The sequence below is a fragment of the Stenella coeruleoalba genome (genome assembly GCF_951394435.1).
Source record: "Stenella coeruleoalba genome assembly, chromosome: 20".
In the NCBI taxonomy this organism is placed as follows: domain Eukaryota; kingdom Metazoa; phylum Chordata; class Mammalia; order Artiodactyla; family Delphinidae; genus Stenella; species Stenella coeruleoalba.
In genome coordinates, this window is record NC_137166.1 from 57,651,991 (window position 1) to 57,724,079 (window position 72,089).

The following is a 72,089-nucleotide window of genomic DNA, read 5'->3' on the forward strand; positions in this document are numbered from 1 at the left end:
CTTGTTTCCTGATATGGTACACTGAAAAGGACAAGGCAGCACTTTTGTATTATCTTGGATGGGAGCAAAACAGCAACAATAAAAACAATAAACCACATAATCTGAATCTATTTATAAGGATATCTTACTGTATACCAAGTGAGGGAAATTTTACAAATTGTCATGTATTGTATAAAAGATACCAAGGGAAAACAACTTGAAGGAAATCAGAGAGATTGTGTCAGAATGGACATTAAAGAGAGGTGAGAAATAAATGTAATTTGTGCAACTTTATATGGTTCTGGACTGAAAAGACTAGATATAAAGGACAAAAATAGGATGCTTGAGATCAGTAGGATGGCAGTTCACTGCCTTACACTTGTATTCCCTAATATGCCAGAGGTCCTCTCTAATACAGTAAAGAAAATGAACATGTAAAAATTGGAAAAGAGGAAAGCAAGCTGTCCTTAACACAGTATTTCCACAACTGTCCACCTTCACTAAAGTCCTACTCTGGACACTCTATTTACTCTTTCAACCCATCCCAAACCCCCGTTTTTCCTCAACTGTAACTTGCTCTTTTTCTCCCTTTTATAGGAACATCTCATTCTAATATTCCATGAAATCTAATTACCTAGGTGCAGTTTCCATCAACTACAATATTGCTTCCATAAGAACTGACTCCTTTTCATGTCTTGGACATGAATATATCCCATTTACTAGAATATGCCTTACTCACAAGATTGCTGCTATATTTCTTGAGACACTGAACACATATGACAATACACGTGTGTTCTTCATTTGCATCACTTCGGATAGTTTTTCTAACTCCATTATGTCTTCTGTCCATTTCACGATTGCTTTGCATAGTATTGTCATTGTAACAATCTTAATTCTTCCAATGCAAGAGCACAGGATATCTTTCCATTTCTTTATCTTCAATCTTCATCAATGTTTTATAGTTTATTGACTATATGTCTTTCAAGCCCTCAGTTAATTTGCTACTAGGTATTTTATTCTTTCTGATGCAATCTGAAGCAATTTTACTTTTTCTGATAGTTCATTATTAGTGTATAGAAATGCAACAGATGTCTGTATATTTGTACTATATCCTATAGCTTTACTGAATTCTTTAATTAGTTCTAAAAGTTTTGAGGTGGACACTAGGGTTTTCTATATAAAGTATCATGTTATCTGAAAATACTGTTTTACCTCTTACCTTCCAATTTGGATGCTTTTGCTTGTCTGATTGCTGGGGCTAGGACTTCCAATACTATGTGAGATAGAAGTTTTGGGAGTGGGCATCCTTCTCTTCTTCCTGAATTTAGGAAAAAGCCTTTCAGCTTTCCACCAGTATGATGTTTGCTGTGGGTTTGTCATAAATGGCCTTTATTGAGATATGTTCCCTCTATACCCACCTGTATGGGTTTTCATCATGAATGGATGCTGAATTTTGTCAAATGCTTCTTCTCTGTCTACTGAGGTGATCATGTTATTTTTCATCCTTCCTTCTGTTAATGTGGCATTCTATATTGATTAGTCTTCTCTCTCCTGGGACTGAGTCACATCCACATCCCAAGGTAGAGTCTGTTCCTCGAATTTGGCTGCCCCACATCCACTGAAAACCTGTGGTATGGAGTTAGCAGGACCAGATCATTATTGGGTACATAAGTTGGATCATTCATAGGAAAGCCATCAATATTTGTTCCCAGTGAAATGACAGTCCTGTCAAGTCACATGTGGGGAGGAGGGGGTGTCCTAAGCAGGGCTCTTTGTGTCTGTGTGGGGGTGACAAGAGGGTGTCCGAATGGACAAAGTGTTCTTTGAGTCCCCAAAGCAGGGTAGGGAGTGAAAGAGGAGTGCTGTGACCAGACTCCTCATGGCCTGAACCAGTCAACCTAGCACTGTATCCTAAATCCCTGTCCATTGCTGGGAGTTCACAAGCAGATGACACCCCTTCTCTCACCCTGAGTTTCCGCTCTAGAAATTGTCCATCTGTTGCACGATGACTGCACCTGTTCCTCCCATTCTGTTACCATGTCAAACTCCTCCAAACCCCAGTGGCATCCTTATCGGCTGCATTCATAGGGCGTTTTCTCCACGGTGAACTCTCTGATGATGAATTAAGCTGCACTTTTGGATAAAAGATTTACCACATTCTTTGCACTCATGAGGCCTTTCTCCAGTATGGATTTTCCTATGGGTACTGAGGATTTGTCTTTGGCTAAAAGATTTTCCACATTCACTGCACTCATAAGGCCTTTCTCCAGTATGAACACTCTGATGATTTCGGAGGCCAGACCTAGAAGTAAAAGATTTCCTACATTCCATACACTCATAAGGCCTTTCTCCTGTGTGAACTCTCTGATGATTTTGGAGGCCAGATCTCGCAGTAAAAGATTTCCCACATTCCTTACACTCATAAGGCCTTTCTCCCGTGTGAATTCTCTGATGATTTTGGAGGCCAGCTCTCGCAGTGAAAGATTTCCCACATTCATTACACTCATAAGGCCTTTCTCCTGTGTGAACTCTCTGATGTTTAATAAGGCCAGAAATAACAATAAACAATTTCCCACATTCACTGCACTCATAAGGTCTTTCTCCAGTATGAACTCTCTGATGATTTCGGAGGCCAGACCTAGCAGTAAACGATTTCCCACATTGGCTGCACTCATAAGGCCTTTCTCCTGTGTGAACTCTCTGGTGTATAAGAAGTTGACATCTATGAATAAAGGACTTCCCACATTCACTGCACACATAAGGCCTTTCTCCTGTGTGAACTCTCTGGTGTATAAGAAGTTGACATCTATGAATAAAAGATTTCCCACATTCACTGCACACATAAGGCCTTTCTCCTGTGTGAACTCTCTGGTGTATAAGAAGTTGACATCTATGGATAAAGGATTTTCCACATTGGCTGCACTCATAAGGCCTTTCTCCAGTATGAATTCTCTGATGATTTTGGAGGCCAGACCTAGCTGTAAAAGATTTCCCACATTGGCTGCACTCATAAGGCCTTTCTCCTGTGTGAACTCTCTGGTGTATAAGAAGTTGACATCTATGAATAAAGGATTTCCCACATTCACTGCACTCATAAGGCCTTTCTCCTGTGTGAACTCTCTGGTGTATAAGAAGGTGACATCTATGAATAAAGGATTTTCCACATTCACTGCACTCATAAGGCCTTTCTCCTGTGTGAACTCTCTGATGATTTTGGAGGGCAGACCTAGCTGTAAAAGATTTCCCGCATTCATTGCACTCATAAGGCCTTTCTCCAGTGTGAACTCTCTGGTGTATAAGAAGTTGACATCTATGAATAAAGGATTTCCCACATTGGCTGCATTCATAAGGTCTTTCTCCAGTATGAATTCTCTGATGATTTTGGAGGCCAGACCTAGCTGTAAAAGATTTCCCACATTGGCTGCACTCATAAGGCCTTTCTCCTGTGTGAACTCTCTGGTGTATAAGAAGTTGACATCTATGGATAAAGGATTTCCCACATTGGCTGCACTCATAAGGCCTCTCTCCAGTATGAATTCTCTGATGATTTTGGAGGGCAGACCTAGCTGTAAAAGATTTCCCACATTCACTGCACTCATAAGGTCTTTCTCCTGTGTGAACTCTCTGGTGTATAAGAAGTTGACATCTATGGATAAAGGATTTCTCACATTGGCTGCACTCATAAGGCCTCTCTCCAGTATGAATTCTCTGATGATTTTGCAGGACAGACCTAACTGTAAAAGATTTCCCACATTCATTGCACTCATAAGGCCTTTCTCCTGTGTGAACTCTCTGGTGTATAAGAAGTTGACATCTATGAATAAAGGATTTCCCACATTCACTGCACTCATAAGGCCTTTCTCCTGTGTGAACTCTCTGGTGTATAAAAAGTTGACATCTATGGATAAAGGATTTCCCACATTCACTGCACTCATAAGGCCTTTCTCCAGTATGAACTCTCTTATGTTGAAGGAAATTGGACTTTTTGCTAAAAGATTTTCCACATTCACTGCATTCATAATGCTTTTCTCCAGTGTGAACTCTCAGATGTTGAATGAAGCTGGACCTTTGGAGAAAAGATTTAGCACATTTCTTGCATGCATAAGGCTTCTCTCCGGTGTGGATCTTCCTATGCACACTGAGGTGGTGGCTTCGGCTAAAGGATTTTCCACATTCGCTGCACTCATAAGGCTTTTCTCCAGTGTGAACTCTCTGGTGCTGCATAAGATTACAACTTTGGGTGCAGGCTTTCCCACATTTGCTGCACTCACAAAACGCTTCACTAGTGATGACTCTCTCATACATATCTGTGTGGCTGGAGGATTTTCTGCCTTCTCCCCAGCTCCGATGAATTGTTCCACTGTGAAAAACAGCTTCACACTCATGACTGTTGTTTTGTTCCTTCCTGATATTAGTGGCCTGTTGCTGAAGTCCCATGTTGGCTGCTAATTTCTTCCCAATTTCACTGTACACAGAGAGATTCCCTGATGCGTAGACTGTGAAGCTCTTCAGAAATGCAAGTCTCCTCACATCACATCGGAAGGGTTTCTCTCTAATGTGCTGCTTCCGGTGCTGTTGAAGGTTTGCAGTGAAATAGAACTGTTTCCCACATGCCCCACATGTGTATGCTTTCTGGCCCCTATTTGCTCCCTGCTCTTCAGCCAAGTGCAAAATGTCTCTCAAGACTGGGACGCACATCTTACAGGGCTGGGCCTTCTCAGGAGATGAACCTGCCCTGGGGGTCCTAATCTGTGATACTCCCTCCACACATATGTTCTCTTCAGAAGGTGTCTCTTCATCGACTCCACGCCAAGAACCTGAAAACAAAGACGTGATGGTGAAATTCATGTTGACGTTGGATGGGGGTGACACCATCACAACTGTATGTCTGACACATGAAAGAACCAATCCATGGGACTGTGTTCAGTAAATGGAGTTGGGGTCAAATTGAGGATGCAGCTGTTCTGCATTATTGGGACTTAAGGTCACAGAATTGATGCAGCCTCACCAAGCACAGGACACAAGGACTGGATGTGGTCCAAGGGTGAAAGGCATGTTCTACAGTTCACTCTTCTGTCAATGGCTTTCACTAGGACCACATCTGCTGCTGATCTGTGATACTGTGCACAAGTATAAGCCCATGCACCAGAAAATCTTACTGAAACAGTAGCTGGTATTCATGGAACATTAAAGTATACCTGCCTAATGCCATTCAAATATACCTGCACAATGTCATAAAGTACTATAGAGAAAACAATGTGAAGACTACATGAGAGAAGTGGCTTAGAGAGGTGGTAGGGAATAAATCCCAGGCTGCAGTCAGAATAAAAATGAGTAGTCATAGAAATGACAAGTTGGCAGAGTACCAAGAATGGAGGACAAAAGAAGTGATTTGGGGCCACTGGCAATGGGGCTAAAACACTAATCACACAAGGTATGTTCCTGATATGACTTAAAACACAGACCTGATATCAAGCCCTCTGCCAGCTGCCATTCATCTTGGCTAGACTACCTGTGAGCTCTTTTTGCTGAGACCAGAGTCATGTCCATCCCATGAAGCCCCAAGGACTCTCCATCCCCAGTTGAACAACTACATGGGACACATATGACACAAGGCCTAATGGAATGTCAGGATGGGTGAGTGGCAAATACGAACCCAGAGGAACTAAGCACACAACAGACAAAGGAATGATATTTAAATACTACAAACAGAAATGTCAGTGGAGCCAGAGGGAAGGATGTACAGTGGATGGAGTACAAAATGCTAGGAAACAAAATGTAAACAAAATGTTAGGTGTTTTTCTCCCCACCTGTAAAACAGGGGATGGGTTAGGAATCCATCTCCCTACCTGAAAAACACTGGATGGAGTAATAGGTGTTAGGAATCCACTCCCAACCTGAACAACAGTGGATGGAGTACAAGGTGTTATGAATCCGTCTCCCCACCTGATTTTAAGGGCCAGTGTCTCTTTTCCCGCTCTTCATTTTTCTGGTTTTTCACTTTTGGAGAGTGAGATATTTAAGGACTAAGACATTCAAAATCAGCCACTTATATAGAGGAACTTCAAAAGTCATAGTGCACCCCCAAGAAATGCACAGTGAAAACCCCTTAAGTTTACAGCTCATGTTGATGTCCAGGAAAGAATCACCTGAAAACATCAAAAACAAAGAGAAGCCCATACCAGCAAACACTTGTTAAAGTGAATACAGGATCTCCAGCATTACAATATTATAAGACACAAATGCTCAGTTTTCAATGACAAAAACTCACAAGACATACGAAGAAACAGGAACGTATGATGCAAAGGAAAATAACAAATCAACCGCAACTGTAACTTATAAACAGGTACACAAAAAATAGATGGCGAACTAACTAGAAAGACTTAAAAACTGACTAAAGGATGTTCAAATAACTAAAAAAAAAAAAAAAAAAAAACCAAGTGTACAGAAAAAAAAGTGTTGCCTGAACAAAGTAGGAATAACAGTAAAGAGATAGAAAGTATAAGTATTGTAAAAATGGAAATTTGGAAACTGCAAAGTACAATTCCTAAAAAGAAACAGGTGTACAGAAAAAAAAGTGTTGCCTGAACAAAGTAGGAATAACAATAAAGAGAAAGAAAGTATAAGTATTGCAAAAAAGGAAATTTGGGAACTGAAAAGTACAATTGCTGAAGTGAAAAGAAAACAAAACACTAGAGGGATTCAGAACAGAAAAACATAGCACACTTATGGATTGATATGAATAGGAACATCCCCAAATCTAAATAAACTCCAAGCAGAATAGACTGTGAGAGCCATACTGCAGCACATTATAATAAAACTGTTGAAATGCAGAGACAAAGAATCTTGAAATCAGCGACAGAAGTGACTCATTCCAGACAAGGGATCCCCAAGAAGGTTATCAGCACATTTCTAATCAGAAATCTGGCCAGAAAGCAGTGGGTTGATATATTTAAATTGTTGAAGGAAAATAACGTGTCAACCAATAACCCTACATCAGGGAAACATCCTTCAAAAACTAAGGAAAATTAACATATTCCAATGTAAACAAAAGCTAAAGAAGTTCTTTAACACTAGACTTGTCTTGCAGCAAATGCTAAATGGATTCTTTCAGGTGGAAATGAAAAAAACACTAAACGGTAATTCAAAGTTATTTGAAGAAATGATGGTCTCTGATAAAGGTAAGTTCATAGAAAATTATAAAAGCTACTGTGATTGTAAGTTTGTAACAGCATTTTTTCGTTTTCTACCTGATTGCAGAGAATAATGCATTTAAAGAAACCATAGTCTCAGCTTAAACACACCACATACAAGTATGTAATTTTGTAAAATCAATACTAGAAAATAGTGGGGACAGAGCACTACAGAAGCAGAAATGTTTTTGTAATGTTATTGATGGTAAGCTGGTGTAAATTAAAATTAGTATGCTGGTAGGTTTAGGATATAAAATGTAATCCCCATGGTAACTACAAATAATCATATAATGTACACAAAGGAAATGAAAAGACAATTAAAACATATCACTAGGGGCTTCCCTGGTGGCGCAGTGGTTGAGAGTCTGCCTGCCGATGCAGGGGACACAGGGACACGGGTTCGTGCCCAGGTGCGGGAAGATCCCATATGCCGCGGAGCAGCTAGGCCCGTGAGCCACGGCCACTGAGCCTGCGCATCCGGAGCCTGTGCTCCACAACGGGAGAGGCCACAACAGGGAGAGGCCCGCGTACCGCAAAAAAACAAAACAAAAAAAAAAACAAACAAACAAAAAAAAAACATATCACTAAACAAATTTAATACAAAAAGAGAAAATATCAAAAATTAAGGAACAACAAGCTCTAAGGCATACAGAAAACAAAGAGCAAAATGACAAAAAATACCTCTTATCAGTAATTGCCCTAAATGTAAATGGATTAAACACTCAAAGCAAAAGACAGACTGACAGATTTTTTAAAATGATCCAACTGTATGCTGTTGACAAAAGTCAATTAAATTGAAAATGAAAGGTTAGAAAAAGATATTTCATGCAAATAGTAACCAAAAGAACACAGGGGTGGCTATTATTCATATCAAACAATAAAGAAGTCTAGGGACTTCCCTGGTGGTGCAGTGGTTGGGAATCTGCCTGCCAATGTAGGGGACATAGGTTCAATCCCTTGTCTGGGAAGATCTCACATGCCGTGGAGCAACTAAGTGCATGTATCACAACTACTGAGCCCACGTGCCATAACTACTCAAGCCCACACGTCTAGAGCCTGTGCTCTGCAATGATAAGCCACTACAATGAAAAGCCTGCATGCCACAATGAAGACCCAACACAGCCAAAAATAAATACATAAAATAAATAAATTTTTTAAAAGGGCTTCCCTGGTGGCACAGTGGTTGAGAGTCCACCTGCCAATGCAGGGGACATGGGTTCATGCCCCAGTCCGGGAAGATTCCACATGCTGTGGAGCAGCTGGGCCCATGAGCCATGGCCGCTAAGCCTGCATGTCTGGAGCCTGTGCTCCACAATGGGAGAGGCCACAACAGTGAGAGGCCTGCGTACCGCAAAAAAAAAACACACAAAAAAAAGACCCAACGCAGCCAAACATAAATAAAAAAATTAAAATAAGTATATATATTTACACATCTCATAATAGACAATCAAAAGATATAAAGCAAAACCTGACAGAACTGAAAAGAGAAACAGTTCTACTATAGTATGGGGACACTTCAATGCTCTGCTCTCAGCAATAGACAGGAACAATAGTTTAAATTAGATAAAGATCATACAAACTGTCCTCTCCAACTGAAACAGATTGAAGATAGAGATCAATCACATATGGAAAACAAATATCCACAAATTTCTGGAAATTAAACAACATGCTTTGAAACAACCAATAGGTCCATGAAAAAAAACTCACACAGGAAACTAGAAAATACTTAAGAGACTAAAGAAAACAATAATATAACATACTAAAACTTATAAGATGCCACAAAAGCAGTACTAAGGAGAAAATTTACATCTATAAATGCTTACATATAAACAAAGAAATATCATCAATCAACAACGTACCTTTACAACTTGAGGAACTACAAAACAAACTAAACAAAGCCTTCTGAAAAGAGAAATGAAGATTAGAAAAACAAAATAGCCAGAACATTCTGTTTTTAACAAAGTCTGCCCTCAGTAGAAACTACTTAACCAGAGCCAAACCTACTGTCATTTTATCAGAGTCTAACTTACCTGGGAAAGAGGAAATACCCAACTACAGCCCCCAATACCCATCCTGTCCCAACTAAGGGAGGGAAAATTAAATTGAAAAGAAGTTGTGAAGTTCAGGATCCAGACACACAGGCTCATTAAAAGATTGAAAATTAAATATAATATGAATGTTAACAGCAACATGCATGCTTCCGCTCTCCACATCTTACCAACACACCAATAAAGGTCTATCTACAATGGTTCCTTTTAGGGAATACATCATGCCAGTTACAAAGAAAAAAATTACAGGACCAACTAAAAGGCCTAAAAACAAATTTTGTAAAGGCAAAGGAAGCTTCAAAACTAGAATCAGATATCACAGGGAGGGACTTCTCTAGGGATCCAGTGGTTAAGTCTCCACAGTTCCACTGTAGGGGGCACTGGTTCGATCCCTGGTAATGGAACTAAGATCTTGCATGCTGGGAAGGGAAGGGAGGGGAGGGGAGGAGAGGAAGAAAGGAGGGAGGGAGGGAGGGAGGGATATCACAGGGCCGTTGGAATGATCAAATTGGTAATGTAAAACAATTATGATTAATACGCTAATTAATGCCTGCTAATGGATAAAGCAGACAGCATACAAGACAAGAAAGGCAATGAAAGCAGAGATGAAAATTCTAATAAAGAACCAAAAGGAAATGCTAGAGATCAAAAAGAAGAGAAGAGGAATGAAGAATGAATAGGATGGGCTTATTAAGACTGGACACAACTCAGGAAAGAATCTCTCAGCTTGAGGTTCCTGCAGTAGAAACTTCTAAAACTGAAAAACAAAGAGAAAAAGGACTAAAAAAAAAAAGAATATCTAAAAACTGTATAACATCTGCAAATGCTTTAACATACATATATAAAAACATCAAAAGAAAAAAAGAATAAGGAATAGAAAAAATATTTGAAGCAATAATCATGGAGAATTTCCACCAAATTAATGTCAGACACCAACCCACAGATCCAGGAAGCTCAGAGAACATCAAGCAGGTTTAATGCCAAAAAACTACACCTAAGCTGGGGCTTCCCTGGTGGCACAGTGATTAAGAACCCACCTGCCTATGCAGGGGACACAGGTTCAAACCCTGGTCCAGGAAGATCCCACATGCTGTGGAGCAACTAAGCCTGTGTACCACAACTACTGAGCCTGCACTCTAGAGCCCACAAGCCACAACTACTGAACCCACATGTCACAACTACTGAAGCCTGTGAACCTACAGCCCACGCTCCACAAGAGAAGCCATGACAATGAGAAGCCCGCACACCGCAATGAAGAGTAGCCCCTGCTCACCGCAACTGGAGAGAGCCTGCACACAGAAATGAAGACCCAACACAGCCATAAGTAAATAAATAAATAAATTTATTTTAAAAAACAACAACAACAAAACTACACCTAAGCATATCACATTCAAATACAGAAGAAAAAAAAATCCCAAAAGAAACCAGAGGAATAAACACTTTAGTCATGGGGAAGCAACAAAAAGAATAACATCTGAATTTTCAGAAATCATGCAAACAAGAGAAAGGAGTGAAACATTTAAAGCTTGGCGGGGGTGGGGTTGGGGGGTGGCCAATGTCAGCCTAGAATTCAGAATGTAATAAAATTACTCTTCAACAGTGATGGTGAAATAAACATGTTCTTAGATGCACAAAAATCATGGGAATTCATTTTTAAAAAGTTCTTTAGAGAGATGGAAAATAATAAAGATCAGAAATTTGGGTTTCAGAGAAAGGAAGAGCACTGTAGAATTTTAAAAGTTTCACTGACATATAATTGATGTGAAACATTGTATTTGTTTAAGCTGTACAACATAATTTGATTTGTGTATATGTTGTGCAATGATTACAATAAGTTTAGTTAACACCACAATACAATTTTTTTCCTCTGATGAGAACTTTTAGGATTTACTCTCTTGGCAAATTTGAAATACAGCATACAGTATAATTAACTATAATCACTAAGCTATGCATTACATCCCCAGGACTTATTCACGTTACAACTAGAAGTCTGTAGCTTCTGACACCATTCACGCATTTCATCTAACCCTGTTCACCCATCCCCTACTCCGGCAACCACTAATTTCTGTGCTGTCTCTGAGTTTGGGGTGTGTGTGTGTGTGTGTTTCTTTTTTTTTAAAGATTCCAGGGACTTCCCCAGTTGTCCAGTGGTAAAGAATGCACCTTCCAATGCAGGGGATGCAGGTTCAATTCCCTGGTCGGGAAACTAAGATCTGACATTCTGCGGGAAAACTAAGCACACACGCCACAACTACTGAGCTCATGCGCCTCAACTAGAGACTGCGTGCCACAACTATAGACCCCACAAACCCTGGAGCCTGCGCACCACATCTAGAGAAGAGAAAAACCTGCACACCACAACTAGAGAGAAGCTTGCACCACAACGAAGAGCCTGAGCATCCCAACGAAAGGTCCCACATGCCTCGATGAAGATCCTGCATGCCGCAACTAAGACTCGTCGCAGCAAAAAGGAAAATATTCCCCATGTATGTGTAATTATGGAGTACAACTGACTCTTGAACAACATGGGTAAGAACTGCATGGGTCCACTTACACATGGTTATGTTTAATTAAATAAACACAGCACCACGTGATCAGTAGTTGAATGAATCCACAAATGCAAAACTTCAGAATCACAGGGCTGACTGTGAAACTTCATCATCTGCAGATTTCAGTATATGCAGGGGCTCCTGGAATCAATCCTCTCTGGAAACTGGCAAACAACTGTATTTGTCTTTCCCTGAACTAAGACTTATTTCACTTAGCATAATGCCCTCAAGGTCCATCCATGTTATTAAAGATGGTAGGATTTCTTTTTTTTAATGGTTGAACAATATTGAATAGTGTTCCACATACAGCACATTTGTTACCCATTCATCCATCAATGGACACTTAGGTTTTTTTCATGTCTCGGATAGTGTAAATAATGCTGCAAAAAACAGGGAGTACAGATATCTTGTTGTTTTTTTAAAATAAATTTATTTTTGGCTGCTTTGGGTCTTTGTTGCTGCACATGGGCTTTCTCTGGTTGTGACGAGCAGGGGCTACTCTTTGTTGTGGTGCATGGGTTTCTCATTGCAGTGGCTTCTCTTGTTGCAGAGCACGGGCTCTAGAGCACAGGCTCAGTAGTTGTGACACACAGGCTTAGTTGCTCCACAGCATGTGGGATCTTCCCAGACCAGGGCTCGAACCTGTGTCCCCTGCATTGGCAGGTGGATTCTTAACCACTGTACCACCAGGGAAGTCCCCAGATATCTTTTTGATATGATTTCACACCCTTTGGATAAACACACAGAGGTGAAATTGCTGGATCATACTGTAGTTCCTTATTTAATATTTTAAGGACTTCCCTGTGGTGCAGTGGTTAAGAACCTGCCTGCCAATGCAGGGAACATGGGTTCGATCCCTGCACCGGGAAGATCCCACATGCCGCGGAGCAACTAAGCCCATGCACCGCAACTACTGATCCTGTGCTATAGAGCCTGCACGCTACAACTACTGAAGCTCACAGGCCTAGAACCCATGCTCTGCGACGAGAAGCCACTGCAATGAGAAGCCCATGCACCACAAAGAAGAGTAGCTCTCACTCGGCTCAACTAGAGAAAGCCCACATGCAATGAAGACCCAATGTAACCATAAATAAATAGATAGATAGATAGACAGACAGATAAATAAATAAATACTGTCGGGTGCAGAAATGGAGCAAACTTTGGGTAGTATGGATCCGTACACTCACTTAGCCCAGGAGAGGGCAAGCAAGGAGGGATCTCTAAAGCGGACTGCAACACTGATGAACCTGAATGGTCACCTGCAAGACTTTGGGGCTACAAGTTTCATGGCACTAAGGAGTAGGGATGAACTCTGCCTAGCCATTGTAACTGCAGCACATAACTTTAAGAAGAAAGCAGTGCCCATGGTCCAGATGTGAGAAGGACAGAGAACTACCCTTGGGGAAAAGGAGAAAGGCAGAGCCTATCTCAGAGGATTGGGATGGGTGTGAGGGCCTTACCCAGCATGCAGACAAGGGCAAAGTTCTCCAGCATGACATCAAGGTACAGGTGTATCTGAACCTCATCAAGAAGACACCATTCCTCGCAGGAGAAGTACACGGCCACATCCTCAAAGGTCACACTGCCCTGGTATAACAGGGACAAATATAACCATGAACAGTCTCATTCCTGAAAATCCACAGTCCATCTTCCCACACATTTCCCCTACCGCCCAACCAGATGGAGACTCTCAAGACCTGGGGAAGAGAACCTCTCTCCTTTGATCTGAAACTCCCATTGCCTCCAGAATACACAGGCAGTCATTTCAAGTCTAACTCCAGTTCTTCCCTGTTTATTTCCATCAGAAAAAAGGAGACCTGCACTTACCTAAACAAGCTCAGCCTCACCTCAAAACACTGCCACAGGGACTTCCCTCGTGGTCCAGTGGTTAAGGCTACGAGTTTCCACTTCAGGGGGCACAGGTTCAATCCCTGGTGGGAGAACTAAGGATCCCGCATGCCGTGTGGTGGGGCCAAAAATAACATTAAAAAAACACTGCCGGGCTTCCCTGGTGGCGCAGTGGTTGAGAGTCCGCCTGCCGATGCAGGGGACACGGGTTCGTGCCCCGGTCCGGGAAGATCCCACATGCGCCCGAGCGGCTGCGCCCGTAAGCCATGGCCGCTGAGCCTGCGCGTCCGGAGCCTGTTGCTCCGCAATGGGAGAGGCCACAACAGTGAGAGGCCCGCGTACCGCAAAAAGAAAAAAAAAAAAAATCACTGCCACATACTGGTACCTGTTCCAGGAGTAACCTTCCACACCTCATTTCATCAGTGGTGGGAAACTAGAACCCCCTCCACAAAAGCTGGCCTGCACTCAGAAAACCAAGCATGGGGTTCTCTAGGGTCTCCAAATCAAAGTGCTGGGAGAATGGCAGGTGAAGAACCCTAAGACACTTCAAATACACAGAATGTGTGCGTGGGGGGTGAGAACAAGTGAAGGACTGGGACAACTGCCACTTGCCCAAAGTGCTTCTCCAGCCCATGGAATCTGTGGGAAAAGGAAGGCGATGGAGAAAGTGACGTAAGCAGTGCTTCAGGGGCTCACACTTTCCCTGGACCTGTGCCCAATACAAGAGCCAGGTAAACTCTGGCTGACTCACTAACCTCTCCTCTGTGCCTCCATCCTCATTGCTCCTACTTACCAGTTGTGACCGTGTCTCATCACACTGCCTCAGTGTCCTCATCATTCCCCTACACTCTGCTTTCCGTTGAACACTTTGGATTATTTTTAAAAGCCTAGCTCAGATTGTGCCCTTCCTTTATTCAAAACTCTCCACCGCTCCCAGGGCCCTAAGAAGAGAAACACAACCACTCATCTACCACTCCAGGTGCAGCCTGGCCTCAAACTGCGTTCCTCGCAGAAACAAGATGGACTCCGGGTTCCCGAATATTCCTGCTTCAGTTGTATCTCCAAGCCTCACTCAGACCACATTACAACGGTGGTCAGAAATAGGGACACCACCCCTGCAGGCCTCACTCTCCTGGACCAGACGCCTCTCACTCAGGAGTTTCGTATTTGGGTGGGTAAACGGGCAGGGGAGAACCCGGAGCCCGCAGCATTTACCTGAGCCGGGTCCGTCAGCGTAGCCGCCGCCATCGGAGCTCCTGGGAGGAGAGGAGTGGCGACAGTCGAGGGGTCCTGTCGGACTTTGTATCGATGCACCCCGCAGGCGGCGGTGTCCCCAACACTCAGGCCGTCCCTTTGCAGTGTGTACAAAGCCTCCTCCTGCGTCTTCTTGGCCCGTCACCTCGCTCCCATCACCGCACACTCCGACCTTCCGACTAGCTCCACGATCAAAATGGGCGCCACGAGGACGCCGGAAGTTCTTCTCCCGGAGGTTCGCGCTCCCGGAAATGCCCCCTTCCTGGATTTTCATTGGATGAACGTCGCTGCCTTAGCGCAAATTCTTCTGGGTAATGTAGTGCCAAGGACTCAGGGAATGTCACCCCGCACCTGAATCGCCGGGAAAAAGCCAAGCTGCACCACGGAAGCACTGGAAAATGACTTCTAGGGCGGGAAAAGGACTCCTATCTTCTTAAGAGAGCGGGGAAGGTTTGTTGTTCTTTTTCTAATTCTCATAGGTAGTAGTTTAGGGGCTCCAGTCTTCTTAAGGGGGAAGGGAACCTTTGTCGTTCTTCTTTTTCTAATTCTCATAGATAGTAGGTTAGGCTATTTATTTGAGTTGTCTCTTGTTCCTTGAGGCCTGCATTGCTATAGACTTCCCTCCTAGAATTGCTTTTGCTTCATCCCATAAATTTTGGAGTGTTGTGCTTCAGTTTACATTTGTCTTAAGATATTTGCTGCTTTCCCATTTGATCTCTTCACTGACCCATTTGTTTAGTAGCATGTTATTTAGACTCCACATATTTGTTCTTTTCCCGTTTTTCTTATTGTAGTTGATATCTGGAGAGATCCCTGCTCGTCTTGTAGTTAGGATTCAGCGCTTTCATTGCCGTGGCAGTGTTCCATCCCTGTTCAGGGAACTGAGATCCCACAAGTCATGTTACAGGGCCCCCACAAAAAAATCATAATAATTACTGTAGTTGTGTTTTTGATGTCATATTTTACATCTTTGCGCTTATCCTGTTGTGTGTAGTTCTACTTCCGTCTACATTTTTTAAAAATCTACTTACCAGCTTATTTAAACGATCTTCATTCTTTACTATATATTTGCCTTTCCTAGTGGAATTTTCCCTTTCCTGAAGATTATTATTTATTTTCCATTTAGAGAAGACTCTTCAACATTTCTATTATGGTAGGATTAGTATTGATTAATTCTTTTGGGTTTTGCTGATCTGGGAAGTTCTTTATCTCTCCTTCTTTTCTAAATGATAATCTTGCTGGGTAGAGTATCCTAGGTTGCAGCTTTCTCCTTTTCAGCACTTTGAATATATCCTGCCATTCCCTTCTGGCCTGCAAAATGTCTGCAGAGAAAACAGCTGATAGCATTATTGGGATTCCCTAGTTTATGACTCTTTCTTTTTCTCTTGATGCATTGAGAACTCTATCTTCAACTTTTGCCATTTTCTTATGATATGTCTTGGTGTGGGTCTGTTTGGGTTCATCTTGTTTGGGATCCTGTGTATCAATACTTCCTGTACCTTAATACCAGTTTCCTTCTTCAGGTAAAGGAAATTTTCAGCCATAATGTCTTGAAAAATATTTTTGTTCCCATGCTCCCTCTCTTTTCCTTCTGGAACCCCTATAATTCGAATATTGGAACACAACGTTATCCTAGAGATCTTGTACATTCCTTTCATTTAAAAAACATAGTTTTTCTGCCTGCTTTCCTGATTCTGTGATTTCCATTATTCTATCTTCCAGACCACTTATGCATTCTCTGTCTCTCTTCCTCTGCTGTTCATTCCTGCTAGCGTGCTTTTTATTTGAGCCATTGAACATTTTTTTTTAGCCACTCCACGCAGCTTGTTGGATCTCAGTTCCCCAACCAGGGATTGATCCCGGGCCACAGCAGTGAAAGCCCAGAATACTAACCACTAGGCCACCAGAGAACTCCCTTGAAGTATTTATTTTTCATTGGGTCTCCTTTTGTTTTCTAGTTCTCTGTTAAAATATCCAGTGTTTAGCTCAATTATTTTTCCTAGTTCAGTTAATATTTTTATTACCAGTGTTTTGAATTATTTACATTGTAACAGTTATTTCTGTTTCATTGTTTATTCTTTCAGGGGTTTTCTCTTTCTCTCAATTGAGAGTATTTCATTAGCAATTTTCATTTTATTTAACTTTCTCTACCTCTATAAACTTAGGTGATACCGTTTCCCTTTGGGGTCTTGAAGGGGTGTCCTTCTGAGGGACTATGACTATGCAGAGTGGGTATACCCAATGCTTTTGGTGGGACGGCTGGATTTGATGTGGGTGCAAGTCACGTCTTTCCTCAGAGCGTGATGGCAGCTATCACCACAGTAAGGGCTGAGACTGGAGATTGAGGGACTACAGCCAGCACCGGGTACGAGACCTGATCTCAAGTTGCAGGACCAGAAGCCATGAGGGTCGGGCTGGGGCTGGCTCTGTTCCCATTAATTGTGTATCCTTCCTTCTCCCCACACTGGGACTTTAGCCACAGGAAGGGAGTGTTGAAGCAAGTGGGATTTTCGTGCATACAGGGGTCTGGTATGCTGCCTGTGTAGGCCTCTGTGGCTATGCTCAGATGCAACCTAGGGTCTTTTCCCCAGTTGTGGCTGCCCCAGATCCAGTGCTGCACTGTGGCATGCAGTGGGCTGGAGCATTTTCTTGGCTTGGACAGGGTTAACTGGACTGGGGACCATGATGAGGTGATCATGGTGAACTCAACAGCTGCTAGAGGCCTATCTCTGCCCTGCATTGGAAACAAGATCTCTTGCTCTCTCACAGCTGATCAGTATCTCCACTCTCCCTCACTCCCTCTGTGTTGCAGCACCACTCCATAGGGAGGAGGCAGGCCCCTGTGGTTTCTGTGCATGTACGGTGGGGTGGGTGAGCCGTGGCCAGCCAGCTGCCATCAGAAGACTGGGCTGCTTCTGATATACCTGGGGAGTAAGTGCCAAGAATGGCTACCAAAGCCCCACTCTGACTCTGCACTGGGACCAGGTTGCCTCTGCTTCCAAACATCGACTCTTTTCCCAGGTCTTGGCGGCCACACATGCAGTCCCGTGCTCTGGCATGGAGTTAGTGAGGCCAGAGCATTTGCTCCACTCTGACTTGGGTGTGCTAAGATCCTGGTCACAAGAAACCTGCAAAAATCTGCTAATGCATACCTCTCTCTGCCTGGCCGCAGGGACAGGCATTTGCTTGCTCACTCCTCCCAAGCAAAGTCCAGGCTCCTCCAGCCTTTCTGTCTGTCCCAGTGGTCCTCCACCCCGTCAAGAAGGCTTGTCTCCACAACATAGACACGAGGACTGGAACACCTAGTCTGTACTTCAAGCCACTCACTCCCCAGGGAGCTCACTGCCCAAGTGATCGCCCTTCCTCTCTGAGTCCCACAACTCCTGACCACATTGCTTTTCTTCCCTTCCTGCCCAATTACATGTATATGTTTCTTACAGCCTTGGTTGAACAGGAGTCCTTCTGCCAGTTTACAGTGAGGATTGTTCCAAAGTAAATGTATTTTTGATGTGTTCGTGGGGGAACGTGAGCTCCATGCCCTCCTACACTGCCACCTTGATTTCCTCTCAGCTGGTCCATAATGAACAAAAACAACCAGATGAGAAATGAACCTATATTGTTTGGAGGACAAGCCTGTTTAGCCCAGTTTTATCAAACCTGAAAAGCCAGTTTAGTAAGAATAACTCCCCCATTGATATCTGATCAAACACCCATTTCCTACCCTTTATATCTGATCTGAATAGCAAGATTCTTATTAAGTCGGTTTAGCAAGAACACCCGTTACCCTGTTTTCTGTTGGTAATTTTCCATCCACTGACTCCTTCACTCTACTTCTTGGCTGTAAGTCCTCAGCTGTCTTTACTTAATGTTGAACTCAATCTTTCAGTCTTTGGGGACTCATTTAAAGAACACCTTGCCCATCCTGATACCCTGTGATGCTCCACCCAAGAGTCGTACTCATACCCTACACCCCATGCTGAGGGACAAGAGTATATTTTACTGGGAACCAACATTGATGGCTTTCCTGTGAATGACCCCATTTATCTACCCAATCTACCTAGTGACACCTAGTAATTATTATTACTGCAGTTTGTGAAAGGAGGAGCCTGCAAGTTAGAGAGGTGGAGGGACTTTCACAAAGGTACACAGCTCTCAGGCCCTTGATGAGAGTGATTCCTCTAAGCTGCACCTGTCCAATGGCATCTCTTTGGGCCCCTCCAGCAGGCACTCCATCTGCTGTGTCCCAATCATGAACTATACACACCTGACGTCTGCATCGCCACCAGGGCCTCCAGCTCCACTATCCCCAGTGCACACCACCTCTCTGCAAACAGCCTCCCTATTAAGAAGATTTTCACAGGGACAGCAGCACCACACAGCAACACACACAGGTCTTCAGTTTCACTTCAGTTGTGACAGAGGCCTCCATCACCACATGCAGTGATTTGTTTCCAAGGTCATGTCCATCTTCATGAACCTGCTTCATGATGTGCCTGTGTCCAAATTCTCCCAGTCACTATTCCGAGCACTGTAAAGGACACTGAAGGACTATAAACTGTTCACTGTAGCCCTCTCCAAGTCCCCAAGGCTCTTACTCCTAACTCTAGGACACACTGCTTAACTGCTCCTCCTACCCAACAGAAAAATGTCACCAAATAATGATTGCTAATCATCAAGAACGTGCCCACATCTCCTCGGGACTCATGCTTGACAAACCTAAGTCTAAATGCTATGTGCTGAATGCAGCCTGACACCTCCCATAAAGCCTGTAAAACCCCACCCCAAGTCCTTCTTGCTTGACAAAGCTGCTCACAAGTGTGAATCTCCAGGTTGTAACAAGGTGGTTACCGAGTCCCTGGTCTGAAAACCATCAGTGCATCATCATACTTGCAATGATGTGGGAGAAGTTGTTCTTTCCAAACCAGTCTGCACTCACCTCATCACACATTATCCAGGAAGACTGGGAGATTATGTGTGGCCCACACACCAGAATGTTGGACATCTCTATCACATGCCTGCCCCAAAATCTCGCTGGAGTATTTGTGACTTTTGTAGCCACACCTGCTGTGCTAGGTCAGCACCTCCCACTTTATTTCCCAAACAGGTTCTCACTTCTATCATAAATCCTTTGTGCTGTGGTAGTTTGTAGGTACAGGATGCATCAAAGTGTGTTAGCAATCAAAATCTGTCACACAGTGTCCCCATTTGTGCTGATATGCACTGATATTTAGAATACTTTCGTGTGTAATAAAGTTACTGGAGTTATGAAAGGGCTCTTTTATTTTAGAAACACATTTTAAGAAATTATGTATTCAGGGGCTTCCCTGGTGGTGCAGTGGTTGAGAATCTGCCTGCCAATGCAGGGGACATGAGTTCGATCCCTGGTCTGGGAAGATCTCACGTGCCAAGTGCTGCAACTACTGAAGCCCATGTGACTAGCGCCCGTGCTCCACAACAAGAGAAGCCACCGCAATGAGAAGCCCATGCACTGCAAAGAAAAGTAGCTCCCACTCGCTGCAACTAGAGAAAGCCTGTGTGCAGCAACGAAGACCCACCACAGCCAAAAATAAATAAAATAAATTAAAAAAAATTTATGTATTCAAAGACACACCTGGGATTATAAATTGTAAAAACCACTAAGTAAATCACGATACACAAACACAAAAAATCTACAAAATATAGTAAATGATGTAATATACAGGAAGGTTCCTACACAGTCATTCCATTTATATATACATTTGAAAAAAGTTATTTCAAAAGTAGAATATGCTCTTGCATCAGTATTTTTAATTTTGAGGATGAATTAAAAGTGACAGGAGGAAACTGGTTTCAGGGCTTTACACAAGTATCACAGTGTTAAAATGTACATTTAAGGTACATGTAATTTATTTTCAGTCAACTATACATATATTAAACGATTTTTAAAACAAATATGCAAAACCTGTCACTTTATAATCATTCTACTATGGTTTATTAGCGACATTCTTAAAATTATTTGTGGCTACTGTACCTGTAAGGTAGAAAAAGAATACAATGGTGGGCTCCTGGCAAGGCTTCCCAACTCCATATTCAGTGACATTATGTTGGCAATTTGACATTGGATATGCTGGAAGTATTTACACCAGGGAAATTGGCAAAGACTACAAACCAGGATTTCATTTACTGTGTTACTGAATATCTGGACTAGGGACTGAGGTAGGATATGGGAGTTCCCTGGTGGCCTAGTGATTAGGATTCTGGGCTTTCAGTGCTGGGGCCTGGGTTTGATGTCTGGTCAGGGAACTGAGGTCCCACAAGCTGTGTGGTCTGGGGAAAAATGGGGGGGGGGACTGAGAATAAAAAAAGGAAAAAACCTGATGTAGCATATGTTAATAGTGCAGATTTATCTTTTATTTTTTTTTGCGGTACGCAGACCTCTCACTCTCGTGGCCTCTCCCGTTGTGGAGCACAGGCTCCAGACGTGCAGGCTCAGCAGCCGTGGCTCACGGGCCCAGCCGCTCCGCGGCATGTGGGATCTTCCCGGACCGGGGCACGAACCCGTGTCCCCTGCATTGGCAGGCGGACTCTCAACCACTGTGCCACCAGGGAAGCCCCAGATTTATCTTTAACATATATAATGTATGTGGCCATTACATTATGCATAAGACCAAAATTAAGAAAAAATTGAGAACATATTCTTTCACTATGCCAAATTACAGTTCCATGCAGAAAAGAAGTCACTCACATTGGGTAAATGTGTGAAATCTCACAGATACCTTTGTTGTTTCCCTGATCTCTTACTTGTCAAGGAAAGAGAAAACAGACAAAAACTCACAAAATAAAAGCAGGTAAAAGAAATAGAAATTTATCAAAACAAGACATGCAGGTAAAAAATAGATTAAAAAATAATAATAATAACTCAAACTGAAAAATCCTGAGGGAATCCCCTGGCAGTCCACTAGTTATGGTTCTGCATTTCCACTGCAGGGGGCAGAGGTTCAATCCCTGGTTGGATAACTAAAATCCCACATGCCACAAAGTGCACCCAAAATTTAAAAAAAAAAGAAACATGAGAAAAAAGCAATTAAAATCATACTGATTTTATACTGCGATTTTACAGTCTTCATCGGAGGGGTCAGCCTGCATTCTGTCTTAGCTTTTAAGCTAGGTTGGTCAAATGTAGGTCTCAAAAGGGGGGCAGGAAAGTTCTTGCTGATTAAAAATCATTATTTGTTGACTTACATTTTGGGGAGGGTGGTGGAGGAGGAGCAGTAAGGGGATGGTAAAAAGGATTAGGAGGAATAGCCTTGGGGACCAGGTCATGTGAGGGCCACAGTGGACATTCCTAGTCCTTCAGCGTCCTTCACACTGCCCAGAACAGTGAGCATGTCAACTGCATAATGGGGAAACGAGGACATCCTGAAGTGGGTTTATGAAAAAGAAGGAAAGGACCTTGAAAACGAATCACTGCATATGGCAGTGGAGCCAGTGTCACATCTGGGGTGACTCCAATGATCCTCTCTGCAGTGCCTGGCTTAGTGCTGCTGTCACTGTAAGAACGTCCCAAGAGGGAGGGTGTTTGCAGGAAGCAGATGTACACTGGAAAAAATGAAGCTGGAGGTCCAGGTGGAAAACTACCAGGTTGGTAGTTCATCTTTGGGACAAAGAAAATGGGAGTCCCTGCTCAAAGCAGGAGAGGCCATTGGAAGGGTGCAGTGTAGAGGAACCACTCTCATCAAAGACCTGGCAGTAGTGAGGTCTTGTGGAATTCCCTCAATGTCTCTGGGCTGCAAATGCCTTCCTTTACAAATGTGAATAAAAACACTATGAGCACTGTTTTGGTTGGGTAGATGAATGGGAGTCATTTCCAAGAAAGCCATCAATGTTGTTTCCCAGAGAAAAGACAGCCCTATTCATCAGCATGGGGCTGTGGTATCAGCAGAGCTCCTGGGGTGGGGGGCAAAAGTGTCCAGATGGACAACGTGTCTTTGAGTCCTCAACGGGGGAAGGGTGAGAAAAGGACTGAAATGACCAGATTCCCTATGTCCTGAACCAGGCAACCTGACATTGAATCCGGATATCATCTGTTCACAACAGATGATACATTCTCTCTGTGCCGCAGTTTGTCCCAAGAAAGGGTACATTTGCTGCACAGTAACTGCAGGGTTTCTTCCCACCCTGTTACAATCTCAAACTCCTTGATCATTAGTCCCATCTATATTCGCTATATTCATAAGGCCATTTTACCAGTGTGAACTGATGTTTAATGAAGTAGCACCTTTCAATAAGATTTATCACATTCCTTTCACTCACAAGGCTTTTCTCCAGTGTGGATTTTCCTATGGATATAGAGGAGCTGTCTTCGGCTAAAGCATTTCCCACATTCAGTACACTCATAAGGCCTTTCTCCAGTGTGAACTCTCTGATGATGACGAAGGCTTGACGTATCAGTAAAACATTTCCCACATTCATTGCACTTATAAGGCCTTTCTCCTGTGTGAATTCTCTGATGAACATAAAGATCAGATATAATACTAAAACATTTCCCACATGCAATGCACTCATAAGGCCTTTCTCCACTGTGAACCCTCTGATGACGATTAAGGCTCGAGCTACCAGTAAAACACTTCCCACATTCACTGCACTCATAAGGTCTTTCTCCACTGTGAACTCTCTGATGATAATAGAGAGCAGAACTAGTAGTAAAAGATTTCCCACATTCACTGCACTCATAAGGCCTTTCTCCACTGTGAACTCTCTGATGATAATAGAGACCAGAACTGCTAGTAAAAGATTTCCCACATTGACTGCACTCATAAGGCCTTTCTCCACTGTGAACTCTCTGATGATAATAGAAACCAGAGCTAGTAGTAAAAGATTTCCCACATTGACTACACTCATAAGGCTTTTCTCCACTGTGAATTCGCTGATGGTAATGAAGGCTCATCTTAGCAGTAAAAAATTTTCCACATTTATTGCATTCATAAGGCTTTTCTCCAGTATGAACTTTCTTATGGGCACTGAGGTGTCCATTTCGGCTAAAGAATTTCCCACATTCACTGCACTCAAAAGGCTTTTCTCCACTGTGAACTCTCTGATGATTACAAAGGATTGACCTATTACTAAAAGATTTCCCACATTCATTGCACTCATAAGGCCTTTCTCCAGTGTGAACTCGCAGATGATAATAGAGGCCAGACCTAGTAGTAAAAGATTTTCCACATTCACTGCACTCATAAGGCCTTTCCCCACTGTGAACTCTCTGATGTGTAAGGAAACTAGATTTGTGGGTAAAAAATTTTCCACATTGGCTGCATTCATAAGGCCTTTCTCCAGTGTGAACCTTCTGGTGCTGACTATGGTTACTTCTTTGGGTGCAGGCTTTCCCACAGTTGCTGCATTCACAAAACCTTTCACAAGTGAGGACTGTCTCAGACTGAACAAGTATTTCTGTGTGGCTGGAGAATTTGTTGCCTTCTCCACAGCTGTGATGACATTTTCCACTGTGAAAAACAGCTTCACACACCTTACTGTTGTTCAGTTTCTTCCTGGTATTAGTAACCTGTTTCTGAAGTCCAATTTTGGCCACATAGTTGTTCCCAATCTCCATGTAGGTAGAGAGATTCCCTGTTGCATGGATTGTGCAGCTTTTGAAAAATGCGGGTCTCCCCATATCACAGCTGAAGGGTTTCTCTCTAATGTGCTGCTTCTGGTGCTCTTGAAGGTTTGCAGTGAAATAGAACTGTTTCCCACATGCCCCACATGTGTATGCTTTCTGCCCCCTATTTGTTCCTTGCTCTTCAGCCAAGTGCAAAATGTCTCTCAAGACTGGGAGGCACATCTTACAGAGCTGGGCCTTCTCAGGAGATGAACCTGCACTGGAAGTCCTGATCTGTGACACTCCTGCAGATACGCTCTGTTCAAAAGGTGTCTCTTCATCCTCGACCCGGTGCCAAGAACCTGAAAACAAAGAAATGATGGTGAAGTTCTTGTTCATGTTATTGGGTGTGAGTGACATCATCACAACTGTATATCTGACACATGAAGAAAGCAGTCCATAGGATTGTGTTCAGGAAATGGAGTTGGGGTCAAATTGGGAAAGAAGGTGCTCTCACCAAGTACAGGACACAGGGACTGGATGTGGCCCAAGGCAAAAGGCAAGTTCGACAATTCACTCCTCTGTCAATGGCTTTTACCAGGATCACATCTACTGGTGACCTATCATACTATGCAGAAGTGTATTTCCAGGCCCCAGAAAATCTGACTGCAACTGGTAGCTGGTGTTCAAGAAATATTAAAGGATATATACATGGTTGAGGACATAAACAATACCAGTAAGTACTAAGGGGAAAACAATGTGAAGACCACATGAGATAAATGGGTTAGAGAGGTGGTAGGGAAATTATCCCAGGCTGGAGTCAGAATAAAAATGGGAAGTAGGTGGCTTCCCTGGTGGCGCAGTGGTTGAGAGTCCACCTGCCGATGCAGGGGACGTGGGTTCGTGCCCTGGTCTGGGAAGATCCCACGTGCCGCAGAGCGGCTGAGCCATGGCTGCTGAGCCTGTGCGTCCGGAGCCTGTGCTCCGCAACTGGAGAGGCCACAACAGTGAGAGGCCTGCGTACTGCAAAAAAAAAAAAAAAAAAAAAAAAAAGCGGGGGAAGTAGGGAATTCCCTGGTGGTCCAGTGGTTAAGACTTCATGCTTCCAATGCAGGGATCGTGGGTTCAACCCCTTGTTGGGAAACTAGGATCCCACAGGCCATGGGCCATGGTCAAAAGAAAAAAAAAAGGGAAGTAGTAAAAAGCACAAGTTAACAGAATGTCAAGAATGGAGAAAGGACAAGAGAAGTAATTGGGGGGCCACTGACAATGGCCCTAAAACTAGTCAAATAAGATACATTCCAGGTATTATTTCTCAACACAGACCTTATAACAACCCTCTCCTAGCGGCCATTCATCTTACCAGGCTATCTTTAAGCTCTTTATACTGAAACTAGAGTCATGTCCATCTCATGAAACCACCAAGGACTCTCCATCTCCAGCTGAAAAACTACATGGGACAGAAATGATACAAGCCCTAACAGAGTCAGGACAGGTAAGTGGCCAACATGAGCCCAGAGGAGCTCAGTACACAATAGACCAAGGAACGATATTTAAATACCACCAAAAGAACATCCAGCGGAGACAGAGTGGGGAAGGATGAACAGTGGATAGAATACAGACTGTTAAGAATCCATCTCCTCACCTAAATGGGAACAATCTAACTGTTGTAACTCTTTTGCAACTATGGAGTCTACTGAAGATTTGCAGTGTCCCACAAAACGAAGTTTGAACACACGAAACTTCAAAACCAGAATCAGATATCACAGGAATGTTGGGATGATCATGCTGGGAATATAAAACAATTATAATCAATATGTTAATTAATGTCTGCGAATGGATAAAGCAGACAGCATACAAGAGCAGAAAGGCAATGTAAGCAAAGAGATGGGAAATCTAACAAAGAATCAAGAAATGCTAGAGAAAAAAAAAAAAGAAGAAATGCTAGAGATTGAGAACACCATAACAGAAATGAAAAATGACTGTGATAGGCTTATTTATAAACTGGACATAGGTGAGGAAAGAATCTGAGCTTGATGTTCTCTTAGGAAAAACTTCCAAAACTGAAAAAAAAAAAGGACAAGACAAAAAAAAAATCCAATATTGGTGGGACAACTACAAAAGGTTTAACATACACATATGGAAACATTAAAGGAGAAAGAGACAAAGGAACAGAAAAAATATTTGAGGCAATAATGATGGAGAATTTCCACCAAATTACTATCAGACACCAAAGCACAGATCCAGGAAGCTCAGAGAACATCAAGTAGGTTTAATGTGAAAAAACTACACCTAGGAATATCACATTCAAATGTACAAAAAAGTCCTGAAAGAAGCCATAGGAATAAACACCTTACCCACAGAGAAGCAACAAAAACAATTACAGTTGAATTCTCCTCAGAACTCATGCAGACAAGAAGAGAATGAAGTGAAACATTTAAAGTGCTCAGGGTGGGTGGGAGGTGACCTTCAGCAACCCAGAATTTGGTATCCAGCAAAAATTACCCTTCAACAGTGATGGTGAAATAAACACTTTCTTACATACAGAAAAATTGTGGGAATATATTAAAAGAAGTTCTTCAGAGAGATGAAGGGATTTCCCTGGCAGTCCAGTGGTTACCATGCATGCTTCCACTGCAGGGGGCATGGGCTTTATCCCTGGTCGAGAAACTAAGATGCCGCATGTGGCACAGCATGGCCAAAAAAAAAAAAAAAAAAAAGAGAGACAGATGGTAAATGATATAGATCAGAAGTTTGGGTTTCATAGAGAAAGGAAGAACATCAGAATAAAAAATATTTTACAGACACATAATTGTTGGGGAACATCATATATCTTTAAGCTGTACAACATGACTCTATATATGTACACACTGAAATGACTACCACATAAGTTCAGTTGAATTATGTCTTACAATTTTCTTTCTTCTGATGAGAACTTTTAAGATCTACTTTCTTAAAAACTTCTAAATATACAATACATTTTTGTTAACTAAAATCACTATGCTGTGAATTACGTCCCCAGGACTTAATCATAACTAGAAGTCTGTAACTTCTGAAACCCTTCACCCATGTCATCTACCCACCTTCCTGTGTTCTGGCAATCACTAATCTGTTGTCTGCATCTGAGTTTGTTGTTGTTGTTATTTTTTCAAAGATTTCCCATGTAAGTATAATCATGTAGTACATTTAAACCTTGAATAACATGGGTTAGAATTGCTTGGGTCCATTTATACAGGGATATTTTCCAATAAATACACAGCACTACATGATCTTTAGTTGGATGAATCCAAAAATGGGAACCTTGGGCTTCCCTGGTGGTGCAGTGGTTGAGAATCCACCTGCCAATGCAGGGGACATGGATTCGAGCTCTGGGCTGGGAAGATCCCACATGCCATGGAGCAACTAAGCCTGTGCACCACAACTACTGAGCCTGCACTCTACAGCCCACGAGCCACAAATGCTGAAGCCTGCGTGCCACAACTACTGAAGCCTGTGCGCCTAGAGCCCGTGCTCCGCAACAAGCCACTGCAATGAGAAACCCATGCACCACAACGAAGAGTAGCCCCTGCTCGTTGCAACTAGAGAAAGCCTACGAGCAGCAACGAAGACACAACACAGCCAAAATAAATATAATTAATTAATTTATATTTTTAAAACAATGGGAAACTTCAGAATCAGAAGTCTGACTATGGGACTTAAACACCCCCAGATTTCAGTATATGCAGGGGATCCTGGCACCAATCCTCTGTGGAAACATAGGGACAACAGGATTTCTCTCTGACTTATTTCACTTAGCATAATGCCTGTAAAATCCAATCATGTTGCTGTAAATGCAAAACTTCCTTCTTTTTTTAATGGTTGAATAAAACTGAATAGTATTCCATATATATGACGTGTTTGTTATCCACTCATCCATCAACGGACACTGAAGTTGTTTCCATGTCTTGGATATTGTAAATAATGCAGCAATAAACATGGAGTACACATATCTTTTTGAGATGATGATTTCACTCCCCTAGATAAATACACAGAGATGGAACTGCTGGACCATATGGTAGTTCCTTTCTTAATTCTGTAAGGATTCTCTACTCTTTTCCATGTGGTAGAAATAATGTACATTCCCACCAACAGTGCACACAGGGTCCCTTTTCTTCACATCTTCTCCTATACTTATTTATTGTCTTTTTCATAACAGACATTATAACAGCTGTGAGGTGGTATTTCATTGTGGTATTAATTTGCATTTCCTCAACCATTAGTGATTTTGAGCACCTTTTCATGTAGAAGGTCACCATTTGCATATCTTCTGAAAATTGTCTATTTAGATTTAACAGTTTGTACAAAACAACAATAGCAAAAGTGTACTCCATCATGTATTTTTAAACATACCCATATATGTATGTTTATGTAAAATTAAAACAAAAGACAAGAATAATACAATGGAGAAGATGGAAAATCAGGATTTTTTAAAATTATGAGCTTTTTAAACTACCCACGAAACCACAGTGTCATTTGAATGTGGACTTGAATTAGTTGTAAATACATACTGGAAACTCTATCGCGACTACATTAAAAAATGAAAAGGAACAAGTATAGATGATATGCTAACAAAGAAGAGAAAAAGGGTCATTCAAAATGCTTCATTAAAACCACAAAAAGAAGGGTGGAAGACTAAACTAGGAACAAAGAAAAAGGGCAATGGAAAGAAAATGGCAACAAATATGTTAGATGTTTACCCAACTGTATCAATATATTAAACATCAATAGTCTCAATGCACCAATTAAAAGAGAGATTATCAGAGTGGATCAAAAAACAAGACTGAATTATATGTTGTCTCCGAGAAACCCACTCTAAATACAAAGATGCACATAGAGGAAGCTCCCTGGTGGTGCAGTGGTTAAGAATCCACTTTCTGGGTTTCCCTGGTGGTGCAGTGGTTGAAAGTCCGCCTGCCAATGCAGGGGATGCGGGTTCGTGCCCTGGTCTTGGAAGATCCCACATGCCGTGGAGTGGCTGGGCCCATGAGCCATGGTCACTGAGCCTGTGCGTCTGGAGCCTGTGCTCTGCAATGGGAGAGGCCACAACAGTGAGAGGTCCGTGTACCCCCCCCCCAAAAAAAAAAAAGAATCCACCTTCTAATGCAGGGGACGCGGGTTTGATCCCTGGTCTGGGAATTAGATCCTACATGCATGCCGCAACTAAGAGTTTGCACGCCGCAACTAAGAGTTTGCACACCACAACTAAGGAGCCCATAGGCCACAACTAAGGACCCCACCAGCCACAATTAAGGAGCACACTGCCGCAACTAAGGAGCACATGTGCCACAAATAAAGGAGCAAGTGAGCCACCACTAAGGAGCCTGCGAGCCTCGACTAAGACCCAGCATAACCAAAATTTAAAAAATTTTTTTAAAAGATGCTTAACGGTCTTCCTTTGTGGTGCAGTGGTTGAGAGTCCGCCTGTCGATGCAGGGGACGCAGGTTCGTGCCCCGGTCCAGGAGGATCCTACATGCAGCAGAGCTGCTGGGCCTGTGGGCCGTGTCCGCTAAGCCTGCACGTCCAGAGCTAATGCTCCGCAGTGGGAGAGGCCACGGCAGTCAGAGGCCCACATACCACAAAAAATTTTTAAAAAGATGCTTAAAAAAAAAGATGCATATAAATTAAAAGTATGTCAATACAGAAAAAGAGGTCAACACAAATCAAAAGAAAAAAAAGAAAAGTGGTAGTAACTATACTGATATCACAGCAGATTTTGCATAGGCAAAGTCATCAGGGATAATGAGAATGACACAATGGTAAAGGGGTCAATACTCCAGAATACACAACAATCCTTAACATGTCTGCATCTAACAACACAATGTCAAAATATGAGGCAAAACAGGCCTACAAGTAAAAAATAGATGAATCTGCTATAACACTTGGAGACTTCATTCAACAAACCTCTCTAAGAAATGAACAGATCCAGAAAAGAAAAAATCTATAAGGATGCTGGTAAACTGAGGATCACCATCATCAGTCAACTGGATGTAACAGTCACCTACAGATTACTAGGCTACTCCATTCAAAAACAGCAGAATATTCTTCTCAAACTGACATAGAACATTCACAAGATGGATTACACCTTGGGCCAGAAAACACACCTTAACAAATTTAAAAGAATAGAAAACATACAAGATCAGTTCTCAGAACAAAGTGGAATTACACCGGCAACCAGTAACAAAAGGATAGCTGTAAAATTGCACAACACTGATAAATTCAACAATACACTTCCAAATAAAACATGGGTCAAAGAATAAATATTAAGATAAATTTTTAAGTATTTTGAAACAAAGAAACACAGCAGTTGTGAAAACATGCAGATGGGGACTTCCTTGGTGGCAGTTAAGAATCTGCCTGTCAATGCAGGGGACACGGGTTCAAGCCCTGGTCTGTGAACATCCCACATGCTGCAGAGCAACTGATCCCGTGTGCCGCAACTACTAAGCTTGCGCTCTAGAGCCCACACACTGCAACTACTGAAGTCCGCACCCCTAGAGCCCACGCTCTGCAACAAGAGAAGCCACCACAATAAGAAGCCTGTGCACCACAATGAAGAGTAGCCCCCACTCACTGCAACTAGACAAAGCCCACACACAGCAACGAAGACCCAACGCACCGAAAAATAAACTTAAAAAAAATGCCGATGCAGTGAAAGCAGTGTTTATATGGCAATCGGTAGGACTGAATGCATATATTAGATAAGATGAAAAACCTAAAATCAGTCATCTGTGCCTCTATCTTAGGAAACTAGGGGAAAATGAAATACAAAGGAAGAAAAAAAGAAATAATTTTAAAAATCAGTAGAGAAAAATCAACAAAGTCAAAAAAAAAGCTGGTTCTTTAAAATGCCCAATAAAATCAAAAACATGCTAGTCAGCCTAGTCACAAAAACAAGAGAGGACACAAATTACTAATATCAAAGTGAAAAAGGAGGGCTTCCCTGGTGGCACACTGGTTAAGAATCCGCCTGCCGATTCAGGGGACAGGGGTTGGAGCCCTGGTCTGGGAAGATCCCACATGCTGCAGAGCAACTAAACCCGTGAGCCACCATGACTGAGCCTGAAAGCCACAATTACTGAGCCCGCGCGCCTAGAGCCCATGCTCTACGATAAGAGAAGCAATTGCAATGAGAAGCCCGCGTGCCACAATGAAGAGTAGCCCCTCAATCACTGTAACTAGAGAAAGCCTGTGCGCAGCAACGAAGATCCAATGCAGGAAGGGAGGGAGGGAGGGACGGAAGGAAGGAAGGAAGGAAGGATGGATTATACACCATGACCAACTGAGAATGATCCACGTTATACAATGCTGACTTAACATTAAAAAATCAATTAATATAATCCATGTCATCAACAGGTTAAAAACCAACTCATGATCTCATCAATAGATGCAGAAAAAGGATCTGACAAAATCCAACAGCCACTCATATTCAAAATCTCCATATGATATAACCTAAAAATTGAAAAAATACTTAAACTTGATAAACTAAATAAAACCCTATAGCTACTATCATACTTACTAGAGAAAAACTAGAATTCTCCCACTAAGATGAAGAAGGCAAGGATGTTCCCTTTTACAACTCCCTTTCAACTTTACAGTGGAAGTCAAAACAAAGGCAATGAGATGAGGTTATATAAATGGCATACTGATCAGGAAGGAAGGAATAAAACTGTCTTCATTCTCATATGACATGATCAGTTATGTAAAACACCCAAAAAATAGAGGAAAGAAAAATTCCTGGAACTAAGAAGCAATTATAGCAAGCTTTCAGGACATAAGCTTAATATACAAAAGTCAATTATGTCCTATATACCATCAATGAACAAGTGAATTTGAAATTAAAAACACAATACCATGTAAATTACCACCAGCTCAAAAAAAAAAAAAAAAAAGAGAGCAATAGAAAGAAATATTGAGTTACAGATCTACCAAAACATGTACAAGATATACATGAGAGAAACTATAAAACTTAGACAGAGAAATCATGAATTCCATGGTGGTTCAATGGTTAGGACTCCATGCTTTCACTGCCATGGGCCTGAGTTCGATCCCTAGTAGGGGAACTAAAATCCCTCAGGTCTCACAGTGCAGCCAAAAAACAAATAAACGATCAAACATTCTAATAAAGAAATCAAAGAACTAAATAAATGGAAAGATATTTCACGTTCATAAACAGGAAAACCCAGTATCATCAATATGTCCGTTCTTCCCAACTTCATCAATAGATTCAATGCAACCCAAATCAAAATACCAGCAAGTTATTTTGTGGACATAAATACTTTGATCCTAAAATTTATACAAAAAGGCAAAAGTCCGAGAATAGCCAACACAAAACTTAAGAAGAACAAAGCTGGCAGACTGACACTACTCAACTTTAAGACTTAGTATCTAAAGTAATCAAGCCAGTGTGATATTGCTGAAAAGACAGAGAAACTGTTCAGTGAACAGTATTGAAAACCCAGAAATAGACCCATAGAAATACACTCAACTGACCTTTGACAGATGAACAAGCGCAATACAATGGAGAAAAGTTAAGTCTTTTGAATAAATAGTACTGGAACAACCGAACATCACATGCAAAGAAATGAATTCTAGACCCAAACCTTCACAAAAAATTAACTCAAAATGGATCACAGACCTAAATGCTAAATACAAAAAAACTCTTAAAACTTAGTAAGAAAACAAAAACCCAAATACCAAATGAGCAAAGCACCTTAACAAACACCTCATTAAAAGAAGATATACAGGACTTCCCTGGTGGCACAGTGATTAAGAATCCGCCTGCCAATGCAGGGACACAGGTTCAAGTCCTGGTCCGTGAAAATCCCACATGCCACGGAGCAACTAAGCCCGTGTGCCACAACTACTGAGCCTGCGCTCTAGAGCCTGTGAGCCACAACTACTGAAGACCACGTGCCACAACTACTGAAGCCTGCGTGCCTAGAGGCCATGCTCTGCAACAAGAGAAGCCACTGCAATGAGAAACCCGCGCACCACAATGAAGAGTAGACCCTGTTCATCGCAACTAGAAAAAGCCCACGTGAAACAATGAAGACCCAACGTAGCAAAAAAATTAATAATAATAAGATATACAGATGACAATTTAGCATATACAAAGATGCAAGGAAATGCAAATTAAACTGAAAAGTACACACTATTACATACCTGTAAGAAGGGCCAAAATCCAAACATTCACAACACCAAATGCTATAAGGGTGTGGAGCAACAAGAATTTCATTCATTGCTGACCGGAATGCTTAACAGATGCCAGTGTTGATAAACAGAAATTGGAACCTTGGAAAAAGGTCTTACAGAAACAGCTCCTGGTCTGTTTTAGTAACGACCATGTCAGTGACAACAGTCTGTTGTGAAGTAAGGCACAAAAAAATGTCATGGACAGGAATGGAGCAAAACTTGGGTACCATGGATTTTGACAATCGCCTGGGCAGAGAGGGCGATCAAGGAGGGATCTATCAGACTGAGTGCAAGACTACTGAACCTAAATCCTCACCTGCAAAACTTTGGAGCTACAGGTGTCCCGGCACTAAGGAATAGGGATACACTCTGCCTAGCCATAGTAACCACAGCACATAACCAAGCAATTGAAGAAGAAAGCAGTGCCTGTGTTCCAGATGTGAGAAGGACAGAACTGCCCTTGGGGAAGAGAAGAAAGGCAGAGCCTAGCTCAGAGGATAGGGGTGGGTGTGAGGGCCTTACCCAGCATGCATACAAGTGCAAAGTTCTCCAGCATGACATCAAGGTACAGGTGTATCTGAACCTCATCAAGAAGACACCATTCCTCCCAGGAGAAGTACACGGCAACATCCTCAAAGGTCACACTGCCCTGGTAAACAGGGACAAATAAAACCATGAACAGTCTCACTCCTGAAAACCCACAATTCATCTTCCTACACATTTCCCCTACTACCCAATCAGCTGGAGCTTCTTGAGACCTGGGGAAGAAAACCATCTTCCTTTGATCTGCACCTCCCTTTTCCTCCAGAATACATAGGCAGTCATTTCAAGTCTAACTCTTGCCCTTCCCTGTTTATTTCCACCAGAAAAAAGGAGACCTGCGCTTACCTAAACCAGCTCAGCCTCACCTCACAGCACTTCCACATACTGGTATTGGATTCATGAGTAACCTTCCACGCCTCCTTCCATTGGTGTTGGGAAATGGCAACCCCCTACACAGAACCCGGCCTTCACTCAGGAACCTGAGCATGGGGTTCTCCAGGGTCCCCAAAACAAAGAGGTGGGAGAATGGCAGGTGAAGAGCCCCAGTACACCTCAAATACAGAGAATGTGTGCGTGCGGGGTGAGAACAAGCGAGGGACTGGGACAACCTCCAATTGCTCCAAGTGCTTCTGCAGCCTGGTAACATGTAAGAAAAGGCAAACTATGGACGAAAGAGACCATGGCTGTGTTCCAGAGGCTCATGCTCTTGTATGCATGCTGGGTAAAGCCCTCACACCCACCCCTATGCTCTGAGCTAGGCTCTGCCTTTCTCTTTTTCCCAAGGGCATCTCTGTCCTTCTCACAACTGGACCTCTGTCAGGTACCAGAGCCAGGTAACATCGGGATGACTGGCAAACCTCTCCTCCGTGCCTCTGTCCCCGGTGCTACCTCTTACCAGTTGTGACCTTGGAAAAGTCACAACTTCCCTCTGCCTCAATAATCTCATCACCCCCTACAGTCTGTGCTTCCACAGAACAGGCTCTGGAGTATTTTTAAAGGCCTAATTCAGATGGTGTCCTTCCTGTGCTCAAAACTCTCCACCGCTCCGAGGGCTCTCGGAGCCCTTCTCGGAGGGCTTTCCTCTCGGAGAAGAAAGGTACAACCTCTCATCTACCACTCCAGATGCAGCCTGGCCTCAAACTTTCTTCCTTGCAGAAACAAGATGGACTCCAGGTTCCCGGAATGTTCCTGCTTCAGTTGCATCTCCAAGTCTCACGCAGGCAGAAAAAGGGAAAAGACCCCTGGAGGCCTCTCTGTCCTAGACCCTGGGCCTGGGATAAAGCGACGTGAACAGCCACCTCCCACGCGGGCCGTTCGTATCTGGGTGGGGAAACAGGCCGGGGAGAACCCGGAACGCACAGCGTTTACCTGAGCCTGGTCCCTCAGCGCAGGCGCCGCCATCGGAACTTCTGGACGGAAAGGAGTGGCGACAGTCGACCGACCGGGTCCCACTCTGCACGTACACTGCAAGGGTCTGTCCCTGACCCTCAAAACCGCCCCGGTTCAGTGTGCACAGAGCCTCCTCTTGCGCCTCTTAGCCTGTCACCTCGCTCCCAACACCGCACACAGAAGCCCCTGACCATCTACAGAGACTTCACCGTAATTAAAATGGCAGCCACGAAAAAACCGGAAGTCCCTCTGCAGGATGTTCGCCCTCCCGGAAATGCCCCCTTGCTCGATTTTCATTGGATGAAAGTCGCTGCCCCTTAGCACAAATTCTTCTGGGTAATGTAGTGTAAAAGTCTCAAGGAAGGAAGCCCCACACCGGGAAGCACCTGGGAAAAAGCCAAGAAGCACCCGGAGGAGCACTAGGAAATGACCTCTAGGGCTCGGGGTGGGGGGGCTCCAGCCTTATTAATGGGACGGAGGACCCATGGGGTCGGGGAGTGCATTATCTCAGAATCCTTTAAACCATCCGACGTTTAAACCCACTGGTAACAGGAACAAAAACTAAACATTATCCTATTGCTCCTGATATACATGCAGCCTGAAGAGTTAAAGTGATTTTGTGGGCTTTGTTCAGGGACCAGAAAAAAGTCAGACAAAACGCTGACTGGGAATATGGAGAGGAGATTTTGGACAGGCCTGCTCGGCAAGAGGGAGAGCACAGCTTCTCGTCCCCCTAGAAAAGACTCTTCTGACTGCATAGTTAGTGATTGTGCCCAATTCAGTGACAAAAACTGATGATCAGGCCACCCACGATAGATGTTCTCTTGCTTTTTGTACTTTCCTTGCTCCACCAGTCTGATTCACCTACACCCTATTCACGTGAATGAACTTCTCTTACTATTGTTATTTTATTTATTTATTTATTTTGGCCGCATTGTGTGGCTTTTGGGATCTTAGTTCTGTAAGGCCAACTGGCCCGAGGCAGGGGAACGCAATCAGACTCACAGGTTGGATCAGCCCGGAACGTTCCACACACCCAGTTCTCGGAATTGACCCGGAGCTCCCACCCACCCAGTTCCAGGAACTGACCTGGGGACTTTCCACCCGGCCCAGCCTTCCCGCCTTTCTAGGGGCGGGACTAACGATCCCAAGACTGATACAACCGGCACCAGATATTGCCACGGTACCAGAAGAGACCACCAAATAAGGACTACCCTGCGCCCTCCCGGATTCACCACACCCCTTCCCCTTCTTCCCCTATAAATTCTGCCCAAACCCTCGCCCGGGCGCGACTTCTCTGGCTCCTTTCTCTCGGACCAGTGAACCTCTCCCAGGAGCGCTCCCTAATAAAGCTCACTTGAAGCTTTCCTCTGTTTCGCGGTGCCGTTTGTTAAGATCCGACCTTACAAGTTCCCCAACCAGAGATCAAACCCAGGCTCACAGCAGGGAAAGGGTGGAGTCCTAACCACTGGACCACCAGGGAATTCCCTGACCTTCCCTCTTAATCATAAGGCCTAATCAGTCAATGCGTACCTACTTATCCTGGCCCCAGCTAGTGAATGTGCTAATCTTTAGATAATATTTCACTTTGTATTTCCACATTTTTATCTATTACTGAAAATGGTTTTATCTTATGTACAGAGGCTACCCAGAGGTTTCACTGAAAACTGAGCAGTTTCGTGTGCAACGCACAATTTTCTTAATATAGACTTTACAAAATTATCAATATTGGTGGATTCCTAACCCAAGATAGATTTTTCTGTTTTTTGGAGAAAATATAACTATCAAAAACAATTGAATAACTGGCTGAGCTTAGAAGCACCTGTATATTAGGCAAGATTTACTTTCTCCAGATTACTCAGTGCCCATTTATCTGATACAGCTGAGCAGAAGATACAGCTGAGTAGAAGTAGGTAATACATTTATGTTTATCTTTCTACCATTTCTTTGTCTCAAATTAAAATCAATATCTCCTAGATATGAAAGTGATGGGCATGCCAACTTGGAAATAGGGATTATGTTCCTCACTCACACTGGAGCTGGGGTCCTAGAAAACTCCTCCTGCCTTTGTCTTCATAACTTCACCTTGCTCACCAGTTACAAGTTGAGACCCACTGATCAGACTGACAACAAACTGATCTTGGCCAACAACTGTTTTGCCAAAAGCCTGCTTTCAGTTTTAAGGTTCGTTGGATTCGCTGGCAAAATAACCACTTGTCTCACACGAATAAACAGCTTCAATCAAATCTTTAATAGAAAGTGATTTAACTTAACTTCAATATACAATCATTAGAGAGAAAGCAATAAGAATATTAACAGACTATATAAATTTCAATATACAATCATTAGAGGGAGAGCAATAATATTAACAGGGTATATAACAGAGCATACATCACCGAATTGGGCCGACACCTACTTCCAGATCCAAGTGGCAGCTAGGAATTCCCTTGAACAGCAATCTGGAGTCCCAGTTGGGAAGGTCCCGGGCGGTGAGTCCACCTCACGGGTGGGACTTCAGAGTGCTGCCCAAAGGAGTCCTGCTTTTAACGCCAAGCCGCAAGCTGATAGTCATCAGCTTGCGTGCAAGTACGCAGCTCTGACTATTAACGCAAATATTTTGATACTTTAGTTGTAAGTCTCAGAATGTTCGCTGAATTCCAGGAACTGGCCAGATTCCCAAGTCCCAGGAAGCTTTGTGACTTACTCCCTTCTTTATCTGTTGGATCCCAAGACTGACTAGCACCGTTTCTGCTGACCTGCATGTAGTCTAGCAGCTTGATGTGTAGCTCTTTCAGAGTCTTTGTTTAGTCAAAAGCCTATTGTTGTCTCTGAAGCCTGAACAAGACTATTTTATTAGCCTCCCCAACAACTTGGCTCTTAGCTCCAGAGGGATCCCACAGACAATGACAGCTTTTGGATTGAAACACTTCCTCTATGATCTTGGGTATACATTTGTCTTGTATTTACAGAGTGGCCACGGGGGTTTCTCTCGGCACTATCTGCCTTCTGAATGGCTTCCCGGCCATTAAGTTTTGCCCCAGAACCTCTTAGTGGATAGACTTCAGAATTCAATCTCCCCAAATTCATTGGCTTCTTTACTTTCCTTTTCTGGTTCCTTCAGCTGTTGGTAAATGTCTATATTCCTATGAATGTGATTGGTCCTAGAAACAGCACAAATGTGTGAAAAAAAATTTTACATACGGTTTCTCAGCCACGTCAGACAGAAATCTCGGCTTATTACATGCATTTATATTTTATCCCCTGGATGTTATTTGGGCTTCAAGATCTGGACTAGTGGGTGCATGATATTTGTCCTGCACAGATACAAGCAGCGAGCTCAATACATCCACAGCAACAGACTTTACCCCAGATCTCCCCACGTGGCCAAAGCCACATGCACCATCCTTATCCTGGTGAGTTTCTTCATCTCTTTTTACTGCCTCTCTTCCATTTTGAGTCTTTGTGTTACTGTAATTGTAAATCCAGACCAGTGGCTGATGGAAACATCTCTGCTACTAGTTCCGGATTTCCCAGCTTTCAGCCCCTTTGTTCTCATCAGCAGTGATTTTTCTATGATTTCTGCTCCAAAAAAATTATTTTCCTAATATTGTTAAACATTTGTCTTCTTATTTCTGCAGTGAATCAATTAATTTTTTTAAGGGAAATTTTGGGATCTACTCCTTCCTAGTTCAGCAACGTGAGAGCTCTGGACCTCAATTTGTTTTAAATTTATTTATTTTTTATTTATTTTTCTCTGCATTGGGTCTTCGTTGCTGTGCACAGGCTTTCTCTAGTTGTGGCGAGTGGCGGCTACTCTTCATTGTGGTGCTCGGGCTTCTCATTGCGGTGGCTTCTCTTGTTGCAGAGAACAGGCTCTAGACGCATGGGACTCAGTAGTTGTGGTACGCAGGCTCAGTAGTTGTGGCTTGTGGGTTATAGAGCACAGGCTCAGTAGTTGTGGTGCATGGGCTTAATTGCTCCACAGCATGTGGGATCTTCCTGGACCAGGGCTGGAACCCGTATCCCCTGCATTGGCAAGCAGATTCTTAATCACTGCACCAACAGGGAAATCCCTAATTTTATTTTTTAACTTAGGTGATGGTCAGGTACAAATAATAATACAATGAAAAGGTGATTGACTAAGGGGCTTTCAATTTTCATTCATTAATTGGAATATATTGCTGAATAAGAACAGATAAATTCTTGCATTTCTAGAGTTAATAGAATATGCAGAAAATGAAAATTTTATCTAGTTATACAGAATTTACTTAATCTACTTATACTTTACTACCTAGTAGCAACTCTTCAGAAAGTTTTAATTAAGTAAGTACTATGGAAAGAAACAGGAAATTTAGACATAAAAGTTTGTGTCTTTATGTACTTGTATCTTATATGGTTACTTTAAAAACAAATTTTTAAAGCATATTCAGATCCAGGAGTTCCAGGTAGACGAAAAACACCTCTAGAGCCCCACATATAACTTCACAGAGTTATCAGAGATCTGAAGATATCCACCATGTTTGGAATGCAGAAATAGAGGAGACATATGGTGGGAGGAGAAACAATAAACATATGTAATGGTTGGTACTGATATATATTATAAATCCAGTCCAAAATTCTAATTTTGTCCAAAGAATACTGACAAGGCCATTATGAGGTATAACCAGATGTGCAACATCAGCAATTCTACAGTTTTTTTTTAATAAATGCTCAATTAAAAAATACATTAGATTAAAAACTTACATTTTTCACAACAAATATATATATCACATATTAGCCATCCAAATGAGTGTAAGGTGGTCTCATGGTCTCAGTTTGTTTTTCTTTTTTTTTTCTTTTTGGCCTTGCCACACAGCATGTAGGATCTTAGTCCCCTGACCAGAGATCGAACCAGTGCACCCTGCATTGCAGTCTTAACCACTGGACCACCAGGGAAGATCCAGTCTCAGTTTGTTTGTTATTTAATTTATTTATTTATTTTTGGCTGTGTTGGGTCTTCGTTACTGTGCATGGGCTTTCTCTAGTTGCGGCAAGTGGGGGCAATTCTTCGTTGAGGTGTGCAGGCTTCTCACTGTAGTGGTTTCTCTTCATTGAGGTGTGCAGGTTTCTCATTGCCATAGTTTCTCTTGTTGTGGAGCATGGGCTCTAGGCACATGGGCTCCAGTAGTTGTGGCTCGTGGGCTCTAGAGCGCAGGCTCAGTAGTTGTGTTCCCTGCATTGGCAGGTGGACTCTTAACCACTACACCAACAGGGAAGTCCTTGGCAGGCATTTTTGTTTTGTTTTGTTTTGTTTTGTTTTTTTCGGTACGCAGACCTCTCACTGTTCTGGCCTCTCCTTTTGCAGAGCACAGGCTCCGGACGCGCAGGCTCAGCAGCCATGGCTCACGGGCCCAGCCGCTCCACGGCATGTGGAATCTTCCCGGACCAGGGCACGAACGTGTGTCCCCTGCATTGGCAGGTGGACTCTCAACTACTGCGCCACCAGGGAAGCCCAGGTGGATTCTTAACCACTGTGCCACCAGGGTAGTCCCAGGGCTCTCTTATTTTAGAAATGCATTCTAAGAAATTATGCATTCAAAGACATGATACCTAGGATTATAAATGTCAGAAACTATTAAGTAAATCATGAAACACAAAAAAAGTGTGCATAAACACGATAAATGATGTAAGATACAGGAAGGGGCAAACACAGTCATTCCATTTATATATACATTTGAAAATAGCTATTACAAAAGTAGAGTATGCTCTTGCATCAGTCATTTTAATGTTGAGGATGAATTAACAATGGCAGGAGGAAACTGGTTGGAGGGCTGTACACAAGTATGTCAAAATTTACATTTTAAATAGGCAAAATTTAAGTCAACTATTCATCCAGTGAATGATTTTCAAAACAAAGATGCAAAACCTATCACTTTATAATCATTCTACTATGGTTTATTAGCTACATTCTTAAAATTGCAGCTACTATACCTGTAATGGTGGGAAAAGAATACAATAGTGGGCTACTGGCAATGCTTCCCAAATTAATGTTCAGTGAAATTATGTTGGCAATTTGACCTTGGCTATGGTTGGAATATTTACACATGGAAACCGGCAAACACTACAAACCAGAGATTAATTTACTGTGTAATTGAATGTCTGGACTTAACACTAAGGTAACATATATTAATAATGCAGATTATTCCTAAACCTGTATAATGTATGTGACCATTACATTATGCATAGTATAAAACTGAGTAAAAGTTGAGAACATATTCTTTCACTATTCCAAATTACAATTACATTCAGAAAAGAAATCACTCACATTATTGATGAATGAGTGAAATCTAACAGATGTCTTTGTTGTTTACCTGTTCTCTTTTGTCAAAAAAAGAAAAAATAGCCATATCTCACAAAATAAAAGTAAGCAAAAGATAGGAATAGAAATTTAACCAGTCAGGACACACAGGTAAAAAATAGACACATGAAAAACAAAATTCAACATCAACAATCCTAACAAAGGGAATTCCCTGGCAGTCCAGTGGTGAGGACTCCAGGGTTCCACAGCAGGGCACATGGGTTACTTTCCTGGTCAGAACTAAGATCATGCGTGCTGCGTGATAGGGTTAAAAAAATAGAACCTGAAATAAATGCAATTAAAATCACAATTTAAAAAAATACATTTATTTATTTATGTTTGTTTATAGCTACATTGGGTCTTCGCTACTGTGCACGGGCTTTCTCTAGTTGCACGAGTGGGGGCTACTCTTCGTTGTAGTGCATGAGACTCTCCTTGCTGTTGCTTCTCTTTGTTGCAGAGCATGGGTTCTAGGCACGCGAGCTTCAGTAGTTGTGGCATGCGAGTTTAGTTACACCGTGACATGTAGGAAATTCCTGTCCCAGGACTCTAACCCATGTCCCCTGCATTGGCAGGCAGATTCTTAAGCAATGCACCACCAGGGAAGCCCCTAAAATCATAATCTTTTTATACATTTTTTGTTTGTTTGTTTGTTTTGCGGTACGCAGGCCTCCCACTGTTGTGGCCTCTCCCGTTGCGGAGCACAGGCTGCAGACGCGCAGGATCAGCAGCCATGGATCACGGGCCCAGCCTCTCCCCGGCATGTGGGATCCTCCCGGACCGGGGCATGAACCGCCTGCATCGGCAGGCGGACTCTCAACCACTGTGCAACCAGGGAAGCCCTGTACATGAGTTTTTAAGTCTTCATGGGAGGGGTCAGCCTACGTTCAGTCGTAGCTTTTAAGGTAGGTTGATCAAGTGTGGGTCCCAAGGCAAGGAGGGCAAGTTCTTGCTAATTAACAATCATCATTTTGGTGAGTTAACACTTTTTCTCGAGGGATGGGAGGAACAGTGAGGCAATGGATCAAGGGCTTAGGAAGAGGATGCTTGGAGACCAGGTCACGTAGGGCAACACTGGACATTCTTAGTCCTTCCATGTCCCTCACACTGCCCATAACAGTGAGCGGGTCAACCACATAACAGGGCAACAGGAACATCTTGAGCTGGGTATGTAAAGATGGACAGGACGTTAGAAACGAATCACTGCATATGGCGGTAGAGCCCATGTCAAATCTGGGGTGACACCAATGACCAGTCCAGAGTGCCTGGCTTAGTGCTGCTGTCCCTGTGGAGAACTTCCCAAGCAGGACGGTGTTTCCGGGAGATGTGTACTGGTGAAAATGAAGCTGGAGACCCTGGTAGTGATGCAGATGTCAGATGTGGGTAGTTCATGGTCAGGACACAGCAAGTGGAGGCCCTGCTCGGAGGGGCAGGAGAGAAGACAGTGGACGGGTGCAGGGTGTAGAGGAACCACTCTCATCAAAGTCCTGACATTAGTGAGCCCTTGTGGAAGTCCTTCAACATCTCTGAGCTGGACACCCCTTCTTTCACAAATGCCAATAATAATAACTGAATCACAGCACTGGATTTGTTGGATACATAAATGGAGTCAGTCACAGGAAAGTCATCAATATTGGTTCCCAGAGAAAAGATAATCCTGTCCATCAGCATGGGGCTGGGGTGTGAGCAGGGCTCCTTGTGTGGGTGTCGGGACACCGAAGTGTCAGGATTGACAAGGTGTTCTTTCAGTCCCCAAACCTGGAGGTGGGGCCAGAGGATGAGTGAAGTGACCAGACTCCCAATATCCTGAACCAGGCAACCTGGCATTGAAGCCCAGATCACTGTCCATTTCTGGGAGATCACAAACAGATGACACATCATCTCTGTGTCTCAGTTTCCTCTCTAGAAAGGGTCCATTAGCTGCACAGGTTCTTCTCACTCTCTTACCACCCGAAACTCCTTCAATATCACTGCCGGCCACGGTCGCAATATTCATAAGGCTCTTTCTTCAGTGTGAACTCTGTGATGTTTAATCAAGTGGCACCTTTGGGTGAAAGATTTACCACATTTCTTGCACTGAAAAGGCTTTTCTCCAGTGTGGATTTTCCTATGGATGCGGAGGAGTTGTCTTTGCTTAAAGGCTTTCCCACATTCAGTACACCCATAAGGCCTTTCTCCAGTGTGAACTCTGTGATGATCATAGAGAGAGGATCGACTAGTAAAAGAATGCCCACATTCACTGCACTCATAAGGCCTTTCTCCACTGTGAACTCTCTGATGACGAAGAAGGCTAGAACTACCAGTAAAACATTTCTCACTTTCATTGCACTTATAAGGCCTTTCTCCAGTGTGAACTTTCTGATGATCATGAAGGCCTGACCAAGCAGTAAAAGATTTCCCACATTCACTGCACTCATAAGGCCTTTCTCCATTGTGAACTCTCTCATTATAGTGGAGGCCACCCTTAGCAACAAAAGATTTCCCACATTCACTGCACTCATAAGGCTCTTCTCCAGTGTGAACTCTCTGATGTGCAAGGAAATTGGATTTGCGGGCAAAAGATTTTCCACACTGGGTGCATCGATAAGCTTTTTCTCCAGTGTGAACTCTCTGATGCTCAATTAATATGCATTTTTCAATGAAAGGTTTAGCATATTCCTTGCATTCATAAGCCTTTTCTCCACTGTGGATCTTCCTATGTGCTCTGAGGTACTTCCTTAGGCTAAAGGATCTGCCACATTCACTGCAGTCACAGAGTGTTCTTCCACAGTTAACTCTCTGCTGTCCAAGGGGACCAGATTTGTGGCTAAAATAATTTCCACAATGGCTGCATTAGTAAGGCCTTTCTCCAGTGTGAACTTGCTCAGGCTGAATAAGTTTACATGTTTGGGTGTAGGCTTTCCCACATTTGCTGTACTCACACAACCTTACACTAGTAAGGACTCTTTCATCCTGAACAAGTATTTCTGTGTGACTGGAGGCTTTCGTGCCTTCTCCCCAGCTGTGATGACATTTTCCACTGTGAAAAACAGCTTCACACTCTTTACTGTTTTTTCATTTCTTCCTGGTAATAGTGGCCTGTGGCTGAACTCCCATGTTGGCCACGAAGTCATTCCCAATCTCCATGTAGGTAGGTAGATTCCCTATTGTGTGGATTGGGCAGCTTTTCCAAAATGAGGGTCTCTGCATACCATATTGTATGGGATTCTCTCTGATGTGCTGCTTCTGGTGCTCTTGAAGGTTTTCAGTGAAATAGAACTGTTTCCCACATGCCCCACATCTGTATGCTTTCTGCTCCCTATTTGTTCCTTGCTCTTCAGCCAAGTGCAAAATGTCTCTCAAGACTGCAATGCCCATTTTACAGGGCTGGGTCTTCTCAGGAGACAAACCTGCCCTGGGGGTCCTCATCTGTGACACTCCTTCTTCAGATACACTCTGTTCAGAAGTCATCTCTTCATCCTCAACTCAGGAAAAGAACCTGAAAACAAAGAAGTGATGGTGAAGTTCATGTTGACTTTATTGGGGGGAGTAAGGCCAGCACAATTCTACATTTGGCACGTGAAAGAACGAGTCCATAGGATCGTATTCAGGAAATGAATTTGGGGTCAACTTGAGAAGCAGCTGCTCTCACCAAGTACAGGACACAAGGACTGGATGTGGCCCAAGGCGATAGGCGTCCTCTATAATTCACTCCTCTGTCAATGGCTTTTACCAGGACCCCATCTCCTGGTGACCTGTGATAGTGTACAGAAGTGTATGTCCAGACCTCCAAAAATCTGACTGCAAACATGTCGCTGGCATTCAAGAAATATTAAAGGATTCCTTATGTTGAGAACACAAGCAGTGTCAGTAGGTACTATGGGAAAATCAGTGTAAAGACCACATGAGATAAGTGGTTTAGAGAGGTGTTAGAGAATGAATCCGAGGCCGGAGTCATACTAAAAATGGGAAATAGAAAAGACAAGTTGGCAGAATGTCACGAATGGAGAAAATCGAGAGAAGTGCTTTGCAGCCACCGACAGTGGCACTAAAACATTAGTCACAAGGAATTCATACTTCCTGATATGACTTAAACACAGCCCTGATATCATGGCCTCTCTCAGCTGCCATTCATCGTAATCAGGCTACCTCTGAGGCTTCTTGCTGAAACCAGATTCATGTCCATCCCGTAAAGCCCTAATGACTCTCCATACCAATCTGACCAACTACACGGGAAACAAATAATACAAGTCCTAACATAGTCAGGATGGCTGAATAGCCAACACTGGCCCAGAGGAACTCAGTACACAATACACAACATTTAAATATTACATAAAGAATGTCTGGTGGGCTTCCGTGGCAGCGCAGTGCTTGAGAGTCCGCCTGCCGTTGCAGGGGACACGGGTTCGTGCCCCAGTCCGGGAGGATCCCATATGTCGCGGAGCAGCTGGGCCCGTGAGCCATGGCCACTGAGCCTGCACGTCTGGAGCCTGTGCTCCGCAACGGGAGAGGTCACAACAGTGAGAGGCCCGTGTACCGACAAAAAAAAAAAAAAAGAAAGAAAAAAAGAATGTCTGGTGGAAGGACTTTCCTGGTGGTACAGTGGTTAAAACTCTTTGTTTCTAATGCAGGAGGCACAGCTTTAATTCTTGGTCGGGCATGCCATGCAGTGTGGCCGAAAAGAAAAAGAACATTCGGTGGAGCCAGAGGGAAGGATATACAGTGGATGGAGTACAAAATGTTAGGAATGTATCTCCCCACCTAAACAACTATTGTACTGGCAGAACCTAATTGATCTAACTCTTTGCAACCATGGCGTCTTCTGAAAATCTGCAGTGTCCCACAAAACAGTTTGAAAAGACAAAGCTTCAGAATCAAAATCAGATATCACAGGGATGTGTGAACGATCACACTGGGAATATAAAATAATCATGACTAATATGCTAATTAATGTCTACTAATGGATAAAGCAGCCAGCATACAATGCCAGAAGGGAAATGTAAGCTGAGAGATGAAAATTTTAAAAATGGACTAAAAAGAAATGCTAAAGATCAAGTACACTATAACAGAAATTAAGAATGATGTGATGGGCTTATTCATACCCTGCATACAGCTAATGAAAGAACATTTAAGCTTCATGTTCTCTTAGGAGAAACTTCCAAAACTGAAAAGTGAACTGAAAAATGACAAAAAATAAAATAAAATAAAATACCGGAATATACAACACGCGTGTGAGAGCAACAAAAAATTTAACACACACATATGGAAACATCTCAAACAGAATGAAAAAAAGAAACGGAAGAAATAACTGAGGCAATAATGATGGAGAATTTCTAACAAAATGATGTCAGACACCAACAAACAGATCCAGAAAGCTCAGGGAACATGAGGCAGGTTTAATGCCAAAACAACTACATCTTTAGGCTTACCACATTCAAATGCAGAAAACAACAACCTAAAAGAGGCTAAAGGAATCAACACCTTTCCCAAGAGGAGCCAAAAAAAACCAATTACATTTGAATTCTCCTTAGAACTCAGGGAAATAAGAACTGAATGGAGTAAAATATTCAAAGTGGTAAGAGAGAGGGGACATCACCAACCTAGAATTTGGTAACCAGCAACATAAATCTCCAACACTGATGATGAAATAAACACGTTCTTTTTTTTTTGTTTTTTTTTGTTGTTGTTGTTTTGTTTTTGCGATACACGGGCCTCTCACTCTTGTGGCCTCTCCCGTTGCGGAGCACAGGCTCCGGACACGCAGGCTCAGCAGCCACGGCTCACGGGCCCAGCCGCTCCGTGGCATGTGGGATCTTCCCGGACCGGGGCAAGAACCCGTGTCCCCTGCATCGGCAGGCGGACTCTAAACCACTGCACCACCAGAGAAGCCCTAAACACGTTCTTAGACACAGAAAAATTGTGAGACTATATTAGAAGTAGTTCTTCAGAGAGGAAAAATGATGTAGATCAAAAATTTGGGTTTCATAGAGAAAGGAAGAGCATCAGAGAAGATAAAAACTTTCATTGACCTAAAACTGACATGAGACACTGTATTTCTTTAAGTTGTACTACATGATTTGATTTATGTATACACTGCTATGACTACCACAATAAGTTTAGTTAACATACATAGGTACATTTTTTTTTCTTGTGATGGGAACTTTTTTTTTTTTTTTGTGATGGGAACTTTTAAGATCTACCCTTCTGGAAACTTCTAAATATACAATACAGTTGTACTAACTAAAGTCACTATGCTGTGCATTACATCCCCAGGACTTACTCATCTTATAACTAGAAGTCTGTAACTTCTGACACCCTTCACTCACTTCATCTAACCACCTGCCCAGTTCTGGCAATCACTAATCCTTTGTCTGTATCTGAGTTTGGTGTTGTTCTTGTTTTAAAGATTCAGCATGTAAGTATACTCATGTAGTACAGTTAAACCTGCTTGGGTCCACTTGTACATGGATATTTTTCAACAAATATACACAGGATCACATGATCTGTAGTTGGATGAATCCACAAATGGGAAAACTTCAGAATCAGAGGGCTGACTATGGGACTTCAGCATCCACAGATTTCAGTATATGCAGGGGCTCCTGGAACCAATCCTCCGTGGAAACAGTGGGACAAGTGGATTTGTCTTTCTCTCTCAGACTTATTTCACTTAGCATAATGTCCTCAAGGTCTATCTATGTTGAGGCAAATGGCAAGATTTCCATCTTTTTTTATGATTGTATAATATTGAATAATATGCCATATATACCACATGTTTGTTAGATCCACTCATCCATCAATGGACACTTAGGTTGTTTCCATCTCTTGAATATGATAAATAATGCTGCAATAAACGTGAGGCACAGATACCTTTTTGATATGATAATTTCACTCCCTGTGGATAAATACACAGAGGTGGAATTGCTGGACCATACAGAAGTTCCCTTTTTAATTTTTTAAGGATTCTCCGTACTGTTTTCCATAGTAGTTGCAACAATGTATACATTCCCACCAACAGTGCACAAGGGGTCCCTTTTCTCCACAACTTCACCAACACTTATTTCTTCTCTTTCTCATAACAGACATTGTAACACGTGTCAGGTGGTATCTCATTGTGTTGTTTTTTTTTTATTTAAGAAAAAATTTTTAATTTACTTATTATTTATTTTTGGCTGCATTGGGTCTTTGTTGCTGTGCACAGCTTTCTCTAGTTGCGGCGAGCAGAGGATAATCTTCGTAGTGGTACACGGGCTTCTCACTGCAGTGACTTCTCTTGTTGCAGAGCTGGGGCTCTAGGTGCACGGGCTTCAGTAGTTGTGGCACACGGGCTCAGGAGTTGTGGTTCTCAGGCTCTAGAGTGCAGACCCAGCAATTGTGGAGCACGGGCTTAGGTGCTCCGCAGCATGTGGGATCTTCCTGGAACAGGGCTCAAATCCATGTCCCCTGCATTGGCACGTGGATTTTTAACCACTGAGCCACTAGGGAAGCCCTATTTTTTAATTTATTTTTGGCTGCACTGGGTCTTTGTTGCTGTGTGTGGGCTTTCTCTAGTTACGGCAAGCAGGGACTACTCTATTGTTGTGGTATGCGGGCTTCTCATTGTGGTGGTTTCTCTTGTGGTGTAGCATGGCCTCTATGCATGCCAGCTTCAGTAGTTGTGGTGCATGGGCTTAATTGCTCCACAGCATGTGGGATCTTCCTGGACCAGTGTTCAAACCCATATCCCCTGCATTGGCAGGTGGATTCTTAACCCCTATGCAATCCAGGGAAGTCCAGAAATCCACTTTAAATACCCACCTGCGGGAATTCCCTGGCAGTCCAGTGGTGAGGACTCGGCACTTTCACTGCTTTAGCCTGGGTTCAATCCCTGGTCAGGGAACTAGGACACTGCAAGCTGTGGTGCAGCCAAAAAAATAATAATAAATAAAAATAAAATCCACCAATCATGATCTCATCAACAGATGTGGGGTGGGGGGGATCTTAGAAAATCCAACACCCATTCATGATCAAAATCTCCATTTCCTAGTAATCTAAAAATAGTAACAACTTCAACTTTATCTAAATAAAGCTCTACAGCTATCATCATATTTACTAGAGAAAAACTAGAAACATTCTCAGTAAGATGAAGAAAGCAAGGATGTTCCCTCCTACAACTCACTTTCCACTTCACACTATAAGTCATAACTAATGCAATGAGAAGAGAAAGTTGTATTAAAGTTATACTGATCAGGAAGCAAGGAATCAAACTGCCTTCATTCATAGATGATATAACCAGCTATGTAAAAACCAAAATATAGAACAACAACAACAAAAAATCCTGAAACTAGGAAGCAATTATAGCAAAGTTTCAGCATACAAGGATAAGATACAAAAGTCAATCACTTTCCCATACATCAGGAATAAACAAGTGAAATGTGAAATTAAAAACACAAGACCATGTACATTAATACACCCACCACCGAACAAATGGAGAGAGAAAGGAAGAAATACTTAGTTATAAATCTACCAAGACATGTACAAGATCTACATGAGGGAAACTATAAAACTGTGATGAAAAAATCAAAGAACTAAATAAATGGAAAGATATTTCACGTTCATAAATAAGAAGACCCACTACAGTCAAGATGTCAGTTCTTCCTAACTTCACCTATAGTTTCAATGCAGTCCAAATCATAACCCCAGGAAGTAATTTTGTGGATATAAATAAACTGATCCTAAAGTTTATACACAGAGGCAAAAGTACTAGAATAGCCAACACCATACTGAAGAACGAAGGTTGCAGACTGACACTACTCAACTTCAAGACTTACTATCTTAAAAAAAAAACAAAGAAAGAAAGAAAGAAAAAGTAAAATAAGACTTAGTATCTAAAGTAATCAAGCCTGGGAATTCCCTGGTGGTCCCTTGGTTAGGACTCCACAATTTCACTGCTGAGGGCCAGGGGTTCAATCCGTGGTTGGGGAACTAAGATCCTACAAGAGGCCTAGCAGGCAAAAAAAAAAAAAAAAAAAAGAAGTCATCAAACCAGTGTGGTATTGTTGAAAGGATAGAGAAACTGATCAATGAAGAGTATTGACAGCGTAGAAATAGAGCCACAGAAATATACTCATCAGACCATTGACACATGAGCAAGTGCAATACAATGGAGAAAAATGAAGTTTTTTGAATAAATAGTACTAGAACAACTGAACATCACATGTCAAGAAATGAATTCTAGACACAAACCTTACACCCTTCACAAAAAATTAACTCAAAATGGATAATGGGCCTAAAAGTTAAGTACAAAAACCCCTTAAAATTCAGTATGAAAACAACAACCCAAATACAAAATGAGCAAAACACCTTAACAGACACCTCATTAAAAGAAGACATCCACATGAAAATTTAGCATATACAAAGATGCAAGGAAATACAAATCAAAAGCAGATACCAGGGCTTCCATGGTAGCGCAGTGGTTAAGAATCTGCCTGCCAACGCAGGGGACACGGGTTCGAGCCCTGGTCCGGGAAGATCTCACATGCCGGGTAGCAACTAAGCACCAGGGAGCAACCATGCGCCACAACTACTGAGCCTGCACCCTAGAGGTAAGAGCCACAACTACTGAGCTTGCATGCTGCAACTACTGAAGCCCGTGCACCTAGAGCCCGTACTCCGCAACAAGAGAAGCCACTGTAATGAGAAGCCTGTGCACCACAACAAAGGGTAGCCCCTGCTTGCCATAACTAGAGAAACCCCATGCGCAACAACAAAGACCCAGTGCAGCCAAAAATAAAATAAATAAATAATTTAAAAAGGGCAGATACCAATACATACCTATAAAAATGGCCAAAATCCAAACACTGACAACACCATATCCTGGCAACAGTGTGAAGCAACAGGAATTTCATTCATTGCCGACTGGAATGCTTAATGGTACAGTCCACTATGAAAGGCAGTTTGGTACTTTCTTACTGAACTAAACATAATCTTATATCCTCCAGCAATTGTACTCTGTGGTATTTAGACAAAGGATTTGAAAACGGACATCCACACAAAAACCTTCAAACAGATATTTACAGTAGCTTTATCCACAACTTGCAAAACTTGGAAGTAATCAAGAAGTCCTTCAGTAGATGAATGGATAAACATGATACATCCAGAGAACAGCAATATTATTTACAGCTAAACTGCAATGAGTTATCAAGTCATGAAAAAACATGTAGAAAACTTAAATGCGTATTACTGTGTGAAAGAAGCAAAGATGAAAGGGCTACATACTGTATGAGTCCAAAGATATGCCATTCTCAAAAAGGGGAAATTAATGACAGAGTAAAAAAATAATCAGGGGATACAAAGGAGTATGGGGGAAGAAGGGATGAACAGGTGGGACACGGAGAATTTTTAGTTGAAAATGAACACATTTTTTATGATACTATAATGGTAAATACATGTCATTATACATTTATCAAAGCCCACAGAATGTACAACACCACGAGTGAACTCTATCGCAAACTTTAGATTTTGAGTGATAATGATGTGTTCGTGAAAGTTCATCAATTTTAACACTCAGATGGGGGATTTTTTTGATTCACCACAATCCCTATCAAAAACAATGATGCCTTCAAGAAACAGAAGAACTCAGACTCAAAATCACATAGATTCTCAAGGGATTCGATACAGCCAAAGTAATTGTGAAAAACAAAAAGTTGAAGGATTCACAACACATGAATTCAAACTGTCTTATACAGCTACAGTAAGCAAAACAGCATAAAGTGCTACTGGCCTAATGACAGATATATACTCCAATGGAATAGAACAGAGACTAGAGTGTCTAAAAATCAGCCGTCAAATATATGATGCAATAATTACTAAGAAGAGTATGGTTTCCACTGAATAAGGACAGCCTTTTCAACAAATGGTGCTGGGAAAACCAGATACCCACATGCACAACAATGCAATTAGAACCTTACTTAACACCATACACAAAAACTCAAAGGCCTAAACGTAATATATATATCAAAGGCCTAAACTATAGGACTAAACAAAGGCCTCAAAATATATAAAAGGCCTAAACATAAGAGCTAACACTAAAAAATTCTAAGAAAAAAAAACAAGAAAAGCTTCAGAATGTTGGATTCAGCCATGATTTCTTGCCTTTGATAACAAACGCAAAAGCAACAAAACGAAAACTACACAAACCGGACCTCATAAAGATGAACAATTTTTGTCTCATACCTTAATTTACACAATCTTATTTGTCATTTATAACTCAAGAAAGCTGGGGGGGGGGAAACGGAAAAAAATGAAAAACCTTTTAACATCAAAGGACACTATAAACACAGTAAGAAAGAAACCACAGATTGGGAGAAAACATTTCCAAAACACGTATACAAAAAGGGATTAAGGGCTTCCCTGGTGGCACAGTGGTTAAGAATCTGCCTGCCAATGCAAGGCACATGGGTTCGAGCCCTCGTCCAGGAATATCCCACGTGCCATGGAGCAACTAAACCCGCATGCCACAACTACTAAGCCTGCACTCTTGAGTCCGTGAGCCACAACTACTGAAGCCCATGTGCCACAACTACTGAAGCCTGCGTGCCTAGAGCCTGTGCTCCACAACAAGAGAAGCCACCGCAATAAGAAGCCCTCACACTGCAACGAAGAGGAGCCCCTGCTCGCTGCAACTAGAGAAAGCCCGCACGCAGCAGCAGAAGACCCAACGCAGCCAATCAATCAATAAAATAAAAAAGAATAGCTCAACCCCTAAAACAAACAAAAAAAAGGGATTAATATCCAGAATCTATGGATAAACCTGTAATTCAACAACAACCAAAAAACCAACCTGATTAATTAATAAAAAAAGGACTAGAACAGATATTTTTCTAAAGATATACAAATGGCCAATAAGCACACCAAAAGGGATGTAATTGAAATGGGAAAGATATACCATTTCACACCCATTAGGATGGCTATGATCAAAAGAACAGAAAATAACAGGGACTTCCCTGGTGGTCCAGTGGTTAAGACTGCATGCTGTCACTGCAGGGGGTGCAGGTTCGATCCCTGGTAATCACTTCTTGGGGAACCAAGATTCTGCATGCCCCTCAGTGAGGGCAAAACAAAACAAAACAAAACAAAAAACAGAAAATAACAGATTCTGGGACTTCCCGGGTGGCACAGTGGTTAAGACTCCATGCTCCCAATGCACGGGGCTGGGGTTCGATCCCTGGTTAGGGAACTAGATCCCACATGCATGCCACAACTAAGAGTTTGCATGCCACAACTAAGTAGCCTGTGTGGTGCAACTAAGAAGCCTACAAGAAGCAACTAAGGAGCCCATAAGCCACAACTAGGGAGCCCACCTGTGACAACTAAGACCCGGCACAACAAAAATAAATTAATTAATTAATAAATAAGAAAGAAAGAAAATAACAGACACTGGTGTGGATACAGTGAAACTGGAACCTTGAAAAAGTGTCTTGCAGCCATACTTCATGGTCTGTTGTAGTAGTGACCACATCAGTGACAATACTGTCACACAGTCACACAAAAAATTGTCAGGTACCAAAATGGAGCAAAACCTGAGTACCATTAATTTGGACAGTCACTTGGCCATAGAAAGGGCAAACAAGGAAGGATCTACAACCAGGCAGAGGGGAAGACTACTGACCCTAAAAAGGCGACAGGAATAATAGCAAAAATAAACAAATGGGACGTAATCAAACTTATAAGCTCTGGCAGAGCAAAGTAAATCATAAGCCAAACAAAAAGATAACCTATTGCCAAATAATGTAACTGAAAAGGGCTTAATTTTCCAAAATATCTAAGCAGCCATACAACTCAGTAACAGAAAACAAACAACCCAGAAGACCTAAATAGACATTTCTCCAAAGCAAAAACGCAGATGGGCAATAGGCACATGAAAAGATGCTCATTATTGCTAATTATCAGAGAAATGCAAATCAAAACTATTGAATACAATGAGGTATCACCTCACACCAGTCAGAATGGCCATCATTAAAAAATCTACAAATAACAAGTGTTGGAGAGGGTGTGGAGAAAAAGGAAACCTCTTACACTGCTGCTGGGACTGTAAATTGGTACAGCCACTGTGGAGAACAGTATGGAGCTTCCTCAAAAACCGAAAAATAGAGTTACCATATATTCCAGCAATCCCATTCCTCGTGGTATATCCAGAGAAAAACATGGTTTGAAAGGATACATGCACCCCAATGTTCAATGCAGCACTGTTTACAATATCCAAGACATGGAAGCAACCTAAATGTCCGTAGACAGTTGAATGGATAAAGAAAATGTGGTGTTTATATACCACAGAAAATTACTCAGCCACTGAAACGAATGAAATAATGCCATTCACAGCAACATGGATGAACCCAGAGATTGTCATACTGAGTGAAGTAAGTCACAAAGACAAATAACGTATGTTATCTATTATATGTGGAATCTAAAAAGAATTGATACATATAAACTTGTTTAGAAAACAGAAACAGATTCACGGACATAGAGAATGAACTTGTGGTTGCCAAGGGGGAAGGGTGAAGGGGATGGATAGTTAGGGAGTTTGGAATTGACATGTAAACACTGCTGTATTTTAAACGGATAACCACAGACCTACTGTACAGCAGAAATTAAAACAAAATTGTAAATCAACAATACTTCATTAAAATTAAAAACAATCAACAAAAAAAACTACTGACCCTGAATCCTTAGCTGCAACTTCGGGGCTACTGGTGTTCGGGCACTAAGGACTAGGGATGCACTCTGCCTAGCCATAGTAACCACAGCACATAACCAAGGAATTTAAGAAGAAAGCAGTGCCCATGTTCCAGATGTGAGGACAGAGCTGCCCTTGAGGAAGAGAAGAAAGGAAGAACCTAGCTCAGAGGATAGGGGTGGGTGTGAGGACCTTACCCAGCATGCATACAACAGCAAAGTTCTCGAGCATGACATCAAGATACAGGTGTATCTGAACCTCATCAAGAAGACACCATTCCTCCCAGGAGAAGTACACGGCCACATCCTCAAAGGTCACACTGCCCTGATATAAGAGGAACAAATGAAACCATGAATGGTCTCACCCCTGAAAACCCACAATCCATCTTCCCACACATTTCCCCTACTGCCCAAAAAGATGGAGCCATTTGAGACCTGGGGTAGAAAACCTCCCTCCTCTGATCTGAATCTCCCAATACCTCCAGAACACACAGGCAGTCATTTGAAGCCGAAATCCTGCTTTTCTGTGCTGTTTATTCCCACCAGAAAATAAAGGAGACCTGCACTTACCTAAACCAACTCAACCTCACCTCAAAGTACTTCCACATACTGGTGTGGGTTCTGGAGTAACCTTCCATACTCCCTCCATAGGACGTCTGGGCCTGCACTCAGTACCCAGAGCATGAGGTTCTCCAAGGTCCCCCAACCAAAAAGCTAGTAGAATGGCAGATGAAGAGCCCTAAGACACTTCAAATACAGAGAATGCGTGCCTGGGGGTCAAAACAAGTGAGGGATTGGGACAACCTCCATTCACTGAAAGTGCTTCTGCAGCCCTGGGAATCTGTGGGAACAAGCAGGCCATAGAAGAAAGTGACCATGGTGGTACTCCAGGGGATCAGACCTTCCCTGGCCCCATGGCGGAACCTGAGCCAGATAATCTCGGCCTGACTGGCTAATCTCCCCTCCCTGCCTCCGTCCCCAGTGCTGCCGTTTATCAGTTGTGACCTTGGAAATTCCACAACTTCCCTCTGCCTCAAAGTCCTCATCGCCCACCTAGAGTCTTTTCTTCCACTGAACAGGCTTTGGAGAATTTTTAAAAGCCTAACTCAGATTGTGTCCTTCCTTTGTTCAAAACTCTCCACCGATCCGAGGGCCCTAAGAAGAAAAGTATAGCCTCTCAGCTACCACTGCAGATACAGCCTGGCCTCAAACTTGATTCCTCGCAGAAACAAGGCGGAATACACGTCTCCGGAATGTTCCTGCTTCGGTTGCATCTCCAAGCCTCACTCACACCGCATACACTGGTGGTCAGAAATAGATAAAACACCCCTGAAGCCCTCACTGTCCTGGACCAGACGTGACCAGGCGCCGCTCACTCGGGGCGTTTGTATTTCGGTGGGGAAACGGGCAGGCGAGAACCCGGAGACCGCAGCGTTTACCTGAGGTTGGTCCCTCAGTGCAGGAGCCGCCATCGGAGGCTTTGCGCGGAGCGGAGCGTCGACAGTCCAGCGACCGGGTCGGAGTCGGCACGGTTACTCCCCGCAAGCGGCGTCGTCGTCCCCGTCCCTAAGACCCGTCCCTGTGTAGTGCGCATAAACCCTCCACTTTCGCCTCCTAGACCCCTCACCTCTTTCTCAACACCGTACAGCGGAGCTATTGACCAGGTCCACAGCCTCATCAACAATCAAGACGTCTGCCACGAAGACACCGGAAGTCCCCCTCCTGATGTTCCCCCTCCCGGAAATGTCCATTTTCTACATTTTCGTTGGATGAACTTCGCCTTATCGCAAGTTCTTCTGGGTAATGTAAGGGTAAAGGCTCAAGAAGTGGCGCTCCCGACTAGAAACACCAGGAAAAAACCGAGTAGCATCGCGCGGAGCGCTGGGAAATCAATGGGCGGGGGGGCAGGAGGGGAGGAGGCTCCATCCTTCTTAAGGTGTGGGGGATCCATGACAGAATTGGCGAGATTCATCGGAGCATTTAAGAGTCTTTAATGCTACTGATTACTTAAGTGTTTGGACATAATCTCAGACTCCTTGGAGCCAACCCAAGTTTACATCCACTGGTAATTAGAAGCAAGTAAACATTATTCTATTGCTCTTGAAATGCATGCAGCCTGACGTGATAAAAGTAATTTTGTAAGCTATGGTCAGAGAAAAAAAAAAAAAGCTACAGGGCCGTAACTGGGCATATGGAGACGAGATATTCAGCAGGGCTGAGGCAGCTAAACAAGAGGGAAAGCACTACTTTTGGTCCCCCAGAAAAGGCTCTCCTGCCTGCATCGTCAGTGATTGTGCCCAACTGAGAAACGCTGAGGTATAATCGGGCACCAAAAATGGCTGTATTGTTGTTCTTTATACACGGCCTGCTCCACCAAGTCTGACTCACCAGCACCCTACTCACATGGCAGAACTTCTCTCTTAATCATAAGACCTAATTAGTCAATGCCTACCTTCTTTCTCTAGCCACAGATAGTGATCGTGTGTCTTTCTTTTTCTTTTTTCTTTTTCTTTCTTTGTTTCTCTCTTTCTCTCTCTCTTGGCTGTGTTGGGTGTTCATTGCTGCCCACGGGCTTTTCTCTAATTGTGGCAAGCAGGGGGCTACTCTTCATTGTGCTGCTCAGGGCTTCTCATTCTGGTGTCTTCTCTTGTTGGGGTGCATGGGCTCTAGGTGTGGGCTTCAGTAGTTGAGGGATGCGGGTCACAGAGCGCAGGCTCAGTAGTTGTGGCACACGGGCTTAGTTGCTGCGCAGCATGTGGGATCTTCCCGGACCAGGGATCGAACCCACATCCCCTGCATTGGCAAACGGATTCTTAACCACTCGCAACCAAGGAAGTCCTAGTGATTGTTCTAATCTTTAGTTCATAACTTCTTCACATTGATAGTTTATCAAAGGGACTGTGAGTGGCATACTCCTCTGCTGGTTTCCCTAAGAATTGATGAGCCAACCTCACATCAATTCCCTTTAAATCAGGTAAACTCCCTCTGCTCCACAGTAAAAAAGACTGCTGCCACTTCCTAGCTAATGTGTCTGCACCATGGTGGAGCGTCTATCATGGACCTTGCTCTGGATTAGTAAGATCCATATCCATTAAACCACTGATGTCTCTGTCCTTGTCTCTGGGCTCTTTCTTTGGTCTTCAGGCTGGGCAATTATTCATATATTATCCTGCCTCTGGGACAAGACCCCTTACTCTCTCCCAGCTGACCAGTGTCTCCAGCCTCCACCACTCCCGCCCTGCTGTGGCACCGCTCCACAGGGAGAAGGCAGAGCCAGTGTGGTTTCTCTGCATGTATGGTGGAGTGGGTGAGCTGTGGCCAAACAGCTACCATCAGAGATGTGGGCTGCTTCTCATGTACCAGTGGAGCAAGTTCCCACAATGGCCACCGCAGCCCCACCTGGGCTCTGCCCTGGGACTAGCTTGCCTCTTCATCCATAAATGGAGTCTTTCCCTGGTCTTGACTGCCCCAGATCCAGCTATATGTTGGGGCATGGAGTTAATGGAGGCAGAACATTTCTTCTGCTCTGGCTGGGGTGTGTGGTGAACCTGTTCACTGGAAACCGGCAGCTGCTGAAGCGGACCTCTCTCTGCCCGGTCCCAGGGCCAGGTGGGAGCATGCACACTCCTTCCAAACAGAGTCCAGGATCCTCCAAACTTTCTCTCTGTCCCACTGGTCCTCCGACAAGTAAGGAGGTTTGCTTCTACCATATAGAACCTAGGACTGGATCACCCGATCTGTGGCTCGATCAGGTCACTGCCCTGTCTGGGTGTCTGCCCATGTGATCTCCCTTCTCCTCTGAGTCACACATCTTTTGACCCCAGTACTTTTCTTCCCTTCCTGTCCAATTACATGTGTATGTTTCTTACATCCTTCGTTGTACAGGAGTCCTTCTGCCAGTTTCCATGTACACCTTGATTTCCTCTCAGCTATTCCTTAAGGAACAAAAGCAAACAAATGAGAAAAAAAAACCCTGTGTTCTTCAGAGGAAAAAAAGTCTCTTCCTTCTTGAACAACAGGAACTGACAGTCTCTGTCTAACCTATATTTTATTTTTAAATATTTATTTATTTATTTAGGCTGTACCAGACCCTCATTGTGATATGCGCTATCTTTAGTTGCAGCATGCGGACTGCTCAGTTGTGGAATGTGAACGCTTAGTTGCGGCATGCATGGGGGATCTAATTCCCCGACAAGGGATTGAACATGGGACCCCTGTCTCTTTGCCTAAGCTTTAGTCAGATTCCTTTGAGCTCTCTTCCCCACTGGTCTTTGGCCTTTCCCACATCCTTGCAGGAATGGCTTAGCTCAGTTTCAGAAAGAAAACTGCAAAGGTAGTTAGGTAATAATCCAACCATTGATACCTGACCCTCTGATCAAATCCTCAATTCCTATTTCTGATATCTGATGTCTCAGGTCTTTCTTCAGCAAGATTCTTATTAAGTCAATGTAGCAAGAACCCCCCTCACGCTTGATGTTTCCCATTAATAATTTTCCATCCACTGAACCCTTAAATCTGCTCCTTGTCTATAAATCCTCAGTTGTCTTTACTATATCTAAAGTTGAACTAAATTTTTCTCCCATATTGTAATAATCTTGACACATATCCCAGTGGTACTGAATAAAGAATGTCTTACCATTTTAATAAATATCAGAATAATTTTTTCCTTACCACTGTTAAGTTCATTTCAGTTAAACCTGAACCTACTTCTATAGACACAGACAGAGGAAGGGAGGATCCTTATCCACCTCTCAAAAGAGGCACCTAGGGGGCCACCTGGGTACTCAGGGGCTTTCATGACACATGTACCCTCCCCTGTCCTCTAAATCAATGGAAGGAATTGCTAATACTGCCATTCCGGGACTAAGGAAATGGAAAACAAGGGCTGACAGGGAACTTCCTCAACCTCACAATCCCAGAGGGGGTCAGAGAGAATCCACGCAGAAGTCTCTGGACTCTGCAGCCCCAGGTCCTTCTTATGTCTTGCTCCAAGGACAACAGATAGTGTCAGGGGGTTCTGAGGAGTCCCATTCCCTTAGTTTGGAAATGAGGGAGGGGACTGAGGGTGTGCTTTTTGTTTTGGGGGGTGTGTTGGCCATGCCACGTGGCATGTGGGCCCATAGTTTCCCAACCACGGATCAAACCTGTGCCTCCTGTAGTGGAAGCCTGGAGTCTTAACCACTGGACAACCAGAAGTCCCTGAGGGTGTTTAGATGTAGTAGGAAACAGAAAGGTCATGGAGGGCACTGGGGGTGGAGGAGTGTGAGGTGATAAGAGGGTAAGAGGATGCAGGTGCGTTAATCTTGCAGCAAATGGACCATGTCTAGGGAGGAAAGAGGCAGAGGGTGGCTGTCCTCTACTCGTGATCTCCCAGCAAGAGACAGGGATCTGGAATTCAATGCCAGGTTGCCTGGTTCAGAGCATGGGGATTCTGGTCACTGCACTCTGTTTCCCTCCTTATCCAGCTTTGAGGACTCAAGTAACACCTTGTCCATCCTGATACCCTCTGTCTCCCTCCCAAGAGCCCTGCTCATACCCCAGCCCCATGCAGATGAACACAACTATCTTTTGATTGGGAACCCACATCAATGGCTTTCCTGTGAATGACCTCATTTATATACCCAAACTGCCCACTGATCAGTCTATTATTAGTCTTCCAATTTGTGAAAGGAGGGGTCTGCACAGAGGTTGAGGAGTGTCCACAAAGGCACACAGCTGCCAGGCCTCTGATGACAGTGCTTCCTCTACACTGCACAGGTGTACTGGCTTCTCTTCTAAACCTCCCTGAATGGACTTCATCTGCTGTCTTACAGCAATGAACTACCTACACCTGACGTCTGCATCGCCACCAGGGCCTCCAGCTCCACCTCCCCCAGTGTACATCTCCCTGCAAACACCTTCCCTTTTGTGAAGTTGTTCACAGGGACAGCAGCACCAACCCAGGAAACTACACAGAGTCTTCAGTGTCACCCCAGATGTGATACTGGCCTCCACCATATGCCATATGCAGTGATTTGTTTCCAAGGGTCTGTCCATCTTCTGCACAAACTCGCTTCAGGATGTGCCTGTGTCCAAATTGTCCTGGTCACTATTCTGAGCACTGTGAGGGGCCCAAAATGACTAAGAATGTCCACTGTGGCACTCTCCCTGACCCCAAGGCTCTTCCTCCTAACCCCCTCACCCACTGCCCCACTGTCCCTCCTACCCCAACAGAAAAATATGAATCACCAAATGATTGCTAATAAGAAAGAATGTGCCCACATCGCCTCGGGACTCACCGTTGACAAACTTTAGTCCAAATGCTAAAGGCTCAGTGCAGGCTGACACCTCCCATAAAGGCTGTAAAACCCCACCCCAAGTCCTTCGCTTGACAAAGCTGCTCACAGATGTGAATCTCCAGCTTCTAACAAGCTGTGACCCAGCCCCTGAACTGAACACCATCAGTGCATCATCAAACTTGCGGTGATGTGGGAGAGGTTGTTTTTTCCAAGCCAGTCTGCACTCACCTCACCACACGGATACACGAGAACTGTGTGACTGTGTGTGGCTCACACATGAGAATTTTGAGCATTCCTAACACATATCTGTGCCACAATGTCCCTGGAGTGTTTGTGTGGCCACACCTGCTGTGCGGAGTCAGCACCTCCCATTTTATTTCCCCAACAGGGTCTCACTTCTGTCATACATCCTTTGTGTAATGGTACATTAGTTTGTAGGTCCAGGCTGAATCAACGGGTGTTAGCATTCAAAATCTAACACACAGTGTCCCTGGTTGTGCTGACATGGACTGACATTTAGAATACTTCCGTGTGTAATAAAGTTACTGGAGTTATGAAGGGCTCTTTTATTATATATATATATATTTTGCTGTTTTGGGTCTTAATTGCTGTGTGCAGGCTTTCTCTAGTTTCAATGAGCAGGGGCTACTCTTCGAAGCTTTGCAAGGGCTATCATTGCAGTGGCTTCTCTTGTTGCAGAGCACAGGCTTCAGTAGTTGCCAAACATGTGCCCTAAGGCACGCAGATTTCAGTAGTTGGGGCGCACAGGCTCACTTGCTCAGTGGCCTGTGGGATCTTCCCGGGCCAGAGATCAAACCCATGTCCCCTGCATTGGCAGGTGGACTCTTAACCACTGTGCCACCACGGAAGTCCTTGGCAGGCAGATTCTTAACCACTGTGCCATGAGGATAGTCCCAGGGTTCTCTTATTTTAGAAATGCATTCTAAGAAGTTATGTATTCAAAGACATGATACCTAGGATTATAAATTTTAAAAACTATGAAGTAAGTCTTGATACACAAACACAAAAAAAGTGCATAAACAGGATAAATGATATAAGATACAGGAAGGGTCCAACACAGTCATTCCATTTATATATACATTTGAAAATAGCTATTACAAAAGTAGAATATGCCCTTGCATCAGTCATTTTAATGTTGAGGATAAATTAACAATGGCAGGAGGAAACCGGTTGGAGAGCTATACACAAGTATGTCAAAATGTACATTTTAACTAGGTAAAACTTAAGTCAACTATTCATCCAGTAAATGATTTTCAAAAGAAAGATGCAAAACCTATCACTTTATTATAATTCTACTATGGTTTATTAGCTACATTCTTAAAATTGCAGTTACTGTACCTGTAATGGTGGAAAAAGAATACAATAGTGGACTACTGGTAATGCTTCCCAAATGAATGTTCAGTGAAATTATGTTGGCAATTTGACCTCGATTATGGTTGGAATATTTATACATGGAAACCGGCAAACACTACAAACCAGAGATTAATTTATTGTGTAACTGAATGTCTGGACTTAACACTAAGGTAACATATATTAATAATGCAGATTATTCCTAAACCTGTATAATGTATGTGGCCGTTACATTATGCATAGTATAAAATTGAGAAAAACTTGAGAACATATTCTTTCACTATTCCAAATTACAATTACATTCAGAAAAGAAATCACTTACGTTATTGATGAATGAGCGAAATCTAACAGATGTCTTTGCTGTTCACCAGCTCTCTTTTGTCAAAAAAAAAAAGAAAATAGCCATATCTCACAAAATAAAAGTAGGCAAAAGACAGAAATAGAAATTTAACCAGAGAGGAGACACAGGTAAAAAACAGACACATGAAAAACAAAAATTCAACATCAACAATCCTAAGAAAGGGAATTCCCTGGCAGTTCAGTGGTGAGGACTCCAGGCTCCCACAGCAGGGGGCATGGGTTAGATTCCTGATCAGAAGAACTAAGATCACACATGCTGTGTGACACAGTCAAAAAGAAAAAAGAAATCCTGAAGAAATGTAATTAAAATCATAATTTTTTATAGATGAATTTTAAAGTCTTCATGGGAGGGGTCAGCCTACATTCAATCTTAGTTTTTAAGGTAGGTTGATCAAGTGTGGGTCCCAAGGCAGGGAGGGCAAGTTCTTGCTAATTAACAATCATCATTTTGGTGAGTTAACACTTTTTCTCGAGGGATGGGAGGAACAGTGAGGCAATGGATCAAGGGCTTAGGAAGAGGATGCTTGGAGACCAGGTCACGTAGGGTCATGCTGGACATTCTTAGTCCTTCTGTGTCCATCACACTGCCCAGAACAGTGAGCGGGTCAACCACATAACAGGGCAACAGGAACATCCTGAGGTGGGTATGTAAAGATGGACAGGACCTTGGAAACGAATCACTGCATATGGCGATAGAGCCCGTGTCAAATCTGGGGTGACACCAATGACCCAGTCCAGAGTCCCTGGCTTAGTGCTGCTGTCCCTGTGGAGAACTTTCCAAGCAGGACGGTGTTTCCGGGAGATGTGTACTGGTGAAAATGAAGCTGGAGACCCTGGTAGTGATGCAGATGTCAGATGTGGGTAGTTCATGGTCAGGACACAGCAAGTGGAGGCCCTGCTCGGAGGGGCAGGAGAGAAGACAGTGGACGGGTGCAGGGTGTAGAGAAACCACTCTCATCAAAGTCCTGGCATTAGTGAGCATTAGAAGTCCTTCAACATCTCTGAGCTGGACACCCCTTCTTTCACAAATGCCAATAATAATAACTGAATCACAGCACTGGATTTGTTGGATACATAAATGGAGTCAGTCACAGGAAAGTCATCAATATTGGTTCCCAGAGAAAAGATAATCCTGTCCATCAGCATGGGGCTGGGGTGTGAGCATGGGTCCTGGTGTGGGGATCGGAGCACAGAAGTGTCAGGATGGATAAGGTGTTCTTTCAGTCCCCAAACCTGGGGGTGGGGGCAGGGGAGGAGTGAAGTGACCAGACTCTTGATATCCTGAACCAGGCAACCTGGCATTGAAGCCCAGATCACTGTCCATTTCTGGGAGATCACAAACAGATGACACATCATCTCTGTGTCTCAGTTTCCTCTCTAGAAATGGTCCATTAGCTGCACAGTTTCTTCTCACTCTCTTACCACCTGGAACTCCTTCAATATCACTGCTGGCCATGTTCGTGATATTCATAAAGCCCTTTCTTCAGTATGAACTCTGTGATGTTTAATCAAGTGGCACCTTTGGGTGAAAGATTTACCACATTCCTTGCACTGAAAAGGCTTTTCTCCAGTGTGGATTTTCCTATGGATGCGGAGGAGCTGTCTTTGCTTAAAGGCTTTCCCACATTCAGTGCACCCATAAGGCCTTTCTCCAGTGTGAACTCTGTGATGATCATAGAGAGAGGATCGACTAGTAAATGACTGTCCACATTCACTGCATTCATATGGCCTTTCTCCACTGTGAACTCTCTGATGACGAAGAAGGCTAGAGCTACCAGTAAAACATTTCCCACATTCACTGCACTTATAAGGCCTTTCTCCAGTGTGAATTCTCTGATGGTCACGAAGGCTCGACCTAGCAGTAAAAGATTTCCCACATTCACTGCATTCATAAGGCCTTTCTCCATTGTGAACTCTCTGATGATACTGGAGGCCACTCCTAGCAACAAAAGATTTCCCACATTCACTGCACTCATAAGGCCTTTCTCTAGTATGAACTCTCTGATGACACTTGATGTTCAGCCTAGGAGTTAAAGATTTCTCACATTTATTGCACTCATAAACCTGTTTTCCAGTGTGAAATTTCTTATGGGCATTGAGGTGTGCCTTTTGGCTAAAGAATTTCCCACATTCACTGCACTCAAAAGGCCTCACTCCACTGTGAGCTCTCCAATGATTACAAAGGTTCGACCTACTCGTAAACGATTTCCCACATTTATTGCACTCATAAGGCTTTTCTCCAGTGTGAACATTCATATGGGCACTGAGTTTTTCATTTCGGGTAAAGAATCTCCCACATTCACTGCACTCAAAAGGCCTTTCTCCACTGTGAATTCTCTGATGATTACAAAGGATCGACCAAGTAGTGAAAGATTTCCCACATTCACTGCACTCATAAGGCCTTTCTCCAGTGTGAACTCGCAGATGATAATAGAGGCCAGAGCTAGTAGTAAGAGATTTCCCACATTCATTGCACTCGTAAGGCTTTTCTCCAGTGTGAACTCTCTGATGTGCAAGGAAATTGGATTTGCGGGCAAAATATTTTCCACATTGGGTGCATTGATAAGGTTTTTCTCCAGTGTGAATTTTCTGATGTTCAATTAAGTTCCACTTTTGGATGAAAGATTTAGCACATTCCTTGCATTCATAAGGCTTTTCTCCACTGTGGATTTTCCTATGTGCTCTGAGGTACTTCCTTAGGCTAAAGGATTTCCCACATTCACTGCAGTCATAGCGTGTTCCTCCACAGTTAACTCTCTGATGTGTAAGGAAATGGGATTTGTGGCTAAAAAATTTTCCACAATGGCTGCATTCATAAGGCCTTTCTCCAGTGTGAACTTGCTCATGCTGAATAAGGTTAGTTCTTTGGGTGAAGGCTTTCCCGGATTCTCTGAACTCACAAAACCCTTCAGTAGTGAGGACTCTCTCATCCTGAACAAGTATTTCTGTGTATCTGGAGGCTTTCTTGCCTTCTCCCCAGCTGTGATGACCTTTTCCACTGTGAAAAACAGCTTCACACTCCTTACTGTTGTTCAGTTTCTTCCTGGTATTAGTGGTCTGTGGCTGAAGTTCCATGTTGGCCACGTAGTTGTTCCCAATCTCCATGTAGGTAGAGAGATTCTCCATTACATGGATTGTGCAGCTTTTGAAAAATGCGGGTCTCCCCATATCACAGCTGAAGGGTTTCTCGCTAATGTGCTGCTTCTGGTGCTCTTGAAGGTTTGCAGTGAAATAGAACTGTTTCCCACATGCCCCACATGTGTATGCTTTCTGCCCCCTATTTGTTCCTTGCTCTTCAGCCAAGTGCAAAATGTCTCTCAAAACAGGGATGCACATCTTACACGGCTGGGCCCTCTCAGGAGATGAACCTGCCCTGGGGGTCCTCATCTGTGACACTCCTTCTGCAGATACACTCTGTTCAGAAGGCATCTCTTCATCCTCAACTGCAGGAAAAGAACCTGAAAACAAAGAAGCGATGATGAAGTTCATGTTGAGTTTATTGCGGGGAGTGAGGCCATCACAAGTCTACATTTGACAAGTGAAAGAACCAGTCCACAAGATTGTGTTCAGGAAATGAATTTGGGGTCAAATTGAGAAGCAGCTGTTCTCACCAAGTACAGGACACAAGGACTGGATGGGCCCCAAAGCGAAAGGCGTCTTGTGCAATTCACTCCTTGTCAGTGGCCTTTACCAGGACTGCATCTCCTGGTGATCTCTGATAACGTACAGAAGTGTATGTCCATATATACACTAAGAAATGTAAAACAGCTAGTAGGAAGCAGCCGCATAGCACAGGGAGATCAGCTCAGTGCTTTGTGACCACCTAGAGGAGTGGGATAGGGAAGGTGAGAGGGAGATGCAAGAGGGAGAGGATATGGGGATATATGTGTATATATAGCTGATTCACTTTGTTATACAGCAGCAACTAACACAACAATGTAAAGGAATTATACTCCAATAAAGATGTTAAAAAAAAAAAGTGTATGTCCAGGTCTCAGAAAATCTGACTGCAACAGGTCACTGGCATTCCAGAAATATTAAAGGATCCCTATGTTCAGGACACAAATAGTGTCAGTACATACTATGGGAAAAACAGTGTGAAGACCACATGAGATAAGTGGTTTAGAGAGGTGGTAGGTAATGAATCCGAGAGTGCAGTCAGAATAAAAATGGGAAGTAGTAGAAATAACAAGTTGGTAGAATGTCACGAATGGAGAAAGACGAGAAGTGATTTGTAGCCACTGACAATGGCACTAAAACACTAGTCAAGAGGAAGTCATACTTCCTGATATGACTTAAACACAGACCTAATATCAAGGCCTCTCCCTGTTGTCATTCAAACACAGACCTAATATCAAGACCTTTCCCAGTTGTCATTCTTTTTTTTTTTTTTTTTAACACGGTATGCAGGCCTCTCACTGTTGTGGCCTCTTTTGTTGCAGAGCACAGGCTCCGAACACACAGGCTCAGTGACCCTGGCTCATGGGCCCAGCCGCTCTGCGGCATGTGGGATCTTCCCAGACTGGGACACAAACCCGTGTACCCTGCATCGGCAGGCAGACTCTCAACGACTCTGCCACCAGGGAAGCCCTGTCATTCGTCTTAATCAGGCCACCTCTGAGGCTTTTTGCTGAGACCAGAGTCATGTCCATCCCATGAAGCCCAAAGGACTCTCCATCCCGATTTGACCAACTACATGGGACACAAATGATACAAGTCCTAACATAGTCAGGATGGCTGAATAGCCAATACTGGCCGAGAGGAACTCAGTACACAATACACAATATATAAATATTACATTTTATGTCTGGTGCAGGGACTTTCCTGGTGACCCAGTGGTTAAGACTCTTTGTTTCTAATGCAAGGGGCACAGGTTTAATTCTTGGTCAGGCATGCCACACAGTGGGGCCAAGAAAAAGAACATCCGGTGGAGCCAGAGGAAAAGATGTACAATGGATGGAGTACAAAATGTTAGGAATGTGTCTCCCCACCTAAACAACTATTGTACTGGCAGAATCTAATTGATCTAACTCTTTTGCAACCATGGCACCTTCTGAAGATCTGCAGTGTCCCATAAAACAGTTTGAAAAGACAAAGCTTCAGAATCAAAATCAGATATCACAGGGATGTTTGAACAATCACATTGGGAATATAAAATAATTATGACTAATATGTTAATTAATGTCTACTAAGGGATAAAGCAGACAGCATACAATTCCAGAAGGGAAATGTAAGCTGAGGGATGAAAATTTTAACAAAGGACCAAAAAGAAATGCTAAAGATCAAGTACACCATAACAGAAATGAAGAATGACTATGATGGGCTTATTTGTACCCTGGACACAGCTGAGGAGAGAATATTTGAACTTCTTTTTCTGTTAGGAGAAACTTCCAGAACTGAAAAAATACAAAAATTAAAATAAAAAATAAACACCCAAATATAAAACATCCGTGGGACAAACACAAAATGTTTAACACACACATATGGAAACATCTCAAACAGAAAGAAAAAAAGAAACGGAATAAATACTTGAAGCAATAATGATGGAGAATTTCTAACAAAATGATGTCAGATACCAACCAACAGATCCAGAAAGCTCAGTGAACATGAGGCAGGTTTAATGCCAAAAACACTACATCTTAGGCTTATCACATTCAAATGCAGAAAGAAAAAATACTAAAAGAGGCTAAAGGAATCAACACCTTTCCCAAGAGAAGCCAAAAAAACCCACCCAATTACATTTCAATTCTCCTCAGAACTCAGGGAAATAAGAACTGAATGGAGTAAAATATTTAAAGTGGGAAGGGGGAGGGGACATCACCAACCTAGAATTTGGTAACCAGCGACATAAATCTTCAACACTGATGATGAAATAAACACGTTCTTAGACACAGAAAAATTGTGGAACTATATTAAAAGGATTCTTCAGAGAGAAAAAATGACATAGATCACAAATTTGGGTTTCATAGAGAAAGGAAGACCATAAGAGAATAAAAAACTTTCATTGACATAAAACTGACATGGGACATTGTATTTCTTTTTTTTTTTTTTTTTTTACAGTAAACACTTAAACACTTTATTTTTATTTTATTTTTTAAATTTTTTTGTGGTGCGCAGGCCTCTCACTGTTGCGGCTTCTCCCCTTGCGGAGCACAGGCTCCAGACGCGCAGGCTCAGCGGCCATGGCTCACGGGCCCAGCCGCTCCGTGGCATGTGGGATCTTCCCGGACCGCGGCACGAACCCGCGTCCCCTGCATCGGCAGGCGGACTCTCAACCACTGCGCCACCAGAGAAGCCCGGGACATTGTATTTCTTTAAGTTGTACAACATGATTTATGTATACACTGCTAGGAGCACCACAATAAGTTTCGTTAACATACATAATTACATTTTTTTCTTCTGATGAGAACTTCTAAGATCTACCCTTTGGAAACTTCTAAATGTACAATACAGTTGTATTAACTAAAGTCACTATGCTGTGCACTACATCCCCAGGACTTACTCATCTTATAACTAGAAGTCTGTAACTTCTGACACCCTTCACTCACTTCATCTAACCACCTTGCCCTGCTCTGGCAATCACTAATCCTTTCTCTGTATCTGAGTTTGGTGGGGGTGTTGTTGTTTTAAAGGTTCAACATGTAAGTATACTCATGTAGTACAGGTAAACCTGGAACAACATGGGTTAAAACTACTTGGGTCCACTTGTACAGAGATATTTTTCAACAAATACACACAGGATCACATGATCTGTAGCTAGATGAATCCACAAATGGGAAAACTTCAGAATCAGAGGGCTGACTATGGGACTTCAGCATCCACAGATTTCAGTATATGCAGGGGCTCCTGGAACCAATCCTCCGTGGAAACAGTGGGACAAGTGGATTTGTCTTTCTCTCTCTGACTTATTTCACTTAGCATAATGTCCCCAAGGTCTATCCATGTTGAGGCAAATGGCAAAATTTCTATCTTTCTTTATGGTTGTATATTATTGAATAATATGCCACATATACTACATGTTTGTTAGATCCACTCATCCATCAATGGACACTTAGGTTGTTTCCACCTGTTGAATATTGTAAATAATGCTGAAATAAACCTGAGGTACAGATATCTTTTTGAGATGATGATTTCACTCCCTGTGGATAAATACACAGAGGTGGAATTGCTGGACCATATGGAAGTTCCTTTTTGAATTTTGTAAGGATTCTCCATAGTTTTCCATAGTAGTTGTAACAATGTACACTCCCACCAACAGTGCACAAGGGGTCCCTTTTCTCCACAACTTCACCAACACTTATTTCTTGGCTTTTTCACAACAGACATTGTAACATGTGTGAGGTGGTATCTCATGGTGGTTTTTTTCCCTAACTTTTTATTTATTTTTGGCTGCATTGTGTCCTCATTTCTGTATGTGGGCTTTCTCTAATTGCAGTGAGTGGGGGCTAGGCTTTTGTTGTGGTGCATGGGCTTCTCATTGTGGTGGATTCTCTTGTGGCGGAGCACAGGCTCTATGCGCACAGACTTCGGTAGTTGCAGCATGCAGGCTCGAAAATTGCAGCACACAGGCCCTAGAGTGTGTAGGCTTCAGCAGTTCTGTCGCATGGGCTCAGTAGTTGTTGTGCAGGATCTAGGGCACACAGGCTTCAGTAGTTGTGGCACTTGGACTCAGAAGTTGTGGCTCATGGGCTCTAGAGCGCAGGCTCAGTAGTGTGGTACAGGGCCTTAGCTGCTCTGCAGCACGTGAGACCTTCCTGGATCAGGGATCTAACCCACGTCCCCTGCAGTGGCAGGTGGATTATTCTTTTTTTAATAAATTTATTTCTTTATTTATTTTTGGTTGTGTTGGGTGTTCGTTGCTGCATGTGGGCTTTCTCTAGTTGCCACAAGCAGGGGCTCTCTTCGCTGTGGTGCACGGGCTTCTCATTGTGGTGGCTTCTCTTGTTGCAGAACATGGGCTCTACACGTGCGGGCTTCAGAAGTTGTGGCACACAGGCACAGTAGTTGTGGCTCCTGGGCTCTAGAGTGCAGGCTCAGTAGTTGTAGCTCACAGGCTTAGTTGCTCCAGGGCATGTGGGATCTTCCCAGAACAGGGCTTGAACCCATGTCCCTGCATTGGCAGGTGGATTCTCAATCACTGTGCCAGCAGGAAAATCCTCATTGTGGTTTTGATTTGCATTTCCCAACCATTAGTGATATTGAGCATCTTTTCATGAAGGCATTGCCCATATGCATGTCTTCTAAGGAAAAATAGTAACTGTATACTCCATTATGCATTTTATAATTAATGAATTTATTTATTTTTGGCTGCATTGTATCTTCATTATTGCATGTGGGTTTTCTCCAGTTGTGGCGAGCGGGAGCTACTCTTTGTTGCGGTGTACAGGCTTCTCATTGCAGTGGCCTCCCCTGTTGCGGAGCACAGGCTCTAGGTGCACAGGC

General features: G+C 43.1%; 3 protein-coding genes and 1 long non-coding RNA gene across 6 annotated transcripts in view; all 4 read right to left on the reverse strand.

The window, feature by feature from the left end:
- Positions 1 to 1,278: 1,278 nt before the first annotated feature.
- Positions 1,279 to 14,917, reverse strand: LOC307178506 (uncharacterized protein). The gene is made up of 4 exons (XM_079906697.1): positions 14,833 to 14,917; positions 13,230 to 13,356; positions 1,398 to 4,796; positions 1,279 to 1,297 (listed from the first exon to the last, which is right to left on the reverse strand). Exons 1-3 carry the CDS (start codon positions 14,863 to 14,865, stop codon positions 2,062 to 2,064), a joined length of 2,895 nt encoding a protein of 964 aa, XP_079762823.1. The 5' UTR covers positions 14,866 to 14,917; the 3' UTR covers positions 1,279 to 1,297; positions 1,398 to 2,061.
- Positions 14,918 to 20,604: 5,687 nt separating this feature from the next.
- LOC307178295 (uncharacterized protein) lies at positions 20,605 to 35,817 on the reverse strand. 2 transcript variants are annotated; one of them, XM_079906346.1, is made up of 3 exons: positions 35,592 to 35,817; positions 34,203 to 34,329; positions 20,605 to 24,810 (listed from the first exon to the last, which is right to left on the reverse strand). In XM_079906346.1, exons 1-3 carry the CDS (start codon positions 35,622 to 35,624, stop codon positions 23,156 to 23,158), a joined length of 1,815 nt encoding a protein of 604 aa, XP_079762472.1. In that variant the 5' UTR covers positions 35,625 to 35,817; the 3' UTR covers positions 20,605 to 23,155. The 2 variants fall into 2 exon arrangements, with proteins under 2 accessions (XP_079762472.1, XP_079762473.1); XM_079906347.1 differs by lacking the exon at positions 34,203 to 34,329.
- A 9,415-nt stretch (positions 35,818 to 45,232) lies between these two features.
- On the reverse strand, positions 45,233 to 57,189 carry LOC307178315. Its single transcript, XR_013825173.1, has 3 exons — positions 57,078 to 57,189; positions 55,837 to 55,963; positions 45,233 to 45,427 (listed from the first exon to the last, which is right to left on the reverse strand). It is a non-coding gene; the product is annotated as an uncharacterized lncRNA (long non-coding RNA).
- Positions 57,190 to 64,709: 7,520 nt separating this feature from the next.
- Positions 64,710 to 72,089, reverse strand: part of LOC307178293 (uncharacterized protein) — a 16,470-nt gene continuing 9,090 nt past the window's right edge. For both annotated transcript variants that reach the window (XM_079906344.1, XM_079906343.1), the window contains one exon: positions 64,710 to 67,105. In XM_079906344.1, the coding sequence (XP_079762470.1) occupies positions 65,115 to 67,076 (1,962 nt within the window). In that variant the 5' untranslated portion in view covers positions 67,077 to 67,105 and the 3' untranslated portion in view covers positions 64,710 to 65,114. The remainder of the gene's footprint in view (positions 67,106 to 72,089) is intronic.

Coding starts and splice junctions, on each gene's coding strand:
- LOC307178506 (XM_079906697.1), bottom strand. CDS start 14,865: ATGGCGGCGGCTACGCTGACGGACCCGGCTCAG. Junction 13,357..14,832: donor CGCTGACGGACCCGGCTCAG/GTAAATGCTGCG, acceptor CTGTTATACCAG/GGCAGTGTGACCTTTGAGGA. Junction 4,797..13,229: donor TGCCCTTGTCTGCATGCTGG/GTAAGGCCCTCA, acceptor CTTTGTTTTCAG/GTTCTTGGCGTGGAGTCGAT.
- LOC307178295 (XM_079906346.1), bottom strand. CDS start 35,624: ATGGCGGCGCCTGCGCTGAGGGACCAGGCTCAG. Junction 34,330..35,591: donor CGCTGAGGGACCAGGCTCAG/GTAAACGCTGTG, acceptor CCTGTTTACCAG/GGCAGTGTGACCTTTGAGGA. Junction 24,811..34,202: donor TGCACTTGTATGCATGCTGG/GTAAGGCCCTCA, acceptor CTTTGTTTTCAG/GTTCTTGGCACCGGGTCGAG.